This window comes from Scomber japonicus, chromosome 4 (genome assembly GCF_027409825.1).
Source record: "Scomber japonicus isolate fScoJap1 chromosome 4, fScoJap1.pri, whole genome shotgun sequence".
NCBI lineage: Eukaryota > Metazoa > Chordata > Actinopteri > Scombriformes > Scombridae > Scomber > Scomber japonicus.
This window is the reverse complement of record NC_070581.1, coordinates 19199538-19271626: the sequence shown is the minus strand read 5'-3', so window position 1 is coordinate 19271626 and position 72089 is coordinate 19199538. Positions and strand designations below refer to the sequence as shown.

Below are 72089 nucleotides of genomic sequence, written 5' to 3'. Positions count from 1 at the left end.
TTGACATCTTTTTTTCAGAAATCTATCAGATACCAAAAATCAGATAAGCACGCAACTGAACAAAATCTGACCAAATCATAGAATGCTTGGTGGAGGTAAAGGCAAGTCTATAGTAAGCAGATTTCAATTGTGTCTGAAATTTTTACTCAACAACAGTTACATGTTACATAAAACTACACATGATCAATCATGCAGATTGGACACAAAAAGTTACGTCAAAGTTATTATTTTATCATAAGATGATTTGCAAACCCATCCCCTCATCTGTTATCATCTTGATGATATATTTCATCCTCCACATGTTCCTGACTAGTGAGTGCATATCATACGTCTGTCAGCTGAAAATCTCCAAAATGAATCCCAGACTTTTGAAAGGCAGCGGGCTTAACTGCAGATGCAGTTTGTAACCTGAGCTGCATCTCACTCTCAAAAATAAACTGACTTGCTGTCACTCTCTCTCTCTCTCTCTCTCTCTCTCTCCCTCTCTCTCTCTCTCGCTCTCTCTCTCGCTCTCTCTCTCTCTCTCACACACACACACCTGAACACACACATACTGGATATCACTGAAACCAATTTGTTTGATTATGTGCATGTTGTGATGGCTTGTCAGTTATCTGGCTTGTCCAGTGAAATTCAAGGACAGCCGATCTCTGCCGTGAACAACACAGTACACAGAGATAAAAGCACACAAATTATTTGAAAGCCTTTTGTCCTTTAGGCTGTAGTCTTTCCACAAACTCAAATGAGGTCTCGAGAGATGAGTTCAACAAAAAACACTGCGGATAACAGGTTAGCTTAAAAGACAGTAGTTACATAGAAGGAGGGAGGGGAGAGAGAGGGACTTCTGGATAAATAGATAGGTAGATAGATAGATAGATAGATAGATAGCCTATATAACTATACTGTGTCATTCAGTTGAAACCATCATGTGACAGTGCATATTGTGAGGCTGACAACTCAGCAGACAGGTGTGAACTGTGAGAGATGCTGCACCTGTAATGTTGTCTGATATAAGGTTCTTCACACTCTGTTACATAAAATCAGGGTGAGCTTTTTCTTCGCCATCTAAAGGCTAAAAGTGGCTGTGGTAGGAAACGGAGAGCAACTCTCACAAGTCCAAGGAGGCGAATGTGTGAACAACCACGTTTTTTCACTTTTTTTCCTCCTCCCCTGCCCCGCTTTTGTCATCCCCACAGCCTCTTTTCCTCAGCCACTTTGTTCAGTCTCTTAGTTCAGCAACCACTTTTAGTCTCTCTCCTGGGTGCTGTATAGTGTAGTAGCCTTTTTCTATGATGTTTTCTCTCCTCTGCTCTCCGCCCTTTATCAACTTGCACAAGCTCATATAAAGCAAGTTAATGAGGCCAGCAGGGGGCGGACTCTGCTTCCATAGCAAATATGAAAATATATAATCTCTGTTGTGGCTTTAATAAACAGTTAATCAATTTTGATGTGTTTACTGTACTGTATATACAATTATTCAAACTGTAAATTAAAACTTTTCTACTGCTTCTACCCTTAAAGGAATGCTCTGAATATACTTTATGGCCAATACATTTATAGCAAACATCTTTGCATGTTCTCTCATTCAACTGTTTGAGCTCACTACATTTATCAGTTATTCCAAATGTCCACTTAAAACCTAATATTACCAGCCTTGATTCAACATAAGCCTGCAGTCAATATGCTGACATGGAGAAAGCAAAGTGCCCTGGTGCTTCTGGGCTGTTTAATGCATAATTAACAAGTGAATAACTGGGAAAGCTAAAGCATGCAGCTTCACAGCAGCAGGCAGTGAAGACAGAAGGTGTGAGGAAAAAAATGTTAACGCCTTGCTTTGGTTTTACTTCAAAGAGTACTGATGTTTCCTTCCAAACTAGAAGAGAACTTCCCAGTGGTGCAAAACTACTGCCATAAGTGGACCAACTGTAAGATTTGAGTTTAATACTGTCACTTCAATTAATATATTTTTTAAGACTCATTTTATTGTAAGGCTGTCGAGAAAACCTGGATGTTACATGAACATTATTGTTAATGTTAATATAATAAAAACACCAAATGATAATTGCTGGCAGTATATATGCACAAAACAAATTTTCAGCAGTGAAAAAAATCAACAGGTTAGCCACTAGTAGGACTAAGAGTATCATGTTTAACATAATTTGGCACAAGGAGAAGCCAGACACTTTCTGCTCTCTCCGTGGCAGCTGGAGATTTTCGCTGCAGCTGTTTTACGCACGCCAACATCAGCAGCAGCACCAGCAGCAGCGCGCCAGAAAGCATCTTTTTATTCGTCTCTTTATGGACTGATCTCTAACGCAGCATGAACTAATCCAGTTGTTAAGGCGAAATTAATTCACCATGCTTTGAGTTTACACCGTTTCTTACCTTGAGTTGTCGCAGCTCTGGAGGACTGTGGGTGCGTGTGTTTACAGCCCCCCTATCCAAAATGGAAACTCTGGTCCTACTTGGTGTCTTGAGTCGAGGAAAAAAAGACAGCAGTGATATCGTTTCTTTATGGTTGTACAAACAGCGTCAGAGAGGTGAACTAACCACAGCTCCCGCTCTGGCACGACTGTCTTGTCTTTGGTGAGAATTAGTTTGCTTGTTTCTGACTGCCGCCCTCCCTCCCACTCTCACTCTCACTCACTCACTCACTCACTGTCTCCCACCCATGAGAAATAAATAATCTTTCATCTCTCTCTCTCTCTCTCTCTCTCTCTCTCTCTCTCTCTCTCTCTCTCTCTCTCTCTCTCTCTCTACCTATCTTTGAATAATGTGAGATCATTATTAAAGGCTGCTGGAGGCCCAAATTGTATGTGTCCATCACAGCCCCAACCTCACCACTCCCCAAAACCCTGCATGTTTTTTATGGTTAAACAAACTGTCTGTCTGTGTGTATGTCATGAGAGTTTCTCTGTCTGTCCGGTGTGCAGGCAGCGGATTGGGAGTGGTCGGGATTAAACCGTAGGATTATATCTCAACATTCATCATTTCATCTCATACACTTCAGGCACACTGGTGGTGGACAGTGACATCAGTGTTTGGCAGACACAGACAGCTCAGGCAGATTCATGTGGGTAGGGATGGAACGAAAGACAAGAGGCAAAGAGAACAAGAAAGGAGAGAACTGCAGGGAGAAGAAACCTTTCACCTCTCAGATGGATCCATGTAAAAATCTAATGTTTTATGTGGAATCCATCGGACCACTAACAAAGCGTTAGAAAGGGTCATTGGGGTGACATATTTCCTGCATGAATGTGTGTGTTTGTAGATGTGGCAGGGTGGATGCATGTAGCCCTGTGTGTGTGTGTCTCTGTGTAGTTGATGCATACACAGAAGCCAAGGCGGTGTACGTGTGCCTGTATACTGACAGATGGCTACTGTAATGACGCAGGAACTAACTACTGGGTTTCTATGTGTCTGTGAGGTTGCATGCCTGTGCACATGCTTATTGGTGGATTGTGTGTGTGTGCGCGTGTGTGTGTGTTAGAGAGAGAGGGAGAGAGGGAGAGAGAGAGCGATAGAGAGAGAGAGAGAGGGAGAGAGAGAAAGAGAGAGAGATGGAGAGAGAGGGAGGGAGAGAGAGAAAAAGCAAGTTGACTAGGATGTAGAGGCAACAGATATGTCCTTTCTTCTCTAGCAGCCTTCTACCAAATCACACACATGGATACACGCACACGAACACACACTATGGTTTTGCCTTTTTGTCCAGGTGCTTTTCCCACAGACATTCACAAGAGACCTTGAGTCTGCTGCAGCATCTATTTGCTGAAAAAACATTTGTACAAAGGGTTAGAGACACTGCAATATAAATGTATGTTTCTCATGCCAATGAAGTCCCTTTTGAATTGTGTTGACTTGAACGGAGAGAGAGAAATTGAGAGGGTCAAAACACTAGGTACAAGCTGTAGACTTCCCAAATGTTATTAAAGGCCTGTTGTACTGGATTGATTTGTGGTTACTAGGTAGTGGACATTGTTGATGACAGTGGCAATGGTCTTCTCAAAAAGCTGGTAGGATCAGGTGTCTGGCCAAGAGCTCATGAATGCCGGATTCACAACTGACAGGCACAGAGGTGTGAGAGGACCATTATGTTTCATAGTGAATCATCATCATGAGTCACAATGAGCATGCACTGACCCTTTCACCTTTATGAGTACTTTAAAACCAAGCCAGAAAACAAACACAAAAAACTAACCTAAACTCATTGTTAAAGACCCTTCACTGCTGGACAAAGCTTGGTTTCTAGACAGAGGGAAGAGGTCAACTAAATTGTACCATTAAAAAACAGAAAGCACAGCTGTGAGGATAAAAATCAACTGCATTGAAGCTTTGAAGACTCAGAGCAAACATCCCTGTGCCAAATGTACCATTCGGAGCCGGCAGGCTTCAAGGCCGGCAGCCATGTAGAAAGAGGGCTCAGAGCTCTGGCTCTCCTTCACTCGCTTTGTCACATTCTGCTTCCCCTTTTCTCTTTTGACTCTCGACACTGTTTTATCTACATTCCTGTGCTTTTGCCGCTCTCCCTTTCTGTCACACTTGGCCTTAACTTAGTGAGTGTGGGTGTGCCTGCACATGTATGAGTTTCATTACAGATATTATAAACCTAACAGTCTTGAATAGAGGTTTAAAAGCAAATGATGTATTTTAATAATTATCATGTGTATCTCAACTTGAGCACAATGCTTTGCGTGCGAGCATGAGTGCTATCCTGGCACCCTCTTACTTGTCTTAACTCTCCGATTTAAATGCTTCTAATTGTTGTTCATACATAGAGTAATGGTTTGGTACATGGATTTACATGCAAATTTTCTCCTTACAGGCTTAATTTAGAATTAAATCCCTAACAGCCTGCAATCTACCCTCCTAGTGTATATTTTAAATTTGGCATCAAGTAATATAATGCTATTAGGGCTGTGACCATCTACTGCTTGTGCTCCCTTACCACAGTGTTGCTGAAACATGTGCGATAATGTGCATGTGCACAAACAAACACACATACACACATATGAACTCACTCACCATGTGTTTTACTGGATTGTCTCCCACTTCCTTTTGTCGGAAGCTTACCCTCCCTTTCTCCCTCTGCCATCCTGCTCTCCTCGCCCCCATCCTTCCCTCTTGCCTGCCTTCCTCTCCTGCCTCTGTCATTCATCAGCACCCCTCACTCGGTCACTTTCCTTTTTTCTTAAGCTCTGCTATTGCTTCTTCCTCTTTTTATCCAATTTTTATCTGAATCTGTCTCTTATACATCTTTCTTCTGCTTCTCCTTCTCTTTTTACCCCCCCCCCCCCAACACACACACACAAACACACACACAAACACAAACACACACACACACACACACACACACACACACACACACACACACACACACACACACACACACACACACACACACACACACACAAACACACAGACAGTCTTTATTGGGCTGCAGGCCAGTGTGGGTCAGAGGCAGGTGGTAATTACTTCACTCCTCCTCTGACAGCTATAGTGAAGGAAGTACGGATGAAAGAGAAAGTAAGAGAAAAAAAATACACTAAACAAAAACCAAGACAGGCTGGTTATTTACTTCCATAATCAGGACTGAACGTTACCCCGTGATCTGTTTCTCAAGAGCAAGAATTATTATAACTCTGTTGCATTTCTGTTATCATTACAGTCATGTTTTAATTCATGTGGAATCCAGTAAAGTGAGTTGTACCTTGACAAAGTTCCAGCTGATTTCAGCTACTGAAGGTATGTGTCTGCACAGTCTGACAATGAGAGGTAAATAATACAGTGACATAGGATGATTTCTCCCACATGCAGTGTAGGAGAGGTGGCCTTAATTGGTGCAGCTATATTTGAGTTGTAATGTAGAGCGGGCAATGCCTCCTTGACTTCAGCACTGTGTTGGGACAAATTTACATACCTTTAAAAATCAATAGCAGTCTAAAAAATTCACCAGACTAATGGAATTAGCATGAGGGAAAAAAAATAACACAAAGGAAGGAATCATAATTGCAGTAGACTGTTTTTCACTAAATATGAGTTTTAGAGCAGACCGGGGTCACACTACTGTTTTCCAATTTCTTCCACAAAGTGGTGGCTCAAATAGCAGGATAACTCATTAGTTAAAATATTGTAAGAGAGGGATTGTTTGAAGATTTTCAGCTAGTTGCATCACTGTGAATGCTGTCGTTAATTACCTGCACTAGTGAGGAGGAGATGGTTTCATTGTTGGCCTAAGGTGGAATTCCAGGTGCTATTCTTATCTATTTCTTCAGCTGTCTGAGGGTCACAACTTACTGAGACAGGGTCACCAATTACAGAGCGCCAATAACCTTTATTTCCCTTCCTTTACAGTAAATAGTGTTTTTCAAACACATAGAGGTGAGTCATCTTGTGGTATTGTACATGATCACAATATTTGCAAATGAGTTAAAAATTGATTATGTATGGATTATGAGTAGCGTGTATGAGTGAGTGTGCAAATTAAGAAAAAGCAAGTGTATAAACCTGCATAATAAAGTAAAATCACAGAATTACAAGACAAAAGACAAAAAAGAGCCAGGATAATAAAAAAGACATTCTTGATGACAAAAGTACATTTTTTGTTGAAATCCAAACAAGATAAAAAGAATTAAAAGCAAATGCTAAAATGGAGAAGAGAGGAAAAATAAATGAAAGTGCATGTCTGAACAAATATATTTCATTAGACTAATTAGATAAACACCAGTGAGGCAAACACTGAAATGAAAGAAAAACTAAATGAATTCTGGCAGTTTTCATATTCAAAGGGAGTTGGGGAAGGAGTGAAAGAAACAAGTGTTAAAGTGAGCTACTGTACATGTTAACGCAAAGCCCCCTTCCTCAACTAGGTTGATTATTTCAAGCACTGTGAGATTGATTTTGAGGCCCTGTGGGGGCCTTGAGGGTCTATGTGAGTGAACGTGAAGGTGCACACACACCAAAAAAAGGGAGATGGGAAAAAAAAGTTAGGACAGGGAAAGATCACTACAGAGAGGAGAGCTGGAGTTGGGAGGAGTGGCTATGGTCTCCAGATTCCTGAGGTTATTAATAATAAGACTGTGTCTTCAAGGACACCAATGATGATTTGGGTCAAACTATTTCCTCTTCCTCCTGAGGTGTCCCAATGTCAGCCAAAAAAACTGTCCCCAGAAATATCTCTCCTCTGACTTGAAATATTTTCTGGGAGCAATAACCCAGGATGATAGAACATGGTTTCATATCCTCATAAAACAGTTGCAGGTTTATAATCAGTTTCAAATGCATCATCTTCCTTTTCAATTTGGACTTCATATATGAAATGTATTAGCAACTAGTGTGAGCCACTCTTCTTTCTTTGCTTTTGTTCCTCTATGTGAAGAGGACCTTGCTTTTGCCACTTATTATATGACCAAGGAAGCAGGATGTTCACTGCCGCCTACATATCTGTCAGTGTGTTCACACAGATATGCAGTTTGAGGGAAATTCAGCTTGACTGCCTTCATCTGAAAGCACTACAAATATCACCTAAGCATCTTACCTGTGGGCTGAGCACCAAAAGCCTTTCTACACCAGCTGTGACATCTGGCCATGTTCTTTTTACACCTGTCCCACTGAGCCATGGCTTCGATTTAATGACAACACTTTAGAGTCTGGCTGTGTTGTGAAATGTTTATGAAGGTGTGTATTGCACTGTTCAGGTTATAGCTGCCTGTAGAGAAAACTGAAACAAAGTAATGAAATCAAAAGATAGACTCACAGAATCCACTTCATGATTGTGATTGAGAAAACTGAGATTGTGTTTGTCTGCCATCTAGTGGGAAAATCAAGTCAAATCAGAGCGTATGTGGGATCAGCTCTCTCCCTACTAAACTATTATGTTATTTTATTATATAATAAATAGATGTAATTTAATGACTCTGGAAGCAGGCTAAGCAGTATTGAATTCTGTTCAATTTTTATTTTATTATGTTTTATTTCCTTAACCCTTACATACTGTTCAGTAAAAAAAAAAACACCCAACTAAACACTGTTATTCTAGGCTGAAATTGTATGAAGTTTCTTTACCTAGAATATATAAAAATGTTTATTAAACTGTTCAATACACATTTTATACTTACTGGGTGTACTTGGCAAAATTTGACCCATATATATGTATACATATATATCACAATTAATAAAAAAAATTACACTCTTCACATTCAGTAACATGCACTCTGATATTCTCCTGTTTTATGTAACATTGGACCACTATATATCATATAGTGTTCTTATAATTATTATATTTTTTATTTTTCTTTCCTTAAACAAATAATAAAACCAAAATAATACTCTCTGCTCTCTGAAGGCTTCTTTAAGGATCAAACACCCATTTATTAATGACTGATCAATGTAAAATTGATCTGGTATAGTACACACACTGATTATGAGGCATTATTGGGCGTTCCGTGTTTCTGTTCACTCCTTATGTTTAAAACTAAAAGATTTATAACCAGGAAACCAGTACACCAAATGTGTAGGAGTTTGACTTGCGTAAGAATATCATGAGGAAACAGCTAAATGTTCTCAACAGAAGATTTATATTCCAATAAATTATTTGTGGCCCATTTAATTGCATTCTTATTCAGATGAAGCTTGACTATAAACAACTTTCTGTGTCGTCAAAGTAGCTTGTAATGTCTACACATTTGGTTTTGGTTTTAAAGAGGCAGGAAGGGCCTTTTTAAGGAAATAGCCTATTAGAAAGCCACACCATTTCCCAGCATGCCACGGGTGTCCACGTCCCGTCTAGTTTAGAATAATATAGCGACGATACATAGACGGTAAAACTAGAAATTTGTACGGTAGCCACATACGCTTTTATATGGGACATTGTCGTTGTAAAAACACCAGGTACAATATTACTGTCACCATTACAGAGCATGCATATACGTATCTGGGCGTATATAGCGGCTTTAGCTCTCCATAGTGCCTTGTGGGCGGAAGCTCATTGTAGAGGTTACATGCTGAGTGCTCGTCACTCCACCAATCACCTCGGGGAAGGTCTGAGACAAGAGCCAATAGTTACCTTAGCAGGGTATCACCTGATGCGGGTGAGCGAATGAACAGAAACTTTGGGCCACGGTGAGCATTGTAGCAGGAGAAGCCCGACGGAGCATATTCCTAGCCCCGCGGGTGGATGCGATCTCACCGGCTTGAAATTAATCGCGGCTGGCAGATGAGTGCGATGTATGAGGTGGTGTACAGCTCCACAACCCAATTCAGACTACTCTCCCCCCACTTTTACCAACGATAATCTCACATTTTAAAACCTACAACCTCTCCACTCCACATTTTTATTTATCTTTTTTCTTTAATTTTTAATTTAATTGTGGATGGAGAATTTGTTCTGCAGACTGTACAAATTATCACTCAAACAACTAATCTGATTTCATTGTAAAATAGCTCAAGCATTATTAGGAAATCATTTACTTAAGTGCACAATGCACAGGCCAAAATATAATGATTAAGTCAAAACTACTAGGTTTTAAGATTTCTTGTTATAATTGATTGTACATTTAGTTGGAGTGCAGCACATTCTAAGAAAGTTTTATCCCTATGCACTTAAGTGAGGTTTAATGATGCAAAATTCAAGTCTGACCCAGTTCCATGACCTTATGTGTGTAGAGTTACCTGTATTGTCTGAAAATGAGAGCCACAGAGCTAAAACCTCGGATATGACCTGCAGACATCATGATAAGACAACAAAGGAAAAGGGTTGAAAAGAAGGGCAACCCAATGACCTGTCCTAATAGCTGTCCTGTTTCTAAGTGAAATATTTTTCTCCTTGAGGCAGCTGTACTTGGCTCGGCTCTGGGACTGACCACGGCATAACAAAGCGGAGAGCGTCTGACCACACTGGTTCTTTCTGTAGTCTATTATTAAAAACTAACAAATACAGAAACTCTCAACTTCATTTGGTGAAGGAACAGTAACACAAGCATATACACCAAAGCCTGAATGTACATATTTTATGATTTATTATTTATCTATATTAGTTTTACTCATAATTTCTCTGTTATAATACAGTAGGTAATTTTGAGTACAGTAGGTAATTTTGTATATAATTTGTGTATGCATTTTATGTGTTTCTAAGTCCCTGCTGCACAATCTCTTTGAGGATGAATAAAGGAATTGTTGAATGAAACGACACAGCTACGATCTTATAATGCAAAAACCCCACATACACTTTATTTATTTCAATTCAGATATGACCCTTAAAGTACTGAACCATTACTTTTAAACAATATGCCTTAACCCATCATTTCAATTCTTGTTTTTCCCGCTAGTCACATCAGCCTCAAAAGAGCTAGATCTGTGACAGGACAGATAGTTCGTGAACTGTCACTGACCCACTTTGTTGTAATTATCTGATGGATTTGTTACATAACTGTGACCCGACATCATGAATGTAGAGCAAAAAATAGGACAGAAACAGGGGCCGGGTCAGAAGCAGAAAACTGTAGCGTCAGGTAGCACAGGCTGTCAACTTACACCTGGCCAGGGACAACAGATGAAAACTAGCCTTTGGGCTAATTCTGGCATATTTACCGATATGTTTATTAATATGCACTGTCTCTGACAAATAAACAAATAAAATTAAAAAAATAAATCTCAACTTAATCAGAGTATTCTGGGTTTAACTAGACTAATAAAGCTGCTGCTATAATTCATATTTCAGTATTGATGTTTGTTGGAGCCAGATATGAATTTGACTGTGGTGCTCCTCCCAAACAGCAGGGGGTGCATGTTTATGCTGACAGGGCACTGATTTATTTTAAAGGGTCATGCCAATCACCACAGGTGCGCTGATGGTGAGGGCAAAAAGTTTTTTGATGCGTTCAGGTCGCAGCTATTCTCTGTTGTTTTGGTTTATTATGTTATTTTATATTAAGAGCAACAAACGAAACCTAAGCGCTGTGTTTAAACGACCAATAAATAATAGATCAACCAGTTAAGTAGTCTGCGTATTGAGTGTACGTCAGAACATCCAACCATTAGCAGCCAGTAGTGGCTTTAAGTTTAGGACTAGTCACTACAATGTTCAAATATGTCGTTTGTCAGCTACAGTTTATTTACAGGTAAATTGCAGCTATATTCACACAGGTAACTGAGGGCTCTAACCTTTAGATAAAATGGTTTTTCCACTGATTCGAATCATTTCAGCATTTATGATTTGAGTTTTTTTTTTAGCATATTATATATTTTGGTTTTTACAACCAATCCTGACATGAACAAACCAGCATCCAAATCAGAAACTATTGTAAATTTTTGGAATTTTAATTTATTAATGGAGTAAACAGTAGGTGACAAAAAACTATCAACACCCACTGCAACTACAAAAACTCTGTTTTAACTGGTTGAAACTGTCAAACTCCTACTTCCTAAGGTGCCACTAGGAGCACCACTTATTTACTTTAATTGTAGTGATAGTATAACAATTACATTAATGTATTAACAATAAAATAATATTAACTGTCAAACTCACAGTTTCCAAGTCTCTGGTCAGCAGTTCATTAATGGCTATTTATCCTTAACTGTGTCTGGTAAACATGTTTATTGATTACTTAGAAAAATCTGCCAGTGGCCACTCCTATAAGGCACAGATGCGAACAATGAGAGCATTAATGGCTTAAATAAAGAGGGCATAACCTTTTTCTCTCAGGTGAGGCAAAAACATGTGAGTGCTGACCCAGCCTCAGCCAGATGAGATCACTGGCATTGAGTCTAATTTGATTTAACTTAATTTGGCTGTTATAAATGTTCTTACATTTCAAGTTATCTTACAGTCTGATATTTGTCTTTTTTGAGATATTAGGTTAAGAAACGTCAAGAAAAGTTTTAATTTTGTAGTTATACCTTTTTTTCCAATCTCAATGCCCAGAAAATGTAATTTATTTTATATTTTTATTATGAAATATTTGTATTTACATTTAATACCTTTTCAGTTATTTCTTAGACTTACTATCAAGTGGTCCAAACAGGCATCCATGCTATGAAAGATGTATCTCATTTGACTTCAATGTGTCACATTTAAAAGGTGACTCATTTACAAGGGATTTTATGTAAACCTTGCAATGAAATCAAAGCAAGAGCATGAAAGTTGGACAACTCATGCGCTAAAATGTTTGAGGTCAACCACATGGATCAGTTTTTGGTCAGCCACACACGTGTAACGGTCAGGGCTGGAGTTGTATAACTTGTTGTTGTTTGTGGTATTTACAGATATTGTCTGGCAGCATCCTCAACTGGCCGTCACCCTCATATTCTTTAGTATGACCTGTGAAAATGAACACTAAATGAATGCATCCACACACACATCCACACACACAGACACATGCACATCCACACACACATACACACTGTATGTGTGTTTTGAGACCACTTGTATCTCCAAACATTGCAGACAGGTAACATGATTTCTAGAATGACGTTGTAAACTAAAGTCTTCTAGGGCAGTAGGGGGTGGATTAGGCTTTCCATAAAAGAGGATGGACACTCTTGATCTTTTTAGATGTTCACAGAGGAGAGGAACAGGGTAGAGTTGGGGAACTGGAAAGGTGTGTTTTTCCCCCCTACAATTTCAGTTTGCATGAAATTTAACAAACTGATATTTTTGCAGTGATAATGATTGTGTGTTTCATTTGTTTTTTTTTCTTTTCAGAGAGTCTTTCAGCAGCCAAAGAGCCAAGGTGTGCTTTGTTGGTGTGTTGTAAATCAGACTTTCAAGATGTGCATTTGCAGCATGCCTTTGTTTGTGTTAAAATGCATGCTGCTTTGTGCGTTAACGGGTGGAACAGTGTGTGCCTGTATGCTGAAGAATCATACCATATGGATTGAAAGGCAGGACTGTGCCCAGTGTATGGCTATCAACACCACCATCTGCAGCGGATACTGTTACACACAGGTGAAAACTGGCATACACTCACAAACTTCTTGTGAAAATCTCAACTTTAACATTATTGTAAGTGTATGGAGTAATGTTGAATAGATGATGTACATTATAAGAAAACTTGATGCAACGCCATTGTTGTTTGGACACCATCAGAACAGAGAGGCGATGGTAAAGATATTGTAAACATATATATTGATACAGTAGCTCATCTCTTCAAAATACAGATTTTTCTCAGTTGTAAGTTCAATATTTGGATCATCATGAAAATAGAGTTTTTTGTTTAGATGTGAAAGAAATATAGAGATGAAAAAAGTATTATTCTATCAAACATGGTCTCTTCTGTCACATTTCCTAACTCATGAAAAAAGGTGACACATTGTTATAATTTCAACCACTGCACAGCCTCTAACAGCTGTCTCCTCCACTCCAGGACACTAATTTAAAGGGCCGGTTTGGCAGGACTTTCCTGATCCAGCGTAGCTGTGTCCCTCTCTCTCTGGTGTATCGAACTGCTCGTTTTCCTGGCTGCCCTCAGGATGTCAACCCACAGTTGTATTATCCTGAAGCCCGCTGTTGCAGCTGTAACCGCTGTGACTCACGCCTACTCCACTGTGTCCGCTCCAGCCGAATCCCTCATGACCGGTGTACCATGTCACAGAGAAATTTAAAGAATCAGAACCAGCCTGCCTTGGAAACCTGAGACAGTATATTGATACCAGGAGTGCACGTGCACTGCAAATGATGCAGCTGTTAACCTGATAGACCAGCAGTATTCGTGGTGCATCTCAGCTTCTTAGCTGTTCATGTGTGTTTTCTCTAGTTTGTTAGCCAATATTGCAATCAATAAAACACTGTGTTGAGCATGCATCAGAGCTTTATTGTGGATTGTATTGCCTGTGTAGATGAATTAAATGGCAATGGATAAATTGAAATAACTAAATGCAAAAGAAAATGCATTTCCCTGTTAAATAAAGGCTACTGTTTGTACTGTACATACTAAGGACGATGATGATCTTGCTTGTATGTATAAATTTACCAGGATTTCTGTAGCCTTTCACACATACTTACTTGTATACATGACAGACCTTTCTCCCAAAGGACACGGGTATACAAGTTAAAAATCAGAAATGGTCATCTATGGGTGTTTTCACACCTGCTGTGTTTAGTTTGGTTAAATCGAACTGTTTTCCTCCTTGGTGTGGTTCATTTGGGCAGGTGTGAAAATGGTAATTGCATTTGGCTGCAGAGCAAAACAACCAGACCTAAACGTTGCTGAAAAGGTGGTCTCGGTCCAGTTAGACACTCTGGTACGGTTCTTTTGTGGTTTGAATGTGATCCGACCCAACTGCAATAAACATAGTGCATTTTGGACTAAACCCGCTCCCATAGCCAGCTGCACTTTGCATTATGCCTGGTTGAGGATGAGCTTTGTATTGTAAACATGAATCGAGGGTTGACCAGTGGTCGGTTCCATAAAACAAGCTCAGAAAAGTGGCGGTTATTGTCGAACACCTGACTTGAATGAGTCTAATAAATATGATCAGGCTAAAGCAGTTCCATAAAGGCTGATCCACGTTCACGCAATCAAACTAATTCAAGGCTCAAGTTTTCAGACTAATTGCGTGTGCATGCCATTCATAAGCAGCCCATGACGTCAAACACAGATCAAAGGATTCACAATGGCAAAATCCACCATAAAAGAGCCACACAGAAGCAGCAGTCTCCAGCACACACTTCTGCTGGATACATGAAGAATTTAAACATATGATCACAAAAAGCTATAAATAAAATCCAGTGATAGAAAATAAATCAGACTAACGAAATAAGCCTGGTTTATTTGGTAATCCTGCTTTATGGAAAAGGACCCTGGAATGCCAAGGAAATACATTGCCTTCTATTTGTTAGCCAACTGACGGCTGCACGTCTTTGCATAACGTGAAGCAACACATTGTTTGTGAGACATTGCCTTGAAGTGTGTTCAAATGTAACATTTTGTTCACATATTCAGATAAATGCTGGTTCATTTTGGAAAGCTATCCCAGGGGAAAAACAAACTGTACTTTCTCTGCCCGCCAGATTTCTGACCAATGAATGTGAAGTGACAGCTCCCATGTGGCTTTTGTTGAAATATGTTGGTTCACTTGAAATTTTGCATGTATGAAACCAAATTGACCCAAAGACAAAAAGCAACAAAGTAGCAACTCATCCAATTAATTTGGGAAAAAGCAAACAAACTATAGGTGTGAAAACGCCCTTATTATTTCTATTCTGCCCTCGCAAGGAGAAGTCCTGTTTCACTGCTAGACAGTTAGCTAACAGATTATTGTAGTCCTCCAATAACCACAAGACATAACTTTTATTGAAGGTTTATTAAGGAGCCACAATTATTCCTATCTGTAAAACTGTGAAAACACAAATACAAACTGCAAAACAAAACTGCATCACAGTGCAAAGCTATTCAATCGGCTAACTATTATTACAACTATGCTAGCAACCAATTAAGCCATTTCTTGAACAAAACATAGATAAAACAAATGCAGAGCAAATATATAGTAACCATAACATTGAAAAATGCATACATCAATAATACTGTCCATAGTGTCCAAGGCAACAATTGCAAAAGATATCGACAGGACTAGCAGCAGGCACATGTGCTCTCTGTCTTGGCTTGTTAAATTTAGGGAAATTCCCTGCTCTGCAACTGCTGCTACTAAAATAACCAAAAGGGGGCACTGTAGTGCATGGAAATGTGTTAATAGTTAAACAAAAGGCAGAATAGTTTCAGTAAGCTGTCAGAGAGACAGTATGCACAATTCCACAGCACTGCCACTGGAACACTGTAATTGAATGTAGCCATTATTTATATAATCTAATTATATAATAATAATAATTATTATTAGTTATACCAATCATTCAGCTGTACGGAGGGAGTCAGCAGTTAAACTTTGTTTGAGCAGAAATAAACCTTTGATTTTTATCCAAGGTGAGTCATTAATGCATTCTCTTATCAAGACATTCCATTAATTTATTGGACATCTAGCTTGTTAGATGTCCATGTCAGTATCCTGGAGCCGCCTGCTAAGTAGCAGAACAGGTGTGCAAAGTGTGTACATTTTGGTTCATAGTAGGCCTATACATGTCTAATGCCAGAATATATTCAGAAATCAATGTTATTAAATCCATGACTTGTAGGTTCCAGTGTCTGATTAGGATACTGCCAAAAGTATTTCAGCTGTCAGACTACCTTGGCTATCAGTTAATTTCCAGTCTAAGAAGGGATTCTTGAATACACTGAATGTGTACATTATAGTTAGAAGGTCTGTAAGTGAAATTAATCACACCCTGGCTCAATTTATTGGCTGGCAGTGCTGGGGGTGGAGAGTGATCTCAAATTTATCCTTGGATCCACATGGCTGGACTCGCCTATATATATAACCCCTGGGTTCTTTCTACTCTTGCCTTGCTCGGTGTCTCTCAGGGACTCTCAGCCTACTCTCCCTCTGTGGCCTCTGTCTTTGCATTGACCAACTTCTGCACCCAAAACAACCAAGAACCATGGCCCAGCAACAACAGATTAGGTATGAACCTGCTCTCTCAATGACAACAATACACCAAACCATTCAATGTTACATGTTTGCTTCTTAAATAGTAAAACAGCAGTAAAGCATGTTTGAATTATTTCATTATGTTATTCATGATAGAAAACAGTTCTAGTTTACAATCTATTAATCCTTTAAAAGCTAAAATTGTAAATCACAGAAGCCTTACTGCATGTGTAATGCCTCATGAATATGTGTATGTTTGATTTACTCAACAAGTTATTTTTGGATGACCAGATTCCCAGAGGCAGTCACTCTACACTCAGTTCTGTTGCAATGACTTTACAACATAGAACCATATTGGCTAATGTTTTACATACTTTGCAAACACTTTTAAAACCAAAAGGAAGTATTTGTCTTGTGCCTAAAGATAGTGGTGGAAAGTAACTAAGAAAATACACTGATACTCAATTACTGTATTTAAGTAGAATTTTGGGGTACTTTCAAGCTACAATTTTGAGTATTTCCATTTGATACTACTTTCTACTTCCACTCCACTCCATTTCAGAGGGAAAATGTGTACTTTATAGCCCACTACATTCATTTGACAGTTTTAGTTAGATTTGACACAAATATAACAGTCTTTTAAATTGTCCAACCTTTTTGGCTTTTGGTGAAAAAGCAGTGTGTTGTTGGGGTCACATTTCAGATGTCTGAATTGTTACCAGCTCCACTAAATAGTGATTTTTCCCTTAAACTCCTCACATGGTTTTATTTCAATAAATGTTCATATGATCCAATATTTCACCAAAAATCAAAGATTAGAGTAGAAGAAAAAAAAGCATTAGTCATCTTAAAACCCCTAAAATCTATACTTTTACTGCATGCTGCTAATACTCATGTACTCGTATGTAGGACTTTCACTTGTGATGGAGCGTTTTTACATTGTATTGATACTTTTAATACTTATAGGATCTGAGTATTTCTTCCACCACTGCCTAAAATTATTATTTATCAATTTTCAGCAGGTTTGGTCACTTCAGCTGTCAGTGCCCCACTTTACTACACCCACAAGAATGATTGTTATGCTCCTGTGTGTTTTGACTTGTCTTTTTGCAGCCTCCCAGCTAAACTGATTAATGGGGGGTTTGCAGGCATGGTAGGAGTCACCTGTGTGTTCCCAATCGACCTGGCCAAGACCCGCCTGCAGAACCAGCGCAGTGGGCAGCAACTATACAAGAACATGTAAGAACCACATTTGACAAAAGAAGGATCACTGACAGGCCATGCTTCCCACCCAACTTGTGCATTTCTAGAATCCTGGTCTTTCTCTTGATTTGAAATTGTATTCTTAATGAAATGCACATGCATACAATAACCTTTTCAAACAATGCAAGTTGTCTAAACATCAATCTATCATTACCTTATAGTGATAATACTGGGGACAAGTTAGATTGTCAGTATTTAGTCTTGAAACTAAAGACTATTTTTGAGAAGCATATAACTTTTTCCTGGTACTGTATGAAGGCTCTTCAACAGGAGCAGACTATGACTCCTTGCTGTAATTGTAATTTCCTACAATCAGTTCATTATGATTGTTCATACATCAAGTGTTTACTAAAAAAATATGCACAACTAATCAAATTTTTCCTTCCTAGGATGGATTGCCTAATAAAGACAGTTAAGTCTGAAGGCTACTTTGGCATGTATAGAGGTAAGACTATTAAAACCTTCCATACTGGCATTTTTAGAAATGCAACAATCAAATAGTCTCCTTGAAAAAGTATCATTTCGAGATAAAAAGGCACCTTTAAATAAAAAATGCATTATTATTGTTATTATTATTATTATTATTATTATTATATGGTTTAATTCCTTTATCTCTACAATGCAAAATTTTGATTGTTTGACGGTGTTTGAATGTTTATCTAATGAGAATGAAGTTCATTGTGAACAATGCTTGCTCTCGTAGGTGCTGCAGTAAATCTCACCCTAGTAACCCCTGAGAAGGCCATCAAACTAGCTGCCAATGACTTCTTCCGCCACCAGTTGAGCAAAGATAGGTGAGTAGTGCCACTAAAAAGGACTTAGTCTCGGTGTGCATTATAAGATCAATCTTGGATTTGAACTTCACGAATGTGTGTGTGTCTTCAGTGGTAAGTTGACGGTGCTGAAAGAGATGTTGGCAGGATGCTGCGCTGGAATGTGCCAGGTCATTGTGACTACACCCATGGAGATGCTGAAGATCCAGCTTCAGGATGCTGGCAGGCTAGGTAACAGTCTACAGCTAGTAAATTAAGAGGAAAACAGCAGAATTGTTTACGTGTGTGAAATAATGCATTTAGACAGACAGTGAGAGTATCTTTCTTATATCTGCCAGCGGCCCAACAGAGGGTGATGCCTAGTGTGGTAACAGCTCTGAAGATGGGGGGGACCAGTGCTGTTCTTAGCCGTTCCTACAATGCCAGTCCTGCACCTAAAGTCATCAGAATGTCCGCCACTGAGATCACCAGAGAGCTGCTGAGGACTAAAGGAGTCACAGGACTGTACAGGGGACTCGGGGCTACATTGATGAGGTGAGATGGTATTTAATGCCTGCACTTAGTTGGCTTTCCATCTTTAGTCAGCGGTCTCTAATCTAGTGAACATGCTTATTTTGTTGCCTTTTGTAGGGACATCCCATTCTCGGTCGTGTACTTCCCTCTTTTTGCACATCTGCACCAGCTTGGTCAGCATTCATCTGAAAACCCAACTGTGCCCTTTTATTGGTCCTTCGCATCTGGCTGCTTGGCTGGATCCATTGCCGCTGTAGCCGTCAGCCCTTGTGACGGTTAGTGGAATAGTCTTTCTCTTTGGAACAGTTTTGAGATTTGGTCATTTGCTTAAAAGTGTGAAAGGAGTTTTGTTTCTAACTGAAGTTGTTTAAGTGATTTTATTACGGTTTACCTAAACCTTTCTTTCTGGTTGTGCAGTGGTGAAGACAAGGCTACAATCACTCAAAAAAGGAGCTAATGAGGAAACATACAATGGAGTGGTGGATTGTGTCAGGTAAAATGCTCACCTCGTTCTCAGAAATTGTAACTGGGCTGAAACATGGGTTGGTGTAAATTACTTATGTTACATGCTAACTCTAAGCTTTTCCTTGCATTGCAGAAAGATCATGAGAAAGGAGGGTCCCAGAGCTTTCCTCAAGGGGGCCAGCTGTCGGGCACTTGTCATTGCCCCTCTCTTTGGTATTGCCCAGGTTGTGTACTTTGTAGGAGTTGGAGAGTACCTGCTGGGGTACACCCCATACAACATCTACTCTGCATAAACAAGCTGTTTCCTAGTATTTCTGCCGACTCATTAAATTTCAGGCAGCTATGCCCTGGGCATAGTCATGGATCCAGCTCTCTATTACTGTGTACCTTTCATTTATTATTGGAGTCTGCGGAGTAAAACGCTAAAGGGACCAGGGAGATGCCATTTATTTCAAAGTGGTTTGAAATTATGCCTTTAGCATGACTGTCTCGTATTTAAGAGACTTAGATTGAAACATACAGGTCTATGGGCTTCAGTGGAGCATATTATGAGAAAAGAGTTACTATTCTCACTGAGGTACAATATTATCTTACACTGATCATCATTAGATCCAGATAAGACTTGATATTACTCCTGTGGCACCAAACCTTTCCCTGTGGTACCTTAGATTTAGACCCTACCCCTAAATGTTCCTCTTACCCTTCAATGTAAACCAAACCTGCCTATCCCTCCAACTCCCCCTTCTTGTCAACCAGTAGGTGATGACTGTTGCATGGTGTTGCAAAAGAGAACTCAGTGTACCAGGAAACATCTTCTGAATAATAAGCAGAAATCAGAACTTGAATGGCTCCAATCCTGTTTTAAAGGGTTATGTGTAAAACTGTGCCATGAATGTTGATCGCTGTCTATGTATATAGTGTAGTTTTTTATAAAGTTGATTTGATCTAGTAAATTACTTTTTCACAATGACTGCCACAAGTAAGATCTGGAAAATATAGCGTATGCCAAACAGGAGTCCTGTGTTTCCCTGCTCTTACAAAGAGAGGTTTCCCATGCTTTGAAATTATCAGCCCATTCTCATGATATACACTGCTCTAAAGTTGCCGTTAGCTTACCATAGATTGTTTCTAGTATTTGTTTGGGATTTTTTCCCCAGGCAATATGAATGTTCCTTATGGCAGAATACACAACTCTGATTATGTAATGTGTAAGTTTGAACTCTGCAGCTAAATAGCTCAACAAGGTTTTCTGTAGCGTGATGTGATGATGGGCAGTTTATTGATGGGATTCGCTGTGCTTTTGGGACCAAGTCTTCTGAAAAAGTGCAACGTAACCCACACCTGGCCATTTTCCTTTAGTTGACTGTGGTTGTCTGTGACTAGTCAGGTTTTCTTGTCAGTTATTGACACACAAGCCGTCTTTAATGCATCATGTAAGGCATTTCTAAGCAGAAAAAAGTTCCATGTTGGGCTCTTCTCTCTCTTGAGAAAGAGGTGGGTCTAGGTGCTTGTAACAATTTTACCATTGTAAATATGTATCCTATATATCTTCCAACTTTTCAATTTGTGCAAGTTAAACTCAACATTTCAACATGCTGAAAGTGTTTCAACTAGTTGCCTACACATGTAAATACTGATTTATAAATGCTGAATAAATATTAATGTACTGCACTGTTTATTTGTGTTATTTGCCTGAGGTGTTGCATCAAAAGCCTACAATCACAGAGGTGGGACTCATTCAGTCATGTATTCTCAGGTAGAGATGTTGGAAACTAGCAGCAGGTTGACGGTAGAGAGTCTAAAACAAGCTTGAAGGGTATTGCCCTACTCCTCTACACATGCATCACCCGCATGGGTGATGCATGTGTAGGCACTTGTGGCAGTAGAAATGCTCATGCTGCAGTGTTTGGGAAACCCTACCCTGGGTATTCCTGCAGGCCTTGCTGCATTGCATGCATATCTATCCCCTCAACCAAATATCCAGCTGTCCTTTAAGCTCAAGTGCAGAAAGTTGAAACTGTCATGAGCCTTACACTACTAAACCTGGAAAACGACTTAATTGCAGTGGATATAAAATAATTAAAGTTGTGAAGAAATATAGAGCAAATCAGTTTAAAATGTAAGTTAACTGGCTGACTGTATTTTGTCATTTTGATTATTTACAAGTTGCATTAAAGCCATACTCTGATCTTTACCATCTTAATAACCTTATTCCTGATACTGTATGTACTACAGCCAATTAGTACTGGCTTTCCTGGAGATCATCTTACTCTTTCTAAATTAGTATCCACAACTACAGTATACCCTATTACAATCGGATATCTACTACATATTTATTTGAGAGATGTGTGCTTATGGAATTCATGTTTATGTTCTGTTCCAAAGAATTGAAAGGGTGTATTTTCTTTTCCTCAAAGGGCATAAAAAACATCCTTTATGTATTCATTTGAATGCCAACACTGCAAATCTTGTGAACCTTTTCCCATGTAATCTGATGAAAATATCAGCCTATATAAATCACATCTAGCGAGGCACAGCATGTATTTCACTATTTCAAAAGGCAGACAGTGTGTTGACTAACTGGTTTACTTTCAGGCCTTGAAACCAATGCAGGAAGCAAAGTTTGTGACTGGGGCTGTGTGTGCAATTGTAGACTCTGATGCAGACTGATATCAGGATCAAGAGATGTCTTTGATGCTGTAAGAGAAGTTTTTAAATAGACAAAAATTCATAGGAAGGGTAAAAAAACAAACACACAAACAGCTGCTTGCCAGAATCAGCTGAAGCAATTTATATGCAAAATATTTGGATAACTCTTCTTATTGAAAACCAAACTCAATATCTGGACATGTACATGTATTTGTCAAAAGCATTTGACAAGGCTCAGTCAAAAAACTTTTCTGTTCGTTCGTTTTCTGTTCTTTCCAAGCATAGATTTAACTGCTTTCCAGGAGGCAGGAGTTATTTAGATAACTTTGCTGACTTTTGACAACCCCCTCAAATCATGGAGATAAACTGAAATAAAAAGACCTATTCTGGGTTTGAATCTGCAACATCATCATTGACAACTCAATACACCTGCTACTAGCTATAAGCTTCTAGACTAGGCTGTAATGTGCTTTCATGCTTTAGATGTCCTGATCTTTTTATCACCTTACCAATGGAGTTATCTGTTTTTCTTGTGTCAGTTCCTTTGAAAGGATACCACATTTTAATATAACAAGAAATAGTATTAGAACTTCTGCAATGAAATAAAACACAGGAATCTATGTAAAACTTTAATGCTTTATTAAACTTCAAACCCCTATCTTCCTGAGAAGCCTGGAATGGTATCAAAATAAATTACCACACACAATCAACTATGAAAGGCTCGACTGCGTACATAATGTTTTTGCAAAGTACGTTACAGTTCAGAATTGCTCCAACAAATAATTGAGAAACACAGTACAACTTTGTGGGCTGAGTAGTACTAAACCTGTTCCTGGTCCATCCAAATCTAATTTAACACAGCCCCTAAAGTGACAGTCACTCCTCAGATTAAACACAGCTGGCTTCTCAGCAGTCTGATTTTTAAATAAGCCACTGTTGTCTCCTCACTTGTATCACATTACAGTGAAATTTAAAAAAAATATTGTTTTTATCATTTGAATATATTCAATATTAAGATAACTGAGATGTTCTTGGCCAGTTGAGGTTTTTGAAATAGTTGGCTAATGCTTTCACCAGTTCAGCTCTCTTGTCTTGGAAGACATGGTCGAATGTGACACCAAAACACACAAAAACAATAACGGTAAGTCAGTCGAGCCATATGTGCTGCCTGTGGAATGTGTGTGACAATTCAGTTGCAGTCCAACTCTACAAACATATGTACACTTTTGCTACGTTTTTCTTTTTTCTTTTTTTTCGCTACGTCCAGACAGCCTGCTGTTCAAAAATAGCTTGTTATCAAAGAAAGGCACGTTAAGGGGCTGTTTTGGCTCTGTTTGACTATCGCAAACACTGTCATGACTACAACACTGTACAACTACTGCAAGCCTCTGTCTACACACACAGCATGTTAAATAGTAGTGATCAAATCAGCCACAAATAATATACAACTACAAAAAACTCACACATATTTACATAAAGGAGTCCTGACACTTGGAATAGACCCTACAGAATTAATGGTGGCAAGTTGAACATGTCTGTCAAACCCTCCTATTTGCTGATGTTGATGAAGTGAGAGGAATATAAGGGTTTGTTTCTGAGTTTTTCTGGTAGGTATTGTACTTTCAAGGCACAGAGGGGAAAAAAGAGATAGAAGTGGGAAAAGATTAAAGGCCTGGTTTGAATAAGCAAATTTCACAGCCCTAGTCTCAGTTAACAGGCTACTAGTGTATGTTTAGCCTGTAAACATGTCCATATGATCTGGGTCTTGATATATAGATCCAGTCAACACAGACTCAAGGGCGCTCTCTTATGTAAGAGTCTAAGAGAACATACATATCAACAAAGAACGGGTAAGAAATGGTATTTATATAACCAGGTTGCTCCGCCTAACAGCTGAGGAACTTTTCCTTTGGGACTAAGAGAGAATTTGGTCTGTAGTTTCGCTCATGTGGGACTGTTTTTAAAATCATCTTTAAAGGACCATAGTGTGTCTGCAAGTTTTAGCTCCTTAACTACAAATTATGTATACTTTGTGGGTATACTTGTCCTACTACTCCATGCACTCCATATAACTTTATACATTTGTAATCCACCAGTGAACATTAACTAATGTTAACCAAAGTTGATAAACATCCTTACTTGCCGAGAGTTAGATGAGAAGACTGATACCACTTTCATGTTTGTACAATAAATATGAAGCTATACAGCCAGCAGCCAATTAACTAAGCTTAGCAAAAAGACTGGAAACAAGAAAAAATCTTGTTTGTCTATATCCAATGACAAAAGGTAACTAAACAAACTGATTTTGTTAAAAAAAAAAAAAAAATGTTATCTCTCCTCAGAGCCAGGCTAGCTGTTTCCCCCAATTTCCTGTCTTTGTGCCAAGCTAAGCTAACTGATTGTTGGCTATAGTTTCATATTCACCATGCAGATATTGCGAGTGCTACAAATCTTTTCACCTCTTTTCAACTCTTGGCAAATAAACATATCTCCATAAATGTTGAGCTGTGCCTTTATCACAACTGTGGATTTGTCTGGTAGTGAGCAATCTGGGTTGATTGCACAATTCACAGAGTGTGTGTGCGTTGTACTATGTGTGTGATGTGTGCATGATGGATGCGCTCTCGAAACATTCCCTCTCGACTCCAATTCCACCAATCAGGGTTCCCTGCGAGATGCCAGACAACCTTTTTTAGGGCTGTGGTTTCACATAGCATAACATTGCTGTGCTTGTATGTCATGCTCACGTCCATGTGCATGTGATCATTTGTGCACAGCGAACAAGCAAACTCAGCTGATTTCACCTCAGATTGCTCTCTTGGGGCTTAAGTTTCCCACAGTCAAAGGGTCAGTGTCAAGACTGTGTGAAAAAGCATTGACACCACTGTGACAGTATGTGGGTTAAAATTTGTAGTTGTAGCCAAATGGCCAGGAGGAAAAACAATTTGTAAGATTGTAGGGTCAACATCACAAATAGAGGTACTGTTCTCACTGGATATGTGAATGGCTAAGAGTACAGTATACTACTTTGCTTTTGACAGCAAATAAATAGGAAGGAAAAAATACAGAAAAAACAGAGAAAGACCAGGAGAGCTGGTTTGAGCACCATAGTGGGAAGGATTTTTTGAACGTGGTCTATTTCCTGGTACCCTTGGTAGATGATGACAGCGATTAACATCTTAACATCTGATCTGAAGGCTGCACAGTCTTTCTGGGCTGGGTACATTAGGGGTGAGGGGCAGCTTAGATGACCTCCCTGCTGTTCCGAATGGCACAGCAGAGCACCATACTGAAGATCATCCCAATGATCTGTTAAAAGGAAAGTCGTTTTTTAATTAAAAAAAGATAAAAAAAATCCAAATCACAACCTGCATGTGAGTGTTTTCTTCTCAGATCCTGACTCACCATGACTCCAGCGATGCCAATGCCCACGTACCCAATGATGTAGAGTTTACTGTTGAAGAAGTCCTTGATGCCTGTCTCACAGTCCTGACCAAAGGAGTCAAGGTGTCAAGTAGTGAACCAGGATGATTTGTATAGTGCCATGATACACATAGAACAACAAAACAGCAGAATTTAATTTACATTTTGAGTCTAGAGCTGGTGACAGATCTTACCTTGATGTTTTGTTCAGTATCAGGACAGGGACTAGCCAGAGTTCCACAACAGTTCAGCTGAAAGTGTGAAGGTTAATGTTACATGATTGTAGGAATTACCAAATTCCTTTTAATATGCTATTTTTTCTGCGTCAAGAATGCTGTATTCATGTAATGTAATAAAAACGAATAATTTGTTATTTTTGACTTACTACTTTCTGGTATGAGACGATCAATGTGCCATTATTGTTTTCATTGTAGGTTGTTGTGTAGAAGTTCTGAACATCTTCGATTATCTGTGTGAGAGAGGAAAGGTGAATTATTGCACAATGCAAAAACACCATATCAACTACTCCAGCTGTGAAATAATAAATGCACCTTGTCTTTGTTTAGGAATCCAAAAACCCCTGCTGCCACCTCAGCTCCAAAGATGATCAACAGACAGGCGAAGAACTGAAGGAAGAAGTACACACACAGTTGACAGTATATACACACAGTATACTTGTAAAGCTTACAGGTGCATTTGAGTTCAGTTTTTTGCTCTTGTGTTCATATACATTTGTACTCACTGAACCCAGCAGACACTGAGATTCTCTAACAGCTCCACAGCAGCCAAAGAAACCAACCAGCATCACCAGACTGCCGGCACCTATCAGGATATACACACCTGGAACAAAGAGCAGATCTTTAATTATAAGGTAAAAAACCAGCATCAGCATATTTTGCACTCTGATATATTCCACGCATTAACATAATTAAGATTTACCAGCCTGTAAAGGTACGGCTTGATTACCCACCGCATATTTTTTTACATGTTGAGCTTCTCTCAGACAGGCCCGTCACTCAATCTGACAATTTGACTATATTAAGACCCCAGCAGGGGGCAGCATAGAGCTGAGAATATAAAATGAAAGAGTCACTCTATCTAGATTGCCAAGCAGAGTTCAGACAGTGGTATTAACATTTCAGTATGTACTATTTCTGTGGCCAGGCGAACAAATGGGATCGGTGCTTTGTCAAATCCTTTTTTAGAGTGGACCCACTTGTTGCAACTTCTAATAGTGTGCCCGTATAAGATGACTTATAAATAGCATGTTGGCATCATTTAGGGGGGGTGGGGAAGCTTCATGTCCCTTAAGATGATTTTTAACTCCCATTAACACTCTGATTAACAAAAGTTCATCATAGGTATGTCTGCAGGGAGGAGATTGGCTCGACTGCGTGCCCTCGTACAGGTGGGATCTGCTGCTAAGCGACACCTCTGCAGAGGAAGGGGTGAGAGAGGACACATCAACCCTCAGGTGATTTGGGCTCAGGTGGAAATACTGTAAGAGGCAAAGATGGTTTATAGGAACCCTGTGTATGTCAACAGAAAGATGTGATGTACAGTAATTCATTGTGGAGAGTCACTCCTTTTGTTGTAAGGAGAGTCAGTTCAGTCGTCAGCTTGAGGTGTCAAATGATTAGTTAGCATTCTACTCAACTCTTAACTTAAACCAGCTTCACTCGCAAACTGCTCTCACTCTGAGGTTGTCCACATTTTTTAAAATAATATATTATTGTAAAGTTCAAAGAAAAAAGGTCTGTGTTGACTTGATGCCATGGGAACGAGACATAGCAACTGTTGAGCACTCTCAGCTGTGCCTGTGGGGACAGCACTCTCACTGTCAAAGCCATGTGTAGCACTATACTCTCAGAGGACCTGACAGACGCCACCCACCTTCAGTCAAGGCACATGGAGATCTGGGTCTTAGTGCAGATGCATACACAGAAGGGTGTAATGAACCACCTACACCATGACGTTAAGAAAACAACTTTCTGTGACATTAGTCTGCCAAAACACAACCTTATCAAGCTGGCTTCAGAGAAGAAAATACAGTACCAATCAAAAATAGAATCATTTAGTCTGCAGACTGTTAAAATAACTGACATTATCATTGCTTCCACACAAATTGTGGTGCATGGATGCAGACAGGGAATCCTACACCCAGCAGTTGAATACCTTGTTATACTCCTCGTATGCACTGTCATTTCATTTGACATCCCATTTTATTTTTCCTTCAAATCTTTGCCATGGATTCCCATCTGTTTCTATGATCTTCCATATTCTTTTTTAACTGTCAATCTTTTCCTCCATTTCTCATCTGTGACTGATTGAAAGGTGGTTTGCATCTTTGTGGTTTATTTATGCTCTATGTGCAACAGTTGCTTCCTGTTATTCACACTCATCTCCAGTATTAAAGAAGCAGGCACACGCCCAAATGAGCAAAAAAGTTAATTCAAATATGGCAGCCAAAATCTAGCTATAGCTTTTTGGGACAATTACCAGCCTTCAGCACATTCACTGATAGACTTAGCAAAACTTTGAGCATAGACAGTTTTCTTTTACACCCAAAGCCTGTGCATGTGTTTATGTGGTAATGGAGTGAACATTTGTGTGAGTGTACATGGATGGAACCCTGTGGTGGGAATATCCCCTCTGACATAGAGGCAGGAATTTATTGGGAAGCATGGAACATGTCAATAAACTTTTTTAGGCCTTTCTCCAGACTGAAAACAACAGAGAAGACAGCAACACGACATCGACTGGGTTTGTGAAAAGTATGTAGGCCATATAAAAATACAGCAACACAGTCAGAGCTTTAATATTATGAATTTTAGAAAGAAAGTCAAAGTAAAATGACAACCTTTCCTCCCTGCTCTATGGATCAACTTCTACATTGTGGAATGTCCCAATTTGCAAAATTCATAGTTTGTTAAGATACAATATCATGATGTGTTTTAATACAGCAAAAACAAGAAGGACGTGCCAAAAGTATAATTTTTCTTTTATATTGACAGTCAAACACTGTTCTTGGTCTATTAAGACCCATAAAAAGTCATAAATAGACACAACCCAACCAGTGCACTGTGAAAACTATTTGAAGTGCGCTATAATACTCACCAATGAAAAAGGTGTCTGGAGCTTTGTCACCACTGAGCAGAGACACAGTTTCTGGGTCAAAACGTAGCCACAGTCCCACTGCTAGAACCAAGGATCCCATCAACTGTAGATAGATGGGACAGCAAGACATACAATAAGCTTTTGCTACATGTATATTACAGACAATTAATAAAAACAGACAAATAAAGGACTAGTGGTCTGCAATCATGTGCTGTCAGGTCTGATGTGTATGCAGGCTTTGAACCAAACCCTAATAACTACCAACTGTTTTCCCTAGTCTCCACTCATGTTCCGCTCCTCTCCTGTGGTTAAAGATGTAATAATGATTAAAGTAGTCATAGTTGCAGAAATACAGTCATTAACTTTTAAGCTGCTAATCAATTTTATGTAATGTATTTCATACTGAAGCATGTGGATTTCTATCAGGGCTCAGATCAGTCAACTTCGCAGCAAATTGGTTTCAGTATTCATCACAAAGGCAACAATCTTTTCATCTAAAGTACTGTACAACAGTAAGAGTGCATGTTTTTCCCCCCGGCTTGAGGGCTTGTTCTCTTGCTCTGCCTAATTGTGATTTTCCACATAAATAAAGCAAATTGTGCAGTGGAGTTTCCACTCTGGCCCTCCACCCTTTGCACTCAGGCAACAGTAATGTAATTTCACTAAGAGCTAGTTAGGCTAAAATTGAATATTTTGAGTCAAAACAATATGTCTGGATATCTGTCTGTTATGGGTGGATGATTTAAATGTTCTAGACCAATAGACGCCAGCAAAACGTAACTCTGAAATTTAAAACACCCTGTAGCAATCTCTGGCTTCCCTGTAGGAAGAAAATGACCCGCTTGGCTGTGGGCAGCAGTGTGGCACCTTGAGCTTAAACAGACCTTCGTGTTTGTTTGGAAACGTGGTCAAATGTTTCTCATATTTTCCTTCATATAAACCACCATCAGTATACATTGAACACAATCATTGCCTGCAATGTCCTTGCTTTGAAGCAAACTATTATTCTCTAGTATCAGACCTTGAAGTAAATGTTTTTTTCTCTGTGATCTACGATGCTCTGAAGGACAGAGACTGTGGTGGGTGCTCCGCTGACATATATCAATACTGAGAGGTTTTAATGATCACTGAGCCAATGCCCCCTGATGATAATCCAGTCTAGAAATCTCTGAGCAGAGCTTCAAAACAACACAGTGTTTATGTGTGTGTCTGTGCGCAGACCAATAAAATGGTTTGTCTAAATGGAGAGTATTTAGGAGTGCTTGTCACATGGTCGCTCTGTGTCCTAGATCTCAGTATTTAGGTAGAGCACTGATTGTATGACTGTTTGTTTCTGTGTCCTCATGCTCTGATAAGTGAATTTATTTAGATGAACAAACCCTGTTACCCAGTACCATAACTATTCTACATCTGAATTTGTGTGACCTCTTGTTCACCAAGGGCTCTGCCTATGTCTGGTCCTGCAATTCCTCTTGAATTCCTTAAGTTTTGTATCTTATCCTTACCATCTCTGTCTACACTCCTGTCCTCCACTTCAGGTCTGCAGTTTATATTTTATGGTGCTGGTCTGAAGTAAAGCCAGTAGCTCAGTTGTAAACCATCAGCATGCAGGTGTTGGGAAGCCGGCTTCCTCCCAAACTGAGGATTTAGTGTCGTGCGTGCTGATGTATGGGACGGCTGAGCTCTTGAGGTTTCAGGATTAGCAGGTCCAAAGTGATAAAGCATGGTAAAGTGAAGGCTGTGGATCTGTGGGCTTGTTGGATTAGCCCAAATATGAGTTCTGGATCTATTTAGTGCTGGTATTTGTCGGAACACCTGATGGTGTGATGGTGTTGGTGGAGGTGTGAGGTGAGCACTGTTGCTGACTGAATTGTGCGGATATGCACCTAATGTGGAGGAGCTGGGTCATTCCAAGCTTTTGTAGATTGTGTTTGTGTTGTATGGAGGAGCAGGTGGTTGTTTCATGGTTCAAAAGAGCTTAACACGCAGTCAAACCTCATTACTATTAAAGCTACATTTAAAAACCTTTTCTTAATCAGATGTAGTGATGGATACCACACTGAAAGCTCTCATTTTAGTCAGTAGCTGACATGCTAAATACATTCACATCTTTGGCACTATCCCAAAGGTCCCATTAACCCCCTCACTACTTACATACCCCCCACCACTTTGTCAGTCATCATTACCCTGGCTGACACCAGACACACCCCTCCCGTCTGCCTGCCTCTACCACCCAAATCTACCCCTCCACCCACCTGACTTATCTCCATGTACCTCCCCCCCAACCCCCCATCCCTCTCTGCCCCACCTCATCGCATCCCCTCCCAACATCACCCAAAGGACAAAGACCCACTGTCTCCCTGTGACTATATGCTTTGGCACACAATAGGAGGGAAACAGACAAACACAATGAAAGAGATGATGAAAAAGAGAAGGGAGAAAGAAAAGGAGAGAATAAGTTGTTAGTGGACCCATCATCTTTTTTATTTGCCTGTGGACAAGGACTACAAAAGCATATTTTTCCAATAACAAAGATAAAACTCTAACCTGTGTCCTATCTAAGTCCTATTTAGCCAATAGCAAAGTTTACCTGTGTCTTCTTTCTGTCCCAGCAGCTCTGAGGATAGCTTGCATGTCTGGGTATTTCTAGAAGGGGATGGAAATCTCTGTGTCGAAGCTTTATTGAGGTTCTTTTATGGTGTACTTTTTTAACAGTGCTGTTAAATAGTGTTTTTGTGAGGGGAATTTCCATGAGCAGGGGCTGAGCTGACACAGGGCTGTGGTCTTGGTCAGAGAAAGTCCGGCATTACCCGCTTTCTAGGTTAGACCTTGTTTTCAGAAAAAAATAGGGCATCGCTGTAAACTGAAAAAAAGCAAAATCAGTATATGAAAGCAAAAAAAGCTACTTCTTCAACCAGCGGTTAACAGTGGGTGATTTAAGCTTGTTCAAAATAGTCCTCAGCCCAGCATATGTTTGGAAAAACAGACATGAAGGCACATTAAAAATGATGGGCAGAGGGAAAGTGTAAATAGGAGTGAGATAATTATGGGTGGAATAAATCCCATTGTACTCTGACACAGGGCGAGGGTGGGGGAGTGTAGTGAAATCTCCTGCACAGACAAGTGTGTCTGTAGGGCTGAGTACTGGAACAATCTAGTTTCAGTGTCACAGCTGATTTTAAAATTAGTACATTTTAACAGAAATCTTCTACATTTCAACTAATAGCTTATCTAAAAAAAATGATCTCCAAACTTTTAACTTTAATTTAAAAAAAAGTCTAATTAGATTGATGATGTACTATAATAACATGGTGATATGCAACAATAAACATAACATTTTAACTGTTCCTGAATAATTAAATAACCTCCTGTCAATCTTTGTATTGAATCAAACTGTAACATCAGTGACAATATGTAATTTGCATGATAATAAATTACTCCATATGTACCATACTTTCCTTTATCTGTGTAGCTCTGAATTCTATTGATAACCGACTTATTTAAATTTGTTTCTGTCAAAGTAGCCTTGTGCCAGACTTTGCCAGGAGCATCAAACAATCGCTACGCAAAGAACAAGGACCTGACTTAGTCTACAGAGTTTCTGAACACTTTCATAGTCATGCTTTCTTTACATAAAGCATTTTTACCTATATACAAAGAAACTAATAGTGAAGTATGGCCAGCATCAATAAATACATGGCATACTTGTCAGTAATATACAATAGAAAACAACACAGGACCCAGGACACCAAGGTTTCATCAAAATATAAACCATGCACATTACTGTATCAGAAAAAAACAGCTACTTTTAATTAGAAAACAACATTAACTTATTTTAAGTGTGAAGTGTTTTCCCATGACATAAGTCTTTTGGACAAATCTTAAAGTATGTAGAAGAAAGTTTTTCAGATAGCTGAATGTCCCATTGTTGGAATGTAAATCTTGATAGATTGTATATGGTTTGAAAGTCAATGGCATGGACAATACATACAGAAAAACAAATTAATTTAAATATATAAATATTCATATATATATATATATATATATAAAACTTAGCAAGAAATGCGGAAAACAGGCATAAACAAGCCTTTTCAATGTGAAGAGCTTTGCAGCTGGACAAAAACATTTGAGTGCTGCTAAAGTTGATTCTTTTCTGTTGTACCGCAGCATATTGCTGCCACGCCAGGAAAAAAAAAAAAGATCAGTAACGTGAAACGTCATGGTGATGCCGGTTCACTGCAAAAGGCCAAGTGCCAGTTCACAACCTGATTAACCAGGGTCCACCTCCGCCTGAGACCAGTTTATCACATTATAACGTGAAATGTTTCATGTTATAACAATATAAATTATAACGTTATAACGTGAAAAGTTTTACGTTATAACAAGAAACTATCATGTTATAACGTGATACTGATCCTTTATTTTTTCTGGTGTGGCAGCAATACGCTTCCGTACTGTTGGACAACTGAGAAATTAATAATGTTTCATTATCTGAGCAAATAAAATCATGGTCAGAACACTGCAAACATGTGCAATGATAAGGAAGTAAAATTTATGAGAAAGTTGCTTTGTGCAACTTCCACTCATATCATCATGATGCAATGCTTTCCCCACACTGTTTACCTCACTGGCTTAATTTTTGACTAAATAGGGCAGTCATCGAACTATAGCACACAAAAACAGGCCACACGAGCAAGAAAGGCATTGACGTTCTGTTACAAGCTTTTATATTTGCAGCTATCAGGGTAATATATACAAGAGCTGGGCCTGTATTACATTAATGACAATTTAGTAACAGGGCTCTGCAGGAATCTCACTTCATCATGATGGTTGAAAAGACTTTACAAACAGAGCCACTTTGTATGTGTGTCTGAAATGAGGGAGATTATACTCTTCATCTTTAAGGTAAACAACTTCATTTTTTGTGTTTTAAGCGTGTGTGTGTATGTGTGTGTGTGTGTGTGTGTGTCAGTATGTCTATTGGCTCTCATGTTTTGACAGCACAGTATGTCCAACAAAAGCGCCTCTGGCCTGTCTTTGAGCTATACTGTCCACTCGGGGCTCATGGGGGGATTTGAAGGGAATCATATTTGCCCCTCCTCCACCCGCTTTCAACGTACACATTCACACTCATCCTCTCTCATTCCACCATCAACAGAGGGGGCTGCAGGCCAGGGGGGGTTGGGATGCTGTGATCATGAGCAGAGAGTAATCACTGCTCAGAAAGAGTACAGGGAATGTGCAAAACTCATATGCAGGGAGCACTACAAAGTGGACAAGCACTTACTTTAATGTTCCTGTGGTCCTGTGATATGGAACACACACATATATCCACAGAATACCCACTTGTCCTCACACTCATCCACTGACTCTATTTTTATCTGGGTCAAGTTCATGCCAACTGTCCTTCTTTTTGCCATGTGAGTGCGCACACATGCACATGAATATCCCTCTCAATCTCCCAATGACCCTTTTTTTCTCCTATCACATTTTCTGTCTTCTGTCTCTCATTTTCTTCTCTCACTAAGCATAAGCTCATCTGTCTGACCCCATCGTCTTCCTCCATCTGTCTGTCATCTCAGTCTCTATTTGTGTCCATACTTGGATGTTTCAAGGGAGATATCAGCCACACCCATCTGGGATGCAGTAATTTTAAGTGGAGATAGAACAACTCAATGATGGGACTAGTGGGGCCGCTGCATTAAGGGCTCCAGCAGGCTCTGCTGCTTATCCAGGCAGGAGCAGCAGACTGAAGTTATGCTATTGTCCTGCTGTCACAATGGATCCATTCACACTACCCTCAGTGCCTGATCCACTCCACAGATGCTTGGAAAATCTCGCTCTCTCACAGACACACAGACACACACACACACACACACAAAGGAACTTCCCCCTCTGAGGACTGAGAGCAGACAACTTTACACACACGCACGCACAAACACAAACACACACACACACACACACACACACACACACACACACACACACACACACCAAAGTTATCCATGGGGAGACCATGGAAAATGAGAGATTAGTGTGAGTTCATTCATAGCATGAACTATGAGTGGACTTGAACAAGGACCTCAATGAAGGCACATGTGGAAAGTATGTGTGCAGGACACACACACACAAACACACCTTTCACATTCACCTGACAGTTTGTAGTGAGTGAAGTGACTCTTGGGCCTCCTGAGTGCTCAAGTGCTACCTTTACATTATTTCTAAGAGGAAGCATACAGTTGGGAGCTCTTTGGTAACTTGAGATTATCAATCAGATCATCCCTGTTTGTTAATGAAGCCACGCGGGCGCAAGGAGCCAACTGCTGAGTTTGTTTTCCATGCTGTCTCTCAATCTCTCTCACTCGCTCTGTCTTTTCATTCAGCCCTTCCTTTCAAAAACACGCTTCACCGGGAAGAGGGGGGCGGGTTTTTCCTCTGTGGAAAATCTGATTTGAGTCTGGCGAGCCAAAACTAAAAACCTATCTGGCTGTCACCCTTTCCGCGCCACGCAGAGAAAACCCACGCCACGGGGGAGCTAAATAAAGCACAGCGCAGTCTGTTAAGAGTAAAATTGTATACATTGTCAGCATCGTTAATAAAAAAAAGTCAGCAGCTGTGTAGACTGAGTAGCCTGCGCTGCTGCACTTGCTCCACGTTCATTTACGCACAACTTGCATCCATCATCACGGCCGCCGAACATGCACTTACCCAAAATATGAAGTTGAAGACGAACAAAAGGTATTTCACGCATTTCATTCCTCCTTCCACTTTCCCCATTTTGGCTGGATGTCTCAACGTTGTGCCTTTATCCCCACAAAATGCACTGACGGCTGTATTGGCTCCGCACAAGTAACAATAAGGCTCCACCACGGTCTCAGCACTGGTGCATCAAGAAGCGTTCTCTCTCTCTCTCTCTCTCTCTCTCACACACACACACGTGCGCGTGCATGCACACAAAACACCACAGGATCCGCTTAGAGACTATTTTCAACCCGCCCCTTTCAATAATACAGAGGGGGGCCATAAGGGGAACCGAGACTACCCGATGGGGACTTCACACATGTTTAAAGCATGGTTTAAAGACGAGAAAAAATACATTAAAAAAATGTAGCGATCAACATGACACCGTGTGATATGGAGTAAAGTTTCTTATATCTACAACTGTGGTTTTCTTTAAATATTATAAAATATATATATATTATATATATTATAAAAAAACAAAATAAAATAAAAATGCGCTGTGGTAATTAATGAGTTTTGTGTTATTTTCTTGCCTGCTGTAATTCCTGAATAGTGTCTCGTAGTTTGACTTAAATACGTAGTGGGCAGTTTTTCTTATTTAAGAATTACGACATAGGCTAATTACCAAATCTTTCCTCGTGCATATATGAAGTATGGCCTAATATACTACTAGGAGTTGCTGCAATTCAAACCTCATGCGCAAGCTCAGGCTACCTTAAGAGTGGAACAAGGGAAAGCCTATAGCTTCCGAGAATAGTTGTAAAGGATCCGTTATGATTAGTAACCACACCATTTGATAACAGGATTTACTCAACTTCCTTCTACAAAACGAAAAAACCCATGATGGTTTCCCAACTATAGCACATTTCCCTAACACTTCCTGTAGGCTACATCCAAACCAGAAGTGGCACAACATCAGGTCATGTAAATCAAAACGAATCAAGTTACATGATTATTTATTATTAGAGTGACTAATTTTCAAAGGATGAAATAGGAGCTTAAACATGTTCTGCTTCTTTTTCTGTTTGCTTCTCATTGCACTGACTTTAGTCTTAAGTAATGGGTTATAGAGCTGCATACAGATGTCTGCTGTCTCTTCATTTTATTTCATTTTTAATGTATTATTATTATTTTATAATAATAATAAAACAGTAAGTGCTCTGGGAAAACAAGGATTTTAAAACAACATATTTCTGTTCATTTAAAGCGCAGTTGACTCTTTTTTCCTGTGTGCATGGTTCAACGTGGTGCAAAGCAAAGAATGAGCTCAAGCAGGACACTGCCGCTAACTAAATGTAGCCTACTATTAATGAAATGGAAAGAGTAGCCACTCTGCTGGATTTCATCCCTCGGAGTCATCAGCCACTTGGAGCATGTAACTCAGCAGCAACACCATGTTCAACATAAATATTTCCCCACAACCATGGAGAGTGAAGGGAACATCCAAATAGCAGTTGTTTTATCACAGGGAAATTGGGCACTTAAAAAAATGTCTCTATAGAAGAACAAAGAAGTCTGCCAAGTTGAACACTGGAGGAAAGGAGGAGTCATTCCATGAGAGAAGTGTTAGGAGGAAAAAAATGCATAGATGATGTATTAATGTGAATAATCACCAACATGTGGCTGTTTTTAGCGGCCTCAAAGCTGGACCATCTATAACTCTTAGAGCAACAAAGTTTGACCTTTGAGACTCTTTAGAGCAATGGTGGAAGACAGAAGGAAAACTAAAAGGTTTAGTTTGGACGCTAATCAGAGTAGTGCCAAAAAAGGAAAGGCCGATAAGACTGGGACAAGACCATTGTGTCCTTGCTTGTTAGTTGTTGTTGGCTGTTGGTGGCCCATTTGCTATGTGGTTCCAAGAAAAATGCTTGCAGGTCATAACCTCCATGAAAATAGATAACACATAGCTGACTTGATCATTTTACAGCTCAACATGATACTTAACAGATCTGCAATGGCTCTGGGTTTTAAGAAGGCAAATAGTTGCTGTTGTGTATGACTATATTTGGTTTAATCTTGTGTCGCAGCCACATATAATCCAGAGCCATGTTGGAAGTTTATTATCATATTGTGCTGTCTATAGTAAGATGCAGTATTTAGATTAAAGAATAGGTTCACAATTTTTCAAGTCTTTCTTAAAACCATAGTCAGGTGCTCAAATACACATTGAAATAGGTGCCCCTGTTCATACTGGCCATTAGATGATCCCTTTATAATGCACTTATAATGTAAGTGATGGGGGACAAAATCCACAGTCTTTCTTCTGTGCAAAAATGTATTTAAAAGCCCTTTGCTGTCCAAATTACCCCAATCAGCTAAATCAAATCAATTAGTGAATATCTTTCAAAGTAAGTTTTTTTAGTACTTAAGTCCCTCTCTTTGTTACAATCCTTCCACTGCAGCTGAACAGGAAAACTGCCTGTTGAGACACAACAAAGGAATTTTATATTAAAAAGACTCTAACTGTGGAAGATATCCACATTATTTTAAGCCTGATATTGCTTTCGGATAGACTTTTACATATTTCTGCACAGGATAAGAACTGTGGATTTTGTCCCCCATCACTTACATTGTAAGTAGATTTGGAGGGGATCTCTTAAAGCACTATTATTTTAAGACAGACTTGAAAGATTGTGATGACTGAGAATCTTTACAGACCATGGACTTAAAGGATAGATTCCTTTAAGTCCATGGTCTGTAAAGAATTTCAGTCATCCACATTATGGTATTTCTAGAAGGGCCAAGTTGAGGGCAGCTGGTCTTCCTATAGATTCTTAAAGACATTTCACCTCTCATACAATTTGTCTTCAAAAATTGAAAATATTCCCATGATTTAGCATTTCAGGACATATAATTCAGTCCATGCTTTTCTCTTTTCCTGAGAGGGTGGGTTCAGTAGCTGTTGTTTTGTCTCTGTTACACCCATGTTTGGGTCAGGGCCTGGACTTTTTTCCTCTGAGGTAATTATTGACGACAGACTGATATCTGTTAGTCTAGTAGGGAATGTTAATTTTAATCAAGCTGTGATCAAAACACTATCATTACATCAACAAACTGACCGGAGAATCTGTAAATCTGTGATTGAGACTTCTATCTGTGGCAGCATAGCACCATCTACAGGTCACTCTGTAAACATTGAATGTGTGGTATTTTGTTGTTAGGGAAAATCACTGGAGCAGCTGTACACTTTAGTCAGCTAAACCATTTTGCAGACTGGTGACTGGGAGCTGCACAGGCGTGATATTTATTCAGCATATTCACCCATTTTGCACACTTGAAAACACATTTCAAAAATGTTAATTATGGGATAAATTCTTGCAAAAACTATGTCTATCTCACTTGCATTCCTTGTCTCAGAGTTTGCAGCCAGCCAGTTTCAGTTCTATCTCTCTTCCCTTACATGCAGGTTAGAGTCTTGTTTAACTACACAGACCTGACAGAAAATAGCAAACGGTTCTCTTGAGATTCAGGGACATTTCTACACCAATGACCCCCAGAGCATGTGGAAGGGCATAAAGACCATCATGGACTACAACAAGAGAGATGCTGAATGCCCTGGGGACTCATCTCTCCCAAATGCCCTTAACACATTGTATGCCTGCTTCGAAGCCTCCAACAACTCCTCCCCCATCAGGTGAGCTGCCCCTCACTGTGTCTGCTGTGGATGTAAGGAGGACTCTGCAGCACATCAACCCCCGGAAAGCAGCAGGACCAGATAATATCCCAGGAAGGGCACTGAGGTATTGTGCTCAAGAACTCACTGAAGTGTGGACGGACATTTTTAACATCTCACTCTCCCAGGCGGTGGTGCCGGTGTGTCCTAAGACTTCTACAATCATCCCAGTGCCCAAAAGTGCAGCAGCAAAAAACATGAATGACTATCGCCCGGTGACTCTGACATCATGAAATGCTTGGAGCGACTAGTCATGGACCACATAAGGAGTAACTAACAGAACACAGACCCACAGCAGTACGCCTACAGGAGGAACCGCTCTACATCAGATGCAGTATCTTCAGTCATCCATACTGCTCTCACCCATCTGGAGAGCAGGGACTCTTGTGTCAGGCTGGTTTTTCTGGACTTCAGTTCTGCGTTCAACACGATCATTTCGCAGACTCTTTCCAACAAACTACTGCTGCTGGGATTAACACCTTCCCTCTGCAATTGGGTCCTGGACTTCTTGACACACCGTCCACAAGCAGTCAAAATCCACGGTATCTCATCCTCCCACATCATCCACCCACCACCACAACACCTCAGTGCTGGCAGCTTTCTATAGGTGTGTGGTGGAGAGTGCACTCACCTTCTCCATCACCGCCTGGTATGGAAACTGTTCTGCTGCTGATAGGAAGGCGCTGCAGAGGGTAGTGAAAATTGCCCAGAAGATCACCTGCAGCAGTCTCCCATCCATTGAGGACATTTACATCAGGAGGTATCAGGAGCAGTGCGGCCTGCGTCATGGGGGACCCAACCCATGGACTGTTTGTACCCCTCCCCTCGGGTAAGAGGCTGCGGATCATGAAGGCCAGAACTACTAGGCTCAGGTGCAGCTTCTACCCTGAGGCTGTCAGACTGATGAACTCCATACATCACTGAATGCACTTTCATCCTCCTCCTGCCTTACATACCTTCATACAACATGCTGCTCTGTTTTCTACAGGTCTGTTTTTAATCTACTGCACTGATTATGTATTTGTTATTTATTATATATTAGTGTTGTTTTATTTATATATTATTTAGCCATTGTATTGTACACTGCTGGACCTGAGTACATCGAAGCTTGATAAGCGCAGTTTCGGGAGCGGGAACACACACTAATTACACCCCTTCCGGCTCCTATATAAACAGACCTAACAGCTTCCCCCTCGTTCACTCTCGCTTTCGAGTTTCACGTGCAGGCAGTCTCAGTCAAGCTTTCATGGTCATCCCAGAAACAGATCGTACTTCCCGCATCGCATCAACAAAACTTGAACAAATGCTACGATTACTACTCCAAGAGTGAACTCACCACGGATCACGAACTGCAGATCAACCCGTCCGACTTGACTGAAGATTCGTGGGAAACCGGTTCTCCTCTCGTCACACAGCAGCAGACCGCAGCCGAGCGCCCCGCGGGGCACATGCCGGCTTCGCAGGCACATACCGGCCTTGCAGGCTCTTCAACCCACACTGATGTGACACTCCCGGTAGATCTCCGGCTTCCTCTCCTCCACTAGCGAGGGCAAAAACCAGGGAAGCAACGCACAAAGCCGCTGGAGCAGCCGCTGGAGCAGCAGCTTCAACTCTCCCCTCCTCAACCGCTTCAACAGTCCAGATAACTCTCCACCACACCGGACTCGCACTCTCCGTCCGGCCGCCTTTACATCCACAAACGGACCCCGACATCAGCGACCGAACTGCCAACGATTCCTGCATAGGATGCATTCCCTATCAACCTCAGCCACATTAAACTAAAGCTTCATCGTTTACTCAGCATCAACAACAGCAACCGGCGCTCCCGCCTTCCGGGTTTTCGTCTAAGCCAATCACCGCCCGGTTCGGCACGCGTGACGTTCCAGAGCCCCGTAGCCCCACGGCCACAGCGCCCCCCGGCAGGGGCCAGGTAGTATTGCGCTACTCATTCTACTCAGACTTGTCAGTATTATCGTTTTGGTGTCATAAAAGAAAAAGAAGGAAAATAAATAAATTAATTAATTAATAAATATAAATAAATAAATAAAATTAAATTAAAGTGGCTCCCGAGCAGCAGTCCACAAACCAGTGGGTGACGTCACATTGTTACGTCCATTTCTTTTATATAGTCTATGGCATTATACCAACGGCATCAGTCCTGCATCATACGTTATCCATCTCCACTACTTTGTAGTAAAGATTCATAATTAATTTAAAGTTACTTCACATTGTCTTTTCCATATACCAGCTGGAAGCTTCTTGCGCTGCTACTCTAACGTCACTTTGCCATTGCACACCGTTACACGTGCTTGAACATTACAAACACCAGGTTGCACGTTGCCAGCATATCGAGTCAATCGTCATTTTAGGCATCATCTGCCATTAAACGCATCGTATTGCACGTTACTAACACAGTTATCACAATACTAACCGAAATCACTCTGTATCGTCCACGTTAAAAGCTGGATCGCAAGCTACTAACACAATTTATCACAACCTGAAATTGATTCTATATTGTCTGAGTCATAAACCCCCTGCCGTCTCCTCACTCCAACCGCAGCGCCGCTCCTAGACAGGGACATCAGGCACCGGGATGCCTGCGACCCATGCGGTTTCTTACTCCAGCCACAGCATTTCGTTTAGACAGGGACATCAGGCACCGGGATGCCTGCGACCCATGCGATTTCTTACTCCAGCCACAGCATTTCATTTAGACAGGGACATCAGGCACCGGGATGCCTGCGACCCATGCGGTTTCTTACTCCAGCCACAGCATTTCGTTTAGAGAGGGACATCAGGCACCGGTATGCCTGCGACCCATGCGGTTTCTTACTCCAACCACAGCATTTCGTTTAGACCGGGACATCAGGCACCGGGATGCCTGCGACCCATGCGGTTTTCTTTACTCCAGCCACAGTGTTCTGTTTAGACGGAACATCAGTCACAGTGATACCAGCAACCATGCCATTTCCTCAATACGACCACAGCGCTTCGTTTAGACAGGGACATCAGGCACCGGGATGCCTGCGACCATGCTGTTTTCTAAATCCAACAGCAGCACTTCGCTTAGTCGTCTACATCAGGCACCGGGATGCCTGCGACCTATGCGGTTTTCTTTACTCCAGCCACAGCATTTCGTTTAGACAGGGACATCAGGCACCGGGATGCCTGCGAACCATGCGGTTTTCTTTACTCGAGCCACAGTGTACCGCTTAGACGGAACATCAGACACAGTGATACCAGCAACCATGCCATTTCCTCACTACGACCACAGCGCTTTATTTAGACAGGGACATCAGGCACCGGGATGCCTGCGACCCATGCGGTTTTCTTAACTCCAGCCATTCATTTCATTTAGACAGCATTTCGTTTAGACAGGGACATCAGGCACCGGGATGCCTGCGACCCATGTGGTTTTCTAACTCCAACCAGTGTTCCGCTTAGACGGGAACATCGGGCACAGTGATACCAGCAACCATGGCGTTTCCTCACTACGACCCCAGCGCTTCGCTTAGACAGGGACATCAGGCACCGGGATGTCTGCGACCATGCTGTTTTCTAAATCCAACAGCAGCACTTCACTTAGTTGTGTACTTCAGGCATCGAGATGCCTGCGACCGATGCTGTTTCCTTAAATCCAACAGCAGCACAGCGCTTGTTTAGACAGGGACATCAGGCACCGGGATGCCTACGACCCATGCTGTTTCCTTAAATCCAACAGCAGCACAGCGCTTGTTTAGACAGAGACATCAGGCACCGGGATGCCTACGACCCATGCTATTTCCTTAAATCTTAGTTATGGACATCAGGCACCGGGATGCCTGCAACCCATGCTGTTTATTTGTCCAACCACAGCACTTCGTTCCAACGGGAACATCGGGCACCGGGATGCCTACAACCCTTGCCGTCCCTTCATTCCAATCACAGCACTCGGCTTAGGCCAGAACATCAGCACCAGGATGCCAATGACCCCTGCTGTTCTTCACTACATCTGCATTACTTCAATTCGGCCAGGATGTTTGATGTCAGTGACCCCAGCCGTTTACTCAACCCAACCTTGGCTTGCCTAGTTCGACAGCAGGCAGCTTTTATCGTGGACATCCTGCTCTAGTTGCCACAGAAGCCTGCTCTAGTCAAGGCTCCTGGCACCGAGAGCTGCCAGCACTCTGCATCAACCGGAACATCTGCCCCCGGGCTTCCAGCGCCCCGCTGTCTCATCATCAAGGTACCAGGATAACCCATATTTGACTACACTGATCCCTGCAGCTCATTTCTCCCGGCAGTGACACCGGGATGTCATTGCCCCCAAGTGCTACTCCCGCAACTTCATCAGACAGAACCATGCATCGTTCTCCGCCAAATGGCCAGCTGAGACCACCCCCCTTTCACACGTTTAACGTAAACTACCTGTCGTTCTCTCTCGTCACTTCGACCATTTCATTATCAACGCCCCTTTCACATGTTTAACGTAACCTACACTTCATCCTATCTCATCACTTCTACCATTTCATTATCAATGCCCCTGTCACACGTTCAAAGTAACATATATATGTCGTCCTATTTCACCACCATAACTATTTCATTATCGACGCTCTATCGTATCGTCCTGTCGCTTCTGTCTTCCTTGTCACGGAACCAATCCTGTCTCGCCGAGCTTCGCTTGTGGTTCCATCTCCTCTCTAGCCGGAACGGTATCTCCTTCTTTTATGATGATCAGCTGACTAACTCCCTTGACATCCAGCTGCACTGATGCCGCTCCTTCTGCTGATTTTGGGGGTTTCTACAACGGTAGATGGTTAGCATCAGAATGGCCCCCAGAACTCATGGACAATAGCCAGGTCGCTTCCTCCGCCTCTTCGAAATCTACCCCCGTAGTAACCACCGCTGTTCTATGGGGACACGAATAGTCTAGTTAATCGATTCTTATACACTATGATAATCTCAGTCGTTGAAATCATTAACCAAGGTCGCTCCAACTCCTTTTCAATCACGCCATTCATGCGTCGCTCACGTGGCACTCCATCACTAACCAATATCCTCCGTGCGGCCTACGTCCCAGGCAACCATAATACCATCGCTGACTCTCATTTTATGTTCCAGAAGTTCAGAAACTGGCTCTGCACGCCAAACCGCTGCCGACTCCAGTTCCTCCATATTCTGCACTGACTTCAATCTGTAAATCCATCTTTAATACTACTGATCTTCGAATTCCAAACTACAATATTAACAGCTTATCTTCTACACTCTCCTCCTACTGGACAGCTTGGAATAAGTTCCAACACTTTCATGACCGACACAACATCATTTCCCCCTCGTTCTATCTCACCACCGTCATCTGCTACATCACCTATGCTCATTCTGCCATGAACATAAAACACCTACTATCAAATCCTACCTCAGCGGTACTAGTTTTTCTCCAAACTAATCACAGGTAATCCCAGCCCAGCCATAAACCATCCCCAAGTAAGTCACTTCTCGCTGGTCTCGTCAGCCAAGAACCAGCCAAACGGCTTTCTCTTCGCCAATCTGCTGTCCACTTGCTTACACACCATTCGCTGAGGATACCAAACTCCTCACATCGCCCTGACCCTCAAAGCGAGGTTCATATTCCATATTCCATATAGCATCTTCAGTTTCCTTGGATGCTCAGAATTCACTGTGTCACCATCACATTTCGACCCGTGCCGTCTTGCTTGTATCTTGGACTCTCACTATTAACGGTCATTAACGTATCACAGCTATATCTGCTCAGACTCAACGATCTAAGATCCGCACGAGCACGTCTCAAATAATTGGAGGTTTTTGGGGGGTTCGTCACTGCCCGGGCGCAGCGGCGGATCCTTCGTCCGACCTCCCCACACCGCATCAAGAATCACTGTATCAAGAATCGTTCCGCATCAAGAATACACAATTCATTCAAATTCTGTCAATAAATCTGTTAAAACGTATCTCGTTGGTGATGTGTTCCTTGCTCGTGAATCGAAGCTTGATAAGCGCAGTTTCGGGAGCGGGAACACACACCAATTACACCCCTTCCGGCTCCTATATAAACAGACCTAACAGCTTCCCCCTCGTTCACTCTCGCTTTCGAGTTTCCCTCCCCCCCGCCCTCTCTTCTGTTCGTCTCTCCTCTCTCATAGGTTCCTGGGGGTTCGTCACTGCCCGGGCGCAGCGGCGGATCCTTCGTCCGACCTCCCCACACTGCATCAAGAATCACCGTATCAAGAATCGTTCCGCATCAAGAATACACAATTCATTCAAATTCTGTCAATAAATCTGTTAAAACGTATCTCGTTGGTGATGTGTTCCTTGCTCGTGAAAATTTCGTTTTCATGTGCAAACATGTAAAATGACAAATAAACTTGAATCTTGAATCTTGTTAACAAAGCAGAGTGCCTGGTTTCACCTCCTGCCAAAGTAAGAGGCTATCTGAGGTCACCTGCTGAACAGCCTTTGATCAGACAACCTTCCCAGGATGAGGTTTCCTGGCAACACATTCAGAGCTGAATAGTCGTTGCATATGATCTGGGAAACAGCAGCATTAGTGAGGGTGAGAGCACAGACAGGCATCTGGGGGGGTGATGATGTGATGAGAGCTGCAGAATTTGACTTTCAGTGAGAAGACAGAAATAGAGAGAGCTCCATAAAAGCCTCTTCTCCTTTTCATGACTGGATAAATACAAGATGGGGCCCAAGGCAAAGGTTCCTTGTTGGACTCTTATTGGTCCCCACTTTACATGGTAGTTCTCCAGACCTGAAGTGATTGGTCCATTAGTTGATTTACAGAAAATTAATTGGCAACAATTCTGAAAACTGATTACTGGGTTAAGCAATTTTCAGTTTTTCATGATAATAAACTCAACACCTTTAGATATATGGTCGGTGGTTGGTCAGACATAGCAAGTAATGTGAATTTAACTTGACTTGGACTTCAGGGAATAATACTATTATACATTTTCACTTTTCTTTCTGACATTATACACACTAAGTAATCAATCAAATAAAGGAAATAGTTGTTAGACCTATTGATAATGAAATTAATAGGTGGTTCCAGCCTTAAAGTACTGTATGGTAGTATGTATGGTAAGACTATCTTGATCTAGATTTTATGTGCAATTTGATAAAACACAACTTTACAACAAATGAGCATAACCTTAAGCTAAAACAATTAAGGTATTAAAAAACAACAACTAGATTTTGAAACAGGGTCCCTCTTCAAGGCCAGATGAAAGATGGATAACCTGTCATAGTTGAAGATGTACTGAAGTGGTGTAGATGTCTAACAAATATGGTGAATCAAAATCCAAATGAGTAAACCATGAGAGTCCCCTTTCTGATCCTTTTGGTATTTGGATCTTGCAGTGACAATTTTCCACTTGGCCACAAGAGGGTGATATGTTCTTTGAAAAATCCGGCAAAATCCAGCAAGAGGCATTTACTATTATTACATTATTATATTATTATACTATGCATTCGCAGAGATAAAATGCTATTGTTCTAATTTTCACATGTCTCTGTGTCTGACCATGATTCCCTGGTTAACACAGGTGATCTGCAGTATTCAATATGGATTACCTGCTGGGCCAAGATCTTGAGCGCCCCATATTTATTGTGTATTACATAGTTTGTGGTTTTCTCTGAAATATGCACCCAAGCACAAAATCTACCTAAACTATAAGAACAGGTCAAAGTATTATTTATATTTTCTACCTGTTTTGTAGAAAGGCCTTGGGTTAAAATTGACATATTCGTCCATATTCCTAAATATACTTTTGCTTGTAATTACCACAAAAAAGAGTCAGTAGAGGCCCAGAACTAATGTTTGTCCATAGGTTGCTCATGGTGCCTTCGTCTTGTGTTGTGACATACTTTTTCATTTATAAATACCATACCTACATGTAAGTTTTTGATTGTGTTGAATGGAATCTGAGTGGTATGAATTTCATTTGGTTACTGTTATTATTTTGACCCTACAGATCTTAAAATCTGAATAAATCTAGCATATAGAGAGATGGTGGTCTTATTGGTGTGATATGCAAAATTATGTGAATTATATGCTTTGGCCTTCACAGTCAGCTGATCCTAGGCCAACTGAACATCTTCAGCAAAGTGACTTTATTTTGTTGGGTTTTTTGTGACTCACAGGCATTTCTCACATCTGTGTTTACACAATTGTTCCAAGGTGACAGGAATTTTTGCCTCCCAGATGGGAACACCAATCCATCTTCCTCTGTGTGTACAAAATGCAGGGCTGGACTCTCAGGCCTGCATGGTGTGAACGACATTCCTGGATCCATTATGGATGTAAAAGTACCTTTGCTGTTCACCTCTGAACACAGTCTTGCTCTTTGTCTAGCTGTTGCACCTAGATTAATGCCAGTGCACTGAATGAGACATGAGTCATCTGAAATTAGCAACAATATATTTAAAGAAAAAGTGACGAAATGGCAGGTTTGTCTCAGTGATTATGTCATGTCTTTTTAAGCTGTCTCAAACAGCTTTGCACTTCAACAATATGGGATGTAGGGTTTAGATGTTTCTCAAACTTTTACCATGTGACCAATTAAAAAGAAGCAATGTCTTCTAGGGGCCCCTTGTTACAGAGTGCATGTTGATCTGTGAACTCTCCTGTCAAAGAATGATTTTCCCCTCTGTTTGATTTTAATTCTTTTCTGTGACATGACCAGGTAAAAATGTACTCTACATCCTAAGAAAAAACACTAAGATTGTTTAAAAAATAAATAAACATAACGATGTGTGTTCTTCTTTATTCTCTATCCCACTAATGTTTAAATGACTCCTTAGATTAATCTTGTGACCCTGTAATCTTAAGGCCCAAACTGCAAGTTTGAGAACTAGTTTAAAGTACACTTTAATCACTGATTTTACTTTTGATTATTGCATTCATTTATTTTCTGGTTACTTGGGGCAGCAAAATAAAAAAAATAAAAAAAATTTAAATTAATAAATTTATTTTATTTATTTAACCTCTTAACACACGGCCCTATTTTTTATGTTGTTAGCCTAAACGACATGCCCAAGTTGTGAGCAGCACAGATCCCACATAGTTTGAGACTCAGAGATGTGTCTGGTATCATTGGAAAGGAAACACTCTCAGGATTCTTGTAAAAGTGTCTGTGTGATTCTGTGACTTACTGACAAAGAGTGGCAGAGGTTACAATGATGGGGTTGTTTACTTGCCCATAGGTTTGCCTTTACAATGACATGTATACAGACATTCAGGGACCTCTCAGCAGGATATAGACACAATGAGGCCACAGCCACAGGTCTTGGCTTCATGCAGTCCAAATTTGGAGTCAAAAGACCAAAAGATGAATTTTATTAATTATTTTTCAACAGGTATGTCCATGCGTTTTCCTCAGGTCCTTTTTGGAGACTCCAAATGGACACTTGGTTACCAAAACTGTATAACCACAATCAAACACCTATAACTTTACATCCCCTTTGCCTACAATCAAAATCTTGGTCTCTAATGAGAGCTGACACCATATTATTATTATTATTATTATTTATTATATATTATATATTATATTATTATATATAACCTTTTTTTTGTTTGGCCATATCTATCCATCTATCTATCTGTTTATTTTGCTGTAAGTCATATGTTAAGTCGAAGAAGAACCAACCGTGTACCAAAATGCCGTGTGCGTAATGATATATGGTTCAACTCTTTTACGCACAGGGCGCACGCCGGTTACGCTTGGAGTTTGTTTATGGACAGCCAAACTAATAGCTTAGTGTCATACACCGTTGGAAACCTCTGACTATTGGCTAAAAGGTTATCAACTTCATTTCACCGAATATTTCCATAGGCTGGAACAGCTGTCAATCAAAGCCATGTCGTCATTGTCGTCGGTCACATGTCCTCATTGGCTTTGGAGACATGTACTGCCCAATCCTAAACACCGATTGGCTGGTGTGTGGTGTCGTCAGAAGCAGAAGAGGCTTGCGGTCGCAAACATCTAGTCACGTGTACTCTGAGATGGACGTGCAGGTCAGGAAATGACGGAAACGGACCGTTTGTGTTTTGTTATTTGTGTTATTACGTTACGTGTTGGACTAAATACATGGACATATTGAGGAAAGTATTTCGGTTTTATGGAAACGGATTTCATATTTCACAAGAATGGATATTTGGCGAGCTGTACAGAAAGTCCTGAGTCATAAGATGAACGTTGTGGATAAAGGGAAGACTTTGAAGGTATGTAGCATTATAGCTTTTCTTACTTAGCTCAGGGGCTAGCCGAGGTAATCGCTAATACTATTACGGCTGTGAGCAACCATATAAGTCGTGAGTGGTCTTGAATGAATCAGGACAATCTAAGCTTTCTAACAATGTACGGCATGAATATATATGTTTAAGGGTTGGTGTTTAAAACATTCAGAAGAACTTGTGGCTACCTCCTAATATCCGTCCCGTCCCGTAGACGGAACAGCGTGCGTTAAGAGGTTAAATGTACACATTGCTATGGAGTGCTATTTTCATTCATTCTGAGTCATGTTTCTGGCCACCAGATGAATGTAAATCCTATGCGCACTCTTTTTAACTCTATTTTGGTCTCCTGATGGAAATACAAGGCTCTAGCAGCTAAATGCTCCACTATATTCCCCAGATAAGCACTAGCTGTGTATCTGATATTTGGTCTTGGGCAGGTTGTATACAGCAGGTGTATCAAAGCTTTTCACAAAAGTATCTGTGTGATCTGGAAACCACACTGATTAGAGTGGTGAGACTGAACCAAAACAATAAATAGTGTAAGAGTGTAAAACCAAAAAAATTAGCTGACAAATATTTTTAAAAGATCAGTGGATTCTGGCAATTTGTAGTAGGAGCAGTAGGTGGGGCTAAATGAGCCTGTTTTTTTTTATTTTTATTTTTTTACAGATACTAGTTTCATATAATGCTGTCTTTACATAGTGACAGTCTTAGCAAATATGTCAAAAAGTAACTTTTATAAAACTTACCAACTGCAGCTTTAAAGCTGTGGAAAGTTCATTGCTACAAATGACCCTGTTCCCAAGTCTTTTCCTCTATTGTGAACACACACACAGCTTGATAAGAGCTGCTTTAAAGCTAAAATTTGAAAATCAACATTATAACTGACACAACAAACCAGGCAAGTACTGAGGTGTTTAATAAATAACAGCATGAACAACACAACATCAATAACAACATTAAAAGCTTGAATTCATTTTGTATATACATATACTGTATATATTTTCATATTTGACTGTATAAACTATAAATATGACATGCAGTCCTCATAACTTAAAACAACCAGGACTTCTCAGACTGAGGTAGGGTCAGGGGCCAAGGGGTTGGATAGATGAAGCTGTTTGTGTATATGTCTTTGTGTATGGGGATTGAGTGCTATGGTCAGTGTGTGTGTGTTGGTGAGTGTATGTGTAGAGGGGGGGAAGAGGATTACAGTATTGGCAATAAAGCTGCAGTGGCTGTTTAGGAGAAATGTGTGTGCTTGGTTCAAAGGTCAGTGGTCAGGAGTTGTTCCTCTGTCAGTGTCCCAGTCGTCCTGCCCAAGATTTCCGGCTGAGAACACACACACATGCAGCGTTGATGCGGATGAAACGCCAGGCTGTCCGTTCGTTGAAGATGGTGAGGGCGCTTACGAATATGTGTGTATTGGTACAGTAGGAGTTCCAGTGGCGACTGTCGATGCCGAGACAGCCTGAGTTGCCTGATTTGGAGCCCTGTTTGCCACCCCGTCCCCCTGCCCTTCCCCCGTTTGCAGTCCCAGAGCCCCTGTGAGTGGGGGATCGGCAGGTGGTCTCATAGAAGAACTGTTTCTTCACCACGTTGTTGATTGTAACGGTGGGCAGCACTGTCACCTCATTCCCGGCTATGTCAGTAGCCCGTGTCAGGTTGCCCACCCAGTTATTTATGCTGTCACATACTGAATACTCTCCCCTGTGCATGGAGTGTGATCCTGCTCTGCGCCTTACCCTCACCCCTGTCACCCCTTCAATGTCATAACCCTCGCCTTCCAGGGCATCGTGCGATGGGGGTACCTCACTGAAGACAACACGGGGTGAGGAACGGTAACGTCTCTTGGAGAAGAGCTTGGGGTCCACCACTGGGATGGAGGGGTCAGGGGTGGAATCCGATGTGGTGTGCCTGGTGACAGGGCTCCTATCCTGGGAGTGTGAAGCTACCCGATGAGACCTCTTGGTCCTGTGGTGGCTGGTCCTATGATTCTCCTGTGAAGAATAATGTCCAGAAAATTGGTCTGCTGCTGCTGTCTGCTGCTGTCCTGCTCTGTGATTGGCTACCGTCTGCTGTCCTACTTTGTGGTTGGCTGCCCCGGTGCTCCAGGCCAATCCATCTCCCATGTTCAGTACAGCCTGGACGCCTATCAGGAGGAGCAGGACCAGTGGTGACGACCTCATGGGCACACGTCCTGAGCCAAACAAAGTGGAAAAAAAACTGTCAAAATAATATCAGACTGTTATCTAAGGCGCTGGAGGAGTACATTGCTGAAAAAGAAAATTAAACAATTTTATAAAAACATTTTCTACATACACAATCCAGATGATTAAAAAAAAGGACTGAATGTGATTTTTTTAGATAACTGATTTTGACACCATTTTTTGACTCTTGACTCTGAAACATTTAACAATAAATTAAATTAGATTAATCGGAAAATTATAATAGATTAGCTGAAAGTAATGAAAGATAATAATTAGCTAGAGTCCAAGCATAGATACATCACTAAGGAGGAACTGTTTACAGCATAATCAGTATGGAAGTTAAACCTGCAACATCTGACTTTTTTTGTTCATTTAGGTGAAGCAGAAACATTCTCTAAACACTAATCGACATATTCCATATTTTTGACCCCTAAAAACACTGAGCAGAGCAGCTTTAAGGAGAATTTTCACTTCAGGGCTCTGGTTGAGCAACAAATGTTAAGTCCATTTTCTCTACTAAAAAAACATTGTGGTGCCTTGAACTCGAATGTGTCTTGTTTTGTGTGTTGCTGTAGTGAGTGTTTATGTGTACCTGTGGAATGTGTCCAGTTGAAGTGGGAGCCCCTGTGGACTCTAGAGCCAGACTCCAGTGCAGGCTGGGCCCCTCATGCCTGCCAGCTGGACCCCCTGAACCACAGCTCTGTAACACACACACACACACACACACACACACACACACACACACACACACACACTGAATGTTTAACTTAAACAGATAGATTTAAATGATATTTTACTAAAACCATAAAGCTTTCAAATAAAAAATAGCGGTAATTTAATAAATATACCAATAAAACTTAATCTAAACGACTATGCTTTTCCTCTACATTAAGCAACTAGTTGTAGGAGAAAAAATCAAGCTAATGCTCAATGCACAATGCTATGAGATTTTTAACTAATAAGAGGCTTTTATCTACTTAGCCTAATTCTTCTCAGAGTAACTGTTTAACTTAAATGTTTGTATGGTTACTTTTAAGTTGTGTTCTAGATGCGCACATCCGGAAGAAAAAACTTTAAACCAGGTGCTGGACCAAGGAGCCAAATGTGTTTTTCAATCGTTGACATGGCACTTGTGACATAACAACTTTTCGTGTTTCAGACTGTTTTTAACATTAAGTCGTAAAACACAAATGCCAGAAAGGTGCAAGTGACATCAAACAGGAAGCAAGGTCTACATTTTCAGTTTAGCAGTGTATGGGATGACTATGAGAGCACTGCAAAACTCTGGGCTGTCACCTCTCTTCCTTTGACAACCATTACTCTCAAAGACATATGCAATCTACCATTATCTCTACCTTATCTCTTGCTAAGTACACACACACACTCACTATGTTTAACTCTTCGAGCTAAGACTTTCCATACATTAGAATGTGTGGCATTTCACACCTCATTACATGTTACACATATATTCAAAGTAAAGCACTCCATCATGCATCGTTAATAGAGGATAGGAACACATGCATGCATACACAGACACTGTCACACATATAAACGGTGTATTTCTTTGACACGTGTGCCATACATATGCATGTAGGCATGCATGTAAGGTTGTTTTTATGGATAGTTTGCATGCTTAGATGCTGTGATATGTGAATACGCAACCACACAAAAACACACACACAGACACACACACACTCCCACACAAACACTCTGAAGGTCACTGAGGTGAGTTGAAATGGGAGTGTCAGTATTTTTGACTTATCTACAGTGTTCTGTAAAACCCACCTTGCTGGTACAGCGTTCAAATACCACAAAGTTTATTGGAGTTGTAAATGTTTACTCCAACATGTTTAATTTTACTATCCTGTTGTGAAGGGTACAACCTTCTGGTTTTATCAGAAAAGCGTAGGAGACTATTAATAATACAAAGCGATCTTCACAAAGATGAAATGTTAGCTAGTTTTTATTTAATCTTTTGTAGCACCCAGGTCTTCTAGAAAAAATAACTATATTTAAATCATCCTAGTGTTACAAATAATAAACAGTAGAGGTCAGTGTTAGCTGCAGTGCCTGCATACATGCAGACCAGCAATTGGAGATAATATCCAGCAGCTGAGAAATATCAAAATGTCACTGACCCGTTTCCCATCAGAAATAGCAACTTAGTTGCATGAGAGAAGTTTAGCATCTTACATAATTTCTAAGTTGAGAACGCTTCCTTGAGATTTCTGTTCTCTGAACCACTTTCATCTACATGTTTGTCTGCAAGGCAGTGGTGGAAAGTAGCTTAATATACAAAGAAGAAGAACTACTTTTGAAGAACTACTTACATATAACCTATTGTGATATATGCAATATATGTGCATTATTGGTATTTAACTAAAGATTAAGGTTTTTCATTCAGTACAAATCATATGATGAGCTTTCAAATATGGTAGATTGCTGTAAATGAAATGACCCAAAAGCATATAAAGTAGTTACCTCAAATAGCCACAACACGAACACTTAAAAAAGTGGTCATTCTACAAAATAAGTGTGTTTCTTGTGAGACATTTTTCCAAAGAATAGACTATTAAGTAACATTTTCAAATGCAGGGCTTTAACATGTAATGGATTATTTCAACATCATTGCTGTCACTTAAATAAAAGATCTGAATACTTATTGTCAAAGGACCAGTTTACATTGCTTCTTCAAAACCTAGTAATCTTGGGCAATGGAGTTTACAGACACTGACCGACTCGTGATATCTTTTGGCTTCAATGAACACACACACGCACACACACACACACACACACACACACACACACTTGCTCTGTCATACACATATGGAGCTGGTCCAAACAGGCAGTAAGTTGATTGATCCAGGCTGACGAGCAGCTCACTATTTACATGGCCCAGGGTGAGCCGGGAGGATCCTAATGTTAAAACTATGTGGCTTGTGTTTAATGCCAGCGGAGCCAGCATAAACACAGCAGTGCAGGAGCACAGAGGTCAGAGTGGTTTAGAGAGGCACCTCTGACTTATAGGATTACAGATACAGATAGACTTTATTTAATTAGACTCCAGGTCCATTTAAAATGAGACAAACAAACACACACCTAAAAATTACAGGAGACAGTCATACCAGTGTTTCCACGTGGCTGGCTGATATCTCACATCACTGAGATCAGGATTGGATAACAGCATTATAACAGCATTATGAGTATCATTCAATTGACAAATGAATTTATACATTAGTTTCCTCAACAGAGCATAAAAAGAATTAACTCGCACTTGCCAAAACAGCTCACTCGTACTGCACCACCTAGGTTTTCTCATCAGAATTTCTAAACAGTCATTATAGGGAACCTGAAGTTTGTGAATACTTGCCTTTTTAAACTTAACCCACAAAGGGGCAGTATAAAGAGGGGAATTACTTTAGCGCTGGATCAGAATCTGTCTGGCTACCCCTCTGACCCTCTCACACAAAATACTGTATTTGAATAATAAACACACAGGCATTACTTTACATACACACATTCAAACACAAACTCACAAGATGCTCTAAGGTGTTCTAGTATTTCAGTGAGCTGGGTTTGGATGTGCTCCCAATGCTGTTTGTTTGTTTTATGGCTTTGTGGAAACAAAACCGCACTCCACTCCAGAAATTGAATTTGGAAAGTAAAATATTTTAGCTCCATTTGCACGGTGTTGACTGGGCCTGGAACAAAAAATATTAGATGAAATGGTCCAATGGATTTTACATACTGACATGCATCCTATATCAAACTGGGATGGGGGAAAGGTGATCCATATGGTACTGATAAAACAGGAAGTCAGAGTGGTGTGTGTGTGAGGCTCCCTGCATTTTGACATGCACAAGATAGGGAGCTGCTTTCCTCTTTAGTGTCCAGGCAAAGGTATTCCAAATGACAGACACAGTATGGTTCATATTTTCAGACAACATACTGTAATAATACACACTGGTATAAACAAAGCGGTGGTTCAATATCGTTTTATGATTCATGCTTTGTATAGTTCTGAAGTTTACCAAGGAGGATGTTTATGAGAACAGACTTTGTAAAACAGCCTGAGGTAGTGTACTCAGTTCTAAGGAAGATCCCTTTCTCTCAATTGGCTGACTTCAAAGCTTTGCCAAACTGTAAATCAAGACCATTTCGGTTGAGTTATCCATCACAAAACGCTACAAGGACATGAGTGCTAGAGGCAATACAAGGCATTACCTGGTAAAACAAAAATGTCAAAGTTGATGAAAGCATGTGGAAAGTCACTCAACTACTAGGTTATAACTTGGGAAACGAATCATTAGGAAGCATGAGAGGAAAACACTTGAGACAGAGACTAATTACTCGGCCCAAGGCAGTGGAGGCACGCCACACATTTACTGGTATTGACTTTGCAGGCAGCGACACATTTTCATTTTGTCTGCCCGTCCACAAGATGCTGCACTGATCGGAATCTGGTATCTACAATCTGCCAAATGACTACATGAGGCTGTAGTACAGTATGTTGAGTGTGGTACAGTGACAACAAGACAGGTGAGCCAAAACATGAGGAGAGCATTGCCTGCTATCAATCTGAGGTTAGTTTACAGTTAGCAGGGCTCCTCTTATCTGTGTGATACATTTGTCATTAGTTACAAGTCCTTGTTAAAAGATGTCCAGGAGCGGCGCGTCAACAGTTCTTTAAAACAAACACACACCTCGCCCTCACAGTGATGACAACAGTATCAGATTATGAGAGGGTGTGAAAGACAGACTGACAGCTACAGAGGTAGAGAGCGGTAGAGAGAAAGGAAACAGAGAGAGGGAGATGCAGTGAGAAAAGAGAGGAAGGTCAACACTTTCTCTGTGTCTCTCATCAGCTTGGTGTGGTGCAGTTCCTCCTCCTGTCATCCGCTGGAAATAATTATCAAGGGGGATGAACGCCAGGTCAACATGCTCTCTTTCACTCTTACACACACAAATGTTTGAGGATATATTTTTTTCCTGGTGAATGTTCGTTTGAAAAATGCAATTGGTTTTTCAGGACCGGGTTTAATATTTTATTTGAAGACTTTACACGGTCAAATGCACATACAGTCTATTAGCAAGTCACAATATACTTTTCACCTCACAGATCCATACAATTGCAATGCCTCCAGTTCTAGTCACAGTTAAGTTTTTGTCACGCAAAATGATGTCATGCAGCGTCTGTTAAAATTCTCCAAACATTCTTGAGAGGTTGTCAGTGAGCCAGTTTTTCTTGGAAACACTTCAGAAGTCTCATATGGGGAGAACACAGCACAGGTTAGACAAACTCAGCTCCGTAAAATAAACTATGGAAAATAAATGTTTTCAATAAGCCAGACAATCAGTCAAAATCATTTAAATAGGACAATGTATTGATTCTGCTGAATGTGATGTTACACAGTGACTATATCCATTAATGCAGGGACCATTCATCTATCAATGAATCTATTAAGAAGGAATTTAAAATAAACTATTTGAAGAACCAGTCCAATGAATTGTTCTTGTACAGAACTACATGGCGTTTCAGTCATTCTGTGGTTCATAAACATTTCAATACAAGTCTACAATTGCAAAAGCCAAAAGTTGCATTTTTTATGGCTGTGGTGAAAGTGTTGAAACAAGGAAGCCATTGATTATTCCTTCTTGTTGTAAGTCCAACTTGATCTCTCATCATAAAGTTTTATTTGGCCCAGTGGAACTATTTAGCTTTCAGTTAAAATTAATTGTTTTATGTCACATAAGATGATAGATGCACCTTTATTTGTCTGATCATAGCTTTAATTCCAGACTGGCTGAAAAAAAAGAACTAAAGCTATCATGTAACAGTTGTAATGTGAGTAACAGAGATGTAAGAGATCAGTGTCTGCCTAGTCCTTCCCTCATCTTTGTGCTTAAAAGACATTTGCTGTGAGAACCAAGGCACCTGTTGTGCATCAGAGATACTTCAAACAGCAACTCTGCTCAGGAGACAGGAAAAGAGAGACAGGCTGCATCAAACTGATAGGCACACACAACCTGTTAAAACACTTGATTCCTCAGCACGATGAGAAGTGATGCAAGCTACTCAGAACAAAAGAACATTTATTACACAAAGTATTATGTTATAAACTGCTAGTATATGGGGCAAAAAACGTGTAGTAATTGATATCAGCTTGTATTAGCACAAGAGGTTTGCTTGGCACAGCCATAAAATATGCCTTGGCGTGTACAACACACAGGTAAATCCATTTCAAACTTTCAATGTATTCCTCAAGAACCATGTAGCTTCTATACTGACCTTTTATTCAACTTAGCTGACTATTGCTGGCAGCCACACATCCCTCTGAATGTTTCCCAGATCAGTAAAACACTGCCAACAACACTTAAATATATCTGTGGCCTCAGGTTTTATGAACAAATTTACCTGTAATAAAACCATACATGAAGTTGGTGCCATGCAGGGAGGAGAGGTATCAAATGGTCTGTATCTGAAGTTTGATTCTTATTTTAATTTGCAAATACAAGGTATGTGTGGTTGGCGCCTGTGGGATTTTTTTAATATGTGTGCACTGTGCAGGGCATCTTGAGAATATCAGGGAAGCAGGGAGCCAAGGTATGTAAACTGAAAAAAAATGGGTATTGGCAATCAGCCAGTGTTTTCATCCTGCTTTTTCATACCTTTCTCGGTCTCTGTTTCTTTCTATCGATCTGGCTCTCATTTATCCAGGTTCTGTCTTTGTGCTCCTGGAATGTGACCTACTGTCTGTTCACCTTCTCTCTCACGGTTAAAAGCCATAGGTAACTTCCTGGATACATAGCAGTTTCTGTGTCTAATCGCAATAACAGATTTCAACACTGTAAACATATGTGGACAGGTGCAGACTGCTGCTATTACTTCCTTGTGTTTGCCTTGTGGAGAACTTAAAGGCCGTGTAAAGTGAATTCAGACATTTTCTTCTAAACACATTAAATAGGTCCGAGCTAGCCGCCGACACTTGGTAGGGGTTTTCAGCGGACTCGGTGGGCACTCCCACAGCGTTTGGCAGCAGAGAAAGTGGCTGCTTTTTACAAAAATTTGAAGCCTAATTTCATATATTTGGCGATTTTTTTAATCATTCAAATTTGGCAGGGTGGTTAACAACACACTTTTCTGTGGTATGTCAAACTCAGAACACATATTTATTCTTACTTTACACAGACTTTAAACAATCAATCCCAATCAGATCCATACGGGCCTGAGCAACAGAGCAAGCTGAGCAGCTACACCTCCACTAATTAGACTTGGGGGAGCAAACGTGTGCTTTTGCATCCCTACTTTTGATTTTTTTTTTTTTTTTTTTTTTTTACATTTTAGCCATTTTGGATACAAATATGTATAGTTAAAAATTACATTTGTAGCACCCTTAGAGTCTAACTACCAGAGAAGCATGTTACACTACTATGTCACTGCCTTCTGAATATCTGTCCGGTTGGTTTTCGATCATTGAACTCAGACAAATCAAGACCAAAGTCAGACAGTCACTCTGACTCTGTTGGTGCAGGCTACAAATGAAACATCAAAGTTTGTTGATCTTGCAAGAAGGTGAGACATGATAATGTTGGAGCACAGGAACAGGTAGATGAGATAACTTTCTGGATGTCAAAGCTTTGTAGTGTGTTATTGGAGTAGCTGGATAGCTACCCCAATTATTATCTCCCCCACGCTCTCCCTCCAATTCATTCTTCTTCAATCATGCCCAGCTTTATTGGCTCTATTTTGCAGGACATACCACCTTCAGGTGGTAATTAAATTAAAAGACTTCCTGCCATAATTCCCTGTGCCTGTCACTAATCTTGCACCCACTTTGATCTATGACTAGGCATCCATGATCATATCCATAGACCCTCTCCCTGGAGATCTGACTCCCCTCCATCTCAGTTCCAACTTGGCCTTCTCAAACTGAGCCAGTTCTTTTGTTTCTGTGGGATACAAATAATTGGCTACTGCTTCAGAAGCTGTGAAGTGATTTCTCTGAAGACATGCCACACACACACACACACACACACACATACAATAGGATTTCAATTAGCCATCCCAGTGGAAGGAATTTTTCTTGGAAGCAGGATCATTTAAACTGTTGGACTTGTGTCTTGTGCATATGGTTCCACTTTTACTATTTCACTGATACAATCTGTACAAGTAAAATCTAAGTATCAAATCAGGAAAGAAAATTTTTTAAATCAGTTAGCTGAATAAAAACAACTACTAATTAAATCCACCCCACATACCTGACAAATAATGAGGCACAGTTGTCATGATACTGTGTCTCCCTAACCTGCTACCACTCCTCGTGTGGCTCTCTCCCTTATTCTGCTTGTATGTGTGTGATTGTTTGAATGGAGACTGCGGTGCCAGAGTGTGAGCAGTGCCACACCAGCTGCTCCTCATCTGAGTAATCAAGCTCTCTTCAAATACTCAGCCCTGCCACTACTACGCTGCCAGTTTATTATGCTGCAAGCAATTTCTCATGCGTTTATCCTGTTTTCCTGTTGTAGCCTGCTTTCCCTTGCCTAACCCTGTCTCATGCAGTTTCGCCTGCTCTGTTTTTGGCTCCTGTCTTCCCTGCCTTGGACCCCCATTTCTTCCTAGCCTATGCCTCAGCCTCAGGTTCCAAGTTTCGAGCCCATGCTTTCCTAAATCTGCAGTCCATTTCCTCAGCCTTTGCAATAAATACTTCATTCTTATCATATTCCTGTTTCCTTACAAATGAGTGTAACAGCATTAACATGTATGTGAATTTGAAGTTCCCATACAGTTGTACGGTACGGTTTTCCATATCAAGTCTCAAAGGCCTGACAAAGCTCCCATTCCTGTCCAAATACTGAAACACAGTTCCACGAAGCGCAGACCTTGAGTTTTGCGTATACTGTATCTCTCTGACATAATGAAGATCTTTTTTAATCTGTTTTTCAGCTGAGATTTTACATGACTTCAGCTGTGCATAAGCATGTGGAATAACTTCTTGGCACAGCAAGCAGTTTGCAAGGACAACACTGTGACAAAGCAGAGATATGATTACAATGTCACCTCATCTTTTTCCCGTTGTCACACATTGTCCTACAGTAGGTCGGACATTGACTCAATCAATCAGTCTCTATTTAAATAGCATCAAATCACAACAAAAGTTATCTCAAGGCCCTTTTCACATAGAGCAGGTCTAGACTGTACTCTTCATCATAATAATAGATTGGATCCTTGTGGTGTTTGACAGGAATCCAAAATAAACATTTTAGCTGAGAGCAGGACTGAGTAGAAATTACATTTCAAAGAAAAGGATAAGTAGCAAATATAAACCGTAAACTGAAACAATACAGCTCTTTGAACATCAAAGAAACTCATTTTTTCTTTTTCTTTTTCTGTTGACGGTGGTAGTTTACAGCATTTTCTCAGAAACTGCATACTTTGTTTAAAATATGTTATGTAAAAGTGTGTTGGTTTTTCTGGAGCTATTTATGAACAGATGGGCTACAGATTATCTTATGATTTAATTAAAAAGGCACTACAGAACATGAATAATCAATGCAGGTCAAGTTTGTTTAAGAAATTTGGATTGATATCAGAAACTGAGGATAATTCTACATCAATAAGACTAAGATGTTGTCTTTGACCACTGTCACTCTTTAATTCTGCTGTTACTGCATGAAAGGACCTTTGAGACAGTGAATTTCAGTGGTGCAATGCTGTTTTATTTATGCCCTTATAATGAACTCTTGACTGCTGTCTTGGAACTGGGCAAAACATGAGGTTCCTCTGGCAATGAAGCAAAACCACAGCCAGCGCACCATGGCTGTGTTAGTGAAAGCCCCCCCCCCCATTTTCCCTCCCTAGTACCGGGCCCATCCCCAGACACCCCAGCCTCTCCCTGTACTGGACCAGCAGACGTGGGAGGCCAGTCGTGCAGGCCTTGAAAGCAGGATGAACACAATGATTAACATGTTTTCCAGACCCCTCGTTTTTATGACCTTGACATTCAGCTATCTTCTCATGACAAGTGGTTAATCTTTTGGCATGACCATGGTAATAACTCCCCTTTCCTGGTGAGAATGTAAGATCCCACAGCGAAGCAGTGAGAGGGGGGCCAGAGGCAAGAATGCCTGTCTGGCCACGGACAGAGATGAAGACAGTGGGATGGAGAGGAAGGAATCAGTAACATCAAGGGATGGGGAGAGGCAACAAGTAATGGAGGGAGGGGTGCAGATGGGCAATGAGATGTCTTGGGAATTGAACAAATAAAGGAGCATGTGATAGAACAGAGCAAGGAAGGACAAGGTTAAGGGAGCAAAAGGGAAGACAAAGAAAAGTTCAAAGTCAGGGAAGGAATAAGGGCTGCAGAGAGTTACAAAGTATTGAGGAGTAAAGGACAAATGGTGTCTGATCTCGCAGCTGCTCACCAAATAATATTTCTCCCATCCTTTTTCCAGCCGACAGCCAGAACAACTGTGACAGAGCTGGAACGGAACTGGAGTGGAACATGAAAAGTATCATTGTTGTCTGTGCAGAGGTTCACGCATGTTGATATTATTTCCACTGCAACAATGTTAGTGTGTATGTGATTGAAATCGCTAACACAGAACACTGAAAGGTTTCTTGATCAGTTACTAATGTAAGATTGACTCATTAAGCTCATCATCCTGAGTTTGACTTGATTGATTGATCTGACATACATCTTTTGAATGTATCTTTAACAATGCGTACCTTTGATAAAATCAGGCATTTAGATTTGCATGTGACATTTTTTGACTGAATGCTATTGTAACAACAACAGTGGAGGACAGATTGTGAATGAGTCACCCAGGTGAATTTGCAAACAGAACAAGTGAAACGTGGGCGTAAATAGACAGATGTGCTCACTCAGACACCCAAGTTTTTCCATTTCACCCCACTCTCTCACCTGATGCTATGAGCATGGGTGTAGGTCTGTAGACGGAAAATGGGTATATATTCAATTCAGCTCATTCAGTCTTTATTGTCTGCAGAGGGCAATTCTGGTGCAGTATAAATATAATTCATACCAAAACAACAAAAACAAGCAGACAGTAACAACAAAAAGACTATAAACAACAAGTAATAGCAAACATCAAGTTTACAAAGTGCAATGAGTAAAAAAGTAGTAGAATGTACAAAGTGCAACAATTAAATGTGGACTGTAGTTCATGTTTAATGGCAGCAACTGCCTTATGAAGGAGCCTTGAGTTGTGGAGTTCCTACCTATACCTATACCCTATACCTCTGCCCAGAGGGCAGAAAGTGGAACTCCTGGTCTTTGTTGTCCTCTGGAGTGGATGGCATTTGTGTTATCCTTCCATTGCTGTTTGTTGTTGATGACTGTCCCAGGGTATTTGGAGGTACTCTCATCATTGGACAGGCCTCCATTAACTCCCACTCTCTGGGGTCTGCTCGTCAACAAGTCCAACATCCATCCCACCAAGGAGAGGTCTAAGGTGAAAGTTGGATGAGACCCCCCCCCCCCCCTCGCCTCCCCACCATTGCTCCTATAGGCAAACTGCATGGGGTCCAATATGACTTCTGTTATGTTAATGATAATATATTTGATGATTTTGTCATTCTGGGACAGCTTTGGCTCAGGAGATAAAGCAAGTCATCCACTAATCAGAAGATTTGCAGTTCAATTCCCAACTCCCAATGGCTGCAGCAATGGTGTATGAATGTGTGTGTGAATGTTAGATTCCCCCAATGAGACTACAAAAGACTACAAAAGCGCTATATAAGTACAGTCCATGTACAGTCCTCAGTACTTTTTTCCCGACGCATGGATAGCCTCTGTTAATTCAGAGAGGTCTGAAACATGTGCTGTGTGATGTTGCCCAGGATAAAAGACACAATCAGGGTTACAGCTTTTTCTGACTGACTTCAAACCATAGACTGCTCTTTGACAGTTGGTTATCTAGCGGACACGAGTGCACTAATACAATTGCCTTCTTTAAAGTCAAGTTCATCAAATCTCAGATAGATTTTTTTTCCCATTTTGATTTCCTGCTTTACATTAGGTTGTATATATATATAGCATTGTGTTAATGTTTACACTTGTATTCTGTAATGAAATGTATTACACAGTAAACTATTTATATTCACCACATCTGAAGGATAGTGAGGGAGGATTTCCATCAATAAGAAAAAGGTTCTGGTCAAGTCTCTTCTTGATGCATGTTATGATAATAAGGGAAATTTGTGTCACTCTCAATAAGAGATATAAGTAGTACAATCCACTTTGTTGTACAATTACAGATGGCGTTGTCAGGACAATACTGAATCCTCTGGAGAGTGTAAAAAATTTGATGTCACTCCCAGTGATTGTTTGATTACAGTCTCACCCCTCTCACTAAAGACTTAACCCGGCCATTTTCTATTCTGTGTGGTCTCCACATCGTTCTGTCATCTCTCTCTCTTTCTCTGCTCCTGTGTCTCTTTGCCTCTCTATCTCCTTGAATTCATACCGCCCCTCCCTCCCTCCCTCCCTCCCTCTAGCTGATGTCAACCACCTGTCTGTGTGGGACCTCCCAGACCCATCCTCTGTCTGTTAGCAGCATGCCATGTTCAGCGTGTGAGCAGAGCTATGGTGAAAGAGATAAAGAGGCTGCTTTCCAGTGTGTCTGCATGTGTGTTTGTGTAACCTGCAGCCAAAGCATAGATGAATTAATATTTACTGTGGAGACTGATGCTTCAGGCTTAGCAGAGAATCCAGCAGAGTGAAATTGCTTCCTACAGTGTCATCCTCCCAAAATTCCTCATGACTCACCATTTTTACACACAAGTTTGTACTAAAACAAATCTCAATGACAGATAAAACAGGTTGTTAGAAAGCAGAGGTGGAGAAAAGAAAAGTGTTTGTTAATCCTTCACACCTCAGTAGTTGTTGGGATCCTTAAACAACTATACAAAGAATGACCCCTTATTAATCTGAGCTTGTTGTGTAGGAGACAAATCTGTTATTACTAGCCAGTGGCTCATCATCCCGCATGCTGTGCATTCTCAAATCGGCATAATCCAAATAAGTGCATAATAAGTGGCTTCACTTGTATCCTTGGGGCCAAGGCGCGCGTGTGTGTGTGAGAGAGAGAATGTGTTTGATGCATATACAACACAAACACAGACATACATACACACCTGTACATGTGAATTACTCATACACTTGCACAAACCACATTCCTCCAATGCTGGTGTGGTTTATGTTTACAATTCTTCTGTGTATTTTCTTTGTTTTGAGTAAACCTGCTCTCCTTAAATAATTTGTAAGATCAGCCAAAACACAAGTGCCTCACAGCAAAAGTTAATTTCCTATTATTTGAGGCTTTGAGGTGAATTCGAATATTTGAAAAGATCAAGTATTCTTGCCCTGTTGATGGCAACAAGGGAGAATTTCATGTCCAGACAAGCTACAGTCAACCTACCAATTCGAAAAGAAAGAGAAAGAAAGGGAAGGAAAGTGAGAGTGAGGGCCTGTCATCACATCAATCCAAGTTTACATACACACACATAAAAAGGAGTTGTGGTGAAACAATTCAAAACCCTAAACGTGCACTAAGTCAACAGATTAAGACCACAACACTGTTATTCTAGCAGGGTGCAGACCCTGTAATTTGCTGATTTATCGGCTACTGTGTGTTTGGGCTGCATGCACATGCATGAGAGGAAAGCAAGCCACGTCTGAAAGTCATAGAGGCATTTAATGTGGAATGAGAAGGCATGTCTGCACATTCAGTTGTCATTTTGAAGCTTATAGATTGAATACACGCACATGTGTGCAGACATAGAAACAGAAACACGCAGACACAGGCAAAAATAACCCTTTGATGGAACACCTGTCGAAATCAGATCTTCAACAGTCAAACAAAAAGACTGACTTACATTAACAGTCCTGGATTTAGTTCTCAATGCATGGAAAAGTCCAAACACAGGAGTGTATTATTCTTGATTTTGTACAGTACATTGGTGCTGAAAACTAGGTCCATGTGGGAAAAAAGGTCCTGGGACAAAAGAATTCTACTCATGTCCAAAAAGAATATCAAGTAAGTTATAAATGTCAAACAATGTTAGCTGTGATTTCCATCGTATAAATTTGCTCCCAAACATTGTGAGAACTTGTTTGTAAAGGAAATGTCAACAAGAATTACTGCAGAAAATAACTTTGCAGGTGACGTAACATTTCAGTGTTTTCCATTCCTGTGCTCTCCTGCTCCTGTGCCACATGGTTCAAGATCCTGACACGCAGTGACCTCTAGATCCCCATTTTCCTCCACAAACACAAATGTAACCCTGAGCTCAAACTCTGACCTTTTACCCCTCCCACTGATTCCAGACAGAATACTTCAGCTGTTCACTTTACACCAGATGTTCTTACCCCATTCTGTGCATTGACCTGTGGCAGACTGCAGCTCTGATGACCCAAAAGATAACCAAAGGAGGGTCTGGGTTTACGTTTTGATCCATTAATTATCACCTCCTCTTTTTTCCCCTAAACAAGGATGCGTTGTTTAGATGTGAAGACATTGCATATTTCTCAGAGAGACAGAGAGAACTTATTTATTTGGCTAAACTATCAATTTGTTAAGCTAAAGAGCAAAATAACAACAATAATATTTGCCTCAACAATTTTTGATCAATATACTCCTCTATTGTGGCATATATGGGGCTTTGACGGTAACAATGCCAGCAGTATGCAAAGACACAAACTGATAAATTCTGAAAAGGTCATCCAGCTGGAATGTAGTGGTTTTACGTGATAGGCTTGTGTCATAACAAGTCTGTTTACTTAGACCTGGGGTCAAAACCAAATGGGACATTATTCTGGTAGCTGACAGTGCTGCTAAAATGGTGAATGTTTAGGAAGCAGGGAAAGGCAAGTGGAGATAATGCTTTAAGAAAAACTGTAAAGGATGACCAGGTGTGCAGGTAATGGTCATGCATGATTCAAAGTCAGCTCATCAAGAATATTTAACTAACAGCAAGTGTTATGAATAACATCCTTCACTAATTAGGCTATTAACTAGTGTGTCTACTGGTAGAAGATTATGAGCAGGCAGCCTCAAGCTTTTGTGATCTGATAAGAGTATTCAGACATCACTGTTCTGTGTAATCAAACTCTTAATTGTTTTTTTGTTGCCAGATGGCACTATACCAGATTTTGGTATCATTAGCAAATAACAAGGAATCTTTTTGGGAGGCCTGTAACAAATGTGTGTAGCACATTATTAAAGGTTCCTGCAGTTAATGTTAGATCCTGAGGTTAAATAGTCACAGTTAAACTGACAGTCCAGGTGTGCTGTCGCAGCCTCACCCTCTCCTGCCCAGGTGTACTATACAGCACTGCAGTCTAGACAGCTTCCAATTAATTCCATCCTTTATGTGTTAAAGTGGTGGATGTTCTTCCTATCCTAATTTGAGAGAGAACTTTACTTTGTATGACTTTTGAGATTGTGGCATTACCTCTCATCTTCATACAGGAGAGCAGTGAACTAAACAAAATACATCTGGAAATTTCTGTTATGTTTTGAGGACTGAAGCATTTATCATTTATGTACCTATTCACCTGACATAAAGCTTTACAAGAAGGTACGCAAAATCCAGAGATACCAACTCACAAATCTATCAACCACCATCTGGTTTATTAGTTAACTGACCAGTTAACTACTGTGGCAATTAACTGGTAATAAGACATTTTTATGTGAATATTAATGTGAATAGAAACAATAAATATCTATTTTTTTAATATATTTATGATGCCTTTAGCTTGTTTCATACATGAATGAATTGTGCAGTCCCAGCAAAAACCCAACTCTCTCTCTTTCTTCTCTCTCATACACACACATATATGCACACACAAACACACTGGTGTACTGGTGCTAACATAGGGAAAGCTGTAATTCAGCTTCAAAGGGAAACCTGAGACGGTCATGAATAATCACAGACATCTTTGTCTGCAGGGGGAAAACAGCACTGTCCATCTGCCCTCTATACACATACGCACACTAGGTTAAATTTGTTTATGCCAGTTTATATGCAGTGTTTGGCTGGGCTGCAACAGCAGGTCATCTCCACATACACATCTGTCCATCACTGAATCAATAACAGACTGAGTGAGGAAGTTATACAATTGGTCAGCCAACTTAAGAGTACAGAACTTTGATATACAACTACTGTATAAAAAAGTGCTATACAAATAAACTTAAACTAACATAAAACAAATAAATCCATGACTGATGGTAACCAGGGGACCTACACATTTAAAGACTTGTGTTTCATACATGGTCCGCCCATATACTAGGTTTTGAACAATCTTGTTAGCAATGCCACTGGGTGCACTTTTGGGTTTTTAAGGTTATGTCAAGTTTGACCATTCCCATTTTAATGCTTATCAAAGTCAATCTTTTTTCCATCAAAAATAAATGTTCTTGATGTGCGGAAAAGAAAATTATGCCATTGTAGCTATATCAGAAATGCCCCATTATGCATAACTGACAGCTGAACAGTTATATCAGCAGTGGTATTGGAAAAAAGGCTGATTATTGCAGATCGCAACATCATGTTGGCTGTGAGGATGTTTATAGCTTGTTCAGCAAGCCAGTTCTAATTGCGTATTATAGGTAGACCGGACTAAAGTGAAAAAAGCTTTTCACTGTGTCATAGAGTGTTAGAGGATAAAACACTGTGTAAATAGGAAATAGCACATCAGGCCTGTAATGGACTGGGCTGAGATGTAACTTTTGGATAAGAATCATTTGCCATGATGTAATGAACTAAGTCTTTGAATAAACCCTCATTCAATGTGTTTCTCCACATGATTCATTTGAGTTTAAGAGGATATGCTCTGAATTATCCCATGTCAACCACATGGACAAAGTACAGTATCTGTTGAAATGTCATGCAAGATATATGGCAGGACTTCTGCAGCTCTTTTCCCACTTCCTTTGTGGATCAACAGCGAGGTGATGAAAACACAGTCATCTTCCCTCTGGCACATGCTGGCAGCAAAATTGAAGCCTGTAAACAATTCTAAAAATTTCTTTTTGTACAGACTGAAGCATCTTTCTCTGGAGGGAGCTTTACTCGCTGGCCTGCTCTCAAAGTTTTGATAGGTTTTCTTATCCAACACAGATGTGCATGTGTGTGTGTACAATGCTGTAGAAGCAGATAATGTGCAGTTATGTATGTAACAGAGTAAATACAAACAATAGTCAGCTAACTGACTTGTCACTTCCATTTGTATTTGTAAGAATTTTAGAAAACCTTAACCAACTCTGCTTACATGTCTTCTCCCAACCATAATTATATCAAAATAACACAATAGGTTTAGCGTTTACATTGTGAGTGTAAATGTTGGTCTGCGGTGACATTCCTCCCCTGTCAAAGCCCAAAAGGAATTCCCTGGTAGGAGTGGCAGGCATGAGGTCTGTGTTTAGCATACATGCTTGCACACACATACAAACAAATACATACAAATATACATCAGAATATCAGTTGCACACACACATATACAAGCACCAGGCCCCACCCAGGCATAAGGATAACCTCAGCAGCATACTTCATGTTGGACACTGGAGCTCATCAGAATCTACAAGTCCTTTGAGGGTTGTGTAACATGAGCAGAGAGAAAGACAGATAGAAAAAGAGGGGGAGACAGAAACAGATATAAAAAAAGGGGGAGAGAAAGAAGGTAACCTGATGTCCCAGAAGTTCTCTGAACACTGAACTAGTTCCCATTGAAGTTTGGAGAACCCCTTTTCTTCTAATCCTCACCTCTATTCTCTCTTTCTCCCTCTAGCCCCTCTCCTCTTCCATCTGTATATACACCTGGCAAACTACTGCATGAGACAATTAAAGAACATAGCCAACAACTTAAATTCATTAACTTTTGGTAACTAATGTGAGTTGTCCACTGGAATTTTCTACCCCCAACAGAGGACCAACTGGCTGCTGCTGAGCTCAATCCCAATTCAGAGACTCCACTTTCACTTAATGACAGGTATGGAGAAAACTTTAGGGCAACATTCTGAGAGAAACTCTTCTCTTATCTCCTTTATTGCTCAATGTCTCTGTCCAATATGCACACACCACACATATTCACACCATTTTTAATTACTGTTTTAAAAGAACAAGATAGTACTCACCACCCTGTTAATACTCCTTGTCTTTTCTCCCCAGTGAGTGAAAACTTCCAGAGAAAGTCTGTTATATTCCACCTCACTCTCCAGGCTAAGGGCAGAATTATCCCAAACTCCAAATCCCACTCCTGCTTTTAAAGCTGTGAATCCAGGTCTCGGGCCATCCACTTCTGTCTGTCTCCCTCCCACACTCTTTGGGAAATGGATTGTTCTAAAAGTTTAGTAAGAGGAGTCCCAAAAGCTGCTCCCTCCCTCCTGTGTGGCTCATGGCAGGTCCTAGTGCCTACCTCTTCCACGTGCTTCTCTGGAAAAAAAAGAAAAAAAAAGCACAGCTGCTCCTCATTTACACCTAGCTGCTGTTATTCATTCTCTCCTTCCATTTGTCCCTTTCGGGCAAATTGGTGGAAATAAACTTTCACCCGGGGATGATTCAACTTCTTTTCATGTGAGACTTGACGTCACATGATAGTGAGGCTTTCCCTGTGTGATGCAAGCTTCCCAAGATTATCATTATTGTTCCACACCTGAGTCATTGCTACCTTGGCGTAGATACCCTTTAATACAGTCATCCTTAGTGTAAAGGATGGTTATGGTGACCAAAGTTAAATAAAACAGCTACGCGGACATTTCAGAAAATGTGGTGCACTGAATATGCCATTCACACTTTCAAAAACTGTACAGTCAAATGAAATTCATGGACTTATAAGACATTTTTTGTGGCATTTTTGCCCTGTTTTTATTGGATAGTGGGCAGTGAAGAGGTGGACAGGAAACACGGGGAGAAAGAGAAATGGAAATGACATGTAACAAAGGTTCCTGACTGGAATCACACCAGACACGTTGCAGTTATGTGGCATGCATAGTAACCCTTCGGCTACCGTGGTGTTCTGAATTACAAGAATAGAACTTTGATGGTCTGTTGCAACCAGGAATTCATCTCTGCTACTTGTCAATGTCTAATGGCGAGAAAATGGGAAATAAGGCAGCAAGGATGTCAAGGAATTAATGGAGAGAGTTAGAGTTACCCCAAAGTGACAAACTTGTCAGGAAACTGGGATGTCTTGAGCAGGAACATTTGTTGAATTTCTATCGAGGAGAACAGAGTGATCGTACAAGTGAAACTACTGTGCAATGTCACTTAATTCTGAGGTCTACTACAAGACAAGAGTATTTAAACTCTCCACCAAATCCTTACCCTTACTACCTCCAAATATCTATACCTCTATTGGTTATTGAACTATAAACAAGTCACATAGCCTGTACACAGGTTACTTGCTATCTGTTATAAGAGGAACTTTAGAGAGTCAAACTACACAACTATTATATCCCCTCACCCTGAGTAGAGATCAGCCACACCCTGTATTCAGCAGGGCCTCTAGGCTCCAGTATCACAACAGTCCCTCTTTGACATCTCTCTGTCCTTCTTGTTTATGCATCTTTATTTTCATCTCACCCTTTTTCAGGTTCTATGCGTTTCTCTCTTTCACAGCTCCCACTGACCTGAACCGTATCATTGTCGGAGCCCCTGGCGCTGAGCAGACAGACATCCCACCCCTTTGCTCCGACAGACAGAGAGAGGGAAAAAAGACAGAGAGAAATGAGAGAAAGGAAGGATTGTGTGTCAGTGTCATCCCTTTACTCCTCCTCCTGGGAAAGTGAAATTCCATTACATTCAGCTGACACACTGATAAGTGTTTCAGTGTTAATGAGAAAACTTTATTGGGTGCAAATGGGCCCTGGAAGAAACAACACAGGTGCTAACTTGAGAAGGGTCTCCCTGTTTCGGCATGAGGATTTTGACCCCTATTGATGAGTTCAAACTCAAGTGGGCATTTTCCTAAAGCCGAATTGGCTGATCTGATGTGTGTGTGTGTGCGTACAAGTGTGTGTCACTGTCAAAATTGCTTCAGCCCTTGTTATCGAGGCCGAGTCTGAAAGGAGAAACCCAAGACGGTGAACTTTGATCCTGCACCCCACTCCAGGGTTGGTTAAGGGTGAGAAATGCTGAGGAGGGGTGAACTCTTTGGGCTGGGAAGGCAGAGAGGAGGTCAAGAGTGTGCCGAAATCCTCATATTTCAGACATTTGGATGCTTTGGACGGGCTGTGTGCATGAGTATGACCGTGTTTCAGGTCCGGGCCTAATTGCAGGTAATTTAAAAACTGCATTGTTGATCAGGTTCCTTAACCTTGAGAGATTTGTCTAAGTTGAATGATATAAATGATTTAAGAGTGCTCAAAGTTGCTGAGAATAGTAACATAACAGTCTCACTTATCACTGTATTTTATATCACTGAGATACAGACTGCTGTATTGTGTTTTTGTATTTAAAAATAAATGTAACACTTACAAACATGTAAGCAAGACTGTTCTTGAATCAGAGTTTGGTGTAGACAAATATG

The 72089-nt window shown here is 40.6% G+C and overlaps 3 protein-coding genes across 3 annotated transcripts; 1 reads left to right on the top strand and 2 right to left on the bottom strand.

Annotated features, from left to right (window-relative positions):
- Positions 1–16458: 16458 nt before the first annotated feature.
- slc25a55b (solute carrier family 25 member 55b) lies at positions 16459–19813 on the top strand. The gene is made up of 9 exons (XM_053318296.1): positions 16459–16506; positions 17587–17712; positions 18126–18181; positions 18440–18530; positions 18622–18740; positions 18848–19043; positions 19140–19297; positions 19440–19515; positions 19621–19813. Exons 1-9 carry the CDS (start codon positions 16484–16486, stop codon positions 19778–19780), a joined length of 1005 nt encoding a protein of 334 aa, XP_053174271.1. The 5' UTR covers positions 16459–16483; the 3' UTR covers positions 19781–19813.
- Positions 19814–24468: 4655 nt separating this feature from the next.
- Positions 24469–35575, bottom strand: LOC128357881 (CD9 antigen-like). The gene is made up of 8 exons (XM_053318287.1): positions 35385–35575; positions 28677–28779; positions 26302–26399; positions 26111–26185; positions 25945–26028; positions 25754–25810; positions 25542–25625; positions 24469–25445 (listed from the first exon to the last, which is right to left on the bottom strand). Exons 1-8 carry the CDS (start codon positions 35451–35453, stop codon positions 25380–25382), a joined length of 636 nt encoding a protein of 211 aa, XP_053174262.1. The 5' UTR covers positions 35454–35575; the 3' UTR covers positions 24469–25379.
- Positions 35576–50053: 14478 nt separating this feature from the next.
- ngfa (nerve growth factor a (beta polypeptide)) lies at positions 50054–69935 on the bottom strand. Its single transcript, XM_053318278.1, has 3 exons — positions 69697–69935; positions 52133–52240; positions 50054–51530 (listed from the first exon to the last, which is right to left on the bottom strand). Exon 3 carries the CDS (start codon positions 51517–51519, stop codon positions 50629–50631), a length of 891 nt encoding a protein of 296 aa, XP_053174253.1. The 5' UTR covers positions 51520–51530; positions 52133–52240; positions 69697–69935; the 3' UTR covers positions 50054–50628.
- Positions 69936–72089: the final 2154 nt, after the last annotated feature.

What these genes read in the sequence shown, in the direction of transcription:
- slc25a55b (XM_053318296.1), top strand. Translation starts at nt 16,484, where the DNA reads ATGGCCCAGCAACAACAGATTAG. An exon ending in CACCAGTTGAGCAAAGATAG is followed by an intron (nt 18,531 to 18,621) that starts GTGAGTAGTGCC and finishes GTGTGTCTTCAG; the next exon opens with TGGTAAGTTGACGGTGCTGA. An exon ending in GGAGTGGTGGATTGTGTCAG is followed by an intron (nt 19,516 to 19,620) that starts GTAAAATGCTCA and finishes CTTGCATTGCAG; the next exon opens with AAAGATCATGAGAAAGGAGG.
- LOC128357881 (XM_053318287.1), bottom strand. Translation starts at nt 35,453, where the DNA reads ATGGGGAAAGTGGAAGGAGGAATGAAATGCGTGAAATACCTTTTGTTC. An exon ending in GATTCCTAAACAAAGACAAG is followed by an intron (nt 26,029 to 26,110) that starts GTGCATTTATTA and finishes TCTCTCACACAG; the next exon opens with ATAATCGAAGATGTTCAGAA. An exon ending in TTGGCATCGCTGGAGTCATG is followed by an intron (nt 25,446 to 25,541) that starts GTGAGTCAGGAT and finishes TCCTTTTAACAG; the next exon opens with ATCATTGGGATGATCTTCAG.
- ngfa (XM_053318278.1), bottom strand. Translation starts at nt 51,519, where the DNA reads ATGAGGTCGTCACCACTGGTCCTGCTCCTCCTGATAGGCGTCCAGGCT.